This window comes from Salvelinus namaycush, chromosome 2 (genome assembly GCF_016432855.1).
Source record: "Salvelinus namaycush isolate Seneca chromosome 2, SaNama_1.0, whole genome shotgun sequence".
NCBI lineage: Eukaryota > Metazoa > Chordata > Actinopteri > Salmoniformes > Salmonidae > Salvelinus > Salvelinus namaycush.
In genome coordinates this window covers 48394099-48466187 of record NC_052308.1, presented here as the reverse complement: position 1 = coordinate 48466187, position 72089 = coordinate 48394099, and the positions used below count along the sequence as shown (strand labels likewise).

Here is a 72089-nt window from a genome sequence, read left to right as displayed (position 1 = left end):
GTGGCCACACCAGATACTGACTGTTACTTTTGATTTTGACCTAGCCTTTGTTCAGGGACACATTATTCAATTTCTGTTAGTCACATGTCTGTGGAACTTGTTGTCTCAGTTGTTGAATCTGGTTAGGTTCATACAAATATTTACACATGTTAAGTTTGTTGAAAACAAACGCAGTTGACAGTGAGAGGACGTTTATTTTTTTGCTGAGTTTATTTAGCCTGATGAATATGAGCATCTCCGAAGAGACCATAGAATTAACTGAATAGTGTGTGAGTGTAAGATTTTTCTTAGTATTTGTGATGTGCTAGTGTGCTTACTTTTGTTGTTTGTATTTACAATGTACCATTATATTATTATGTCTTATTTGTGATAGCATCGATGGGATGATGAAGTTGGTGCTGATGAGAGTGGTGCTGATGAGACCTGGAGTCCCTCAAAGGAATCCCAGGTGAATGAAGATTCTGATGAAGACGAGTTTTAAGATTCTGGGAACAGCAACTCAAAAATTGTCAACATTTAAAACTCGTACTGTGTGGACTCAATAAAATTGTTGGAGAAAAGGGATGTGATCATTGACCGTCTGCGAACCAAAGACAGTGTTGTAGTCCTAGGTAGGACTTAATTGTTTGTGTGCTTACAGTACACCACAATTATTCAACACGGATGTAATGGTTTTTTATTGATTCCTTCAATGTATCTTACAATTTCAGCTGATGGCCACATGGACTCGCCAGGCTACTCTGCACAGTATTGCACCTACACTATATTGGAGAATGATTCCAGAGAAATCATCTCCGTAGTGAACATTGACAAGAGGGAGACCCAGAGAAACTGTCACCATGGATTAGGACCATGGATCAACTGATTACAGAGATCCCGCTAAAATAAATCTGCACAGATGCACATTCTCAGATTTGTGCTTTAAGGAGTACGCTTGGTTATGACTATGCACATCTAAAAATGTTTATTTTGCAAGATTGAATTGTTTAGAAATACATACATCTCATATTTTTTCAGCCCCAGCAAAAGGAAAATATCAACACAGCGGAATAAAGCACTCTCACAATATGTGGCATGGTGTGAAGATCTTGCTCCAGTGTTAGAATTGTTATCATATCTAAACAGCACAGATTAAAGGCCAGGCAGAACTCATCCTGTGGTTGAAGGAGGTTGTCAACCACTTTTGGTTGTTCTGTAAAAGGGCAGACACATATGAGGAGTTTATTGTAAGTCATATTTATCTTGTCTTATTTATTACTCTCATTTATGTATTATGGTTGAGTGATATTGTACTTACTGTACTGTGCTTTGCTGTGAGCAAGTACTTGTCCCTGAGTTTGTGAAATCATATCTGCTGCAATACGTAAAATGGGGAATGACTCTGATTATTGTTGAAAGAAATGCATGCATTGCAATTGTATGTTTCAGGACCTGTGGAGAGGTGTTATTCACCATGTGGTGAATGAACACACATGGACACTGGGACATTTTGAAAATGACTGCCTAGGGGACAACTTCACTAAGGAATGGATAAAAAAGGGTTAGGGTTAGGCACATCAGGCTTTCACAGACATTGTCCTCAACACAACGTGGCTGAAAGATCTTCATAAATACAAGAACTTCAGGTTGGTTACATATTTTCTCAAGAATCCTTCCCCCTATTTAGCAATTGGTTACAGATAATGCTCCATTATGCATTACTGCAGTACTGTCCTTAGGGACTACAAGAACATTTATAAAAAAATATTGGTATATTGGTCACAGAGGAGAGGGTTGGGAATCCTGGTGTTAGGGTTATGTTTGACATGTACACATCCAAAGGAGGATTACACATTTGTTGATTTCATGATGCATTCATTTTTTTCTTGTCTGTTCAATTATTATTTAAACTTTTTTACAGATCAACAGCTGATATGTGACCGACTTGCTCGATTCGGTCTTATGTAGCAACATTTGAAATTGTGTTTTTTACATTAGATAAAAGTAGAGACTCAGAGCTAGAAAATGGTATATCATACACTACAGTTGAGGAACAATGGGAAAGTAATTCTGCTTTGAAAGTTGATAAACGTGTAACCCCACTTTTGATAAAATGGCGCTTGAATGTTTTGGTACACCTACTGATGAGCTATTCTTTGTCTACACCCATTCAGCATCATTCACACCCTCTTAAGCCTTATCCCCACCCATCTCTTTAAGGATTCACATGCATGACATCAGCAGTCTGGTGGTTCAAAATAGCATAACTGGTGTATTTTAACACCAATAATCACATCTGTTTAAAAATAAATTTTGTATATCTCAATCTAGCAAACCAGGTTACTAAAAGCAACTTTCTAAACAATGTTTTGGTTCGTTTCTAGCTTGTTAAGTTAGCTGGCTAGCCAGTTCAAATAATGACCATATCATATAGCTGACAACATCTTAACTTTAGCTAATTTGTATTCATTATTATAGGAAAAGAAACTCACAACAAGACCATTATTTACAAGTGAATGGAAAGCTAAATACAGAAAATAGCTTACGGTTGTGAGTGTGACGAAATAAAAGCAGGGCATACTACCAGGGAATTTTAGAACTTGGACACTGTCTGGTTGACTTTGGTGCAGGTCATGTTGTTCTTCACATCTTTACCATCTCTGGTAAACACACACTATATGAAATCAAATCGAAGTTTATTTGTCACATGCACAGGATACAGAAGGTGTAAACGGTACAGTGAAATGGGTACTTGCATAGTGGAGTCTTTGTTTAAAGATGTAGCTAGCTAACTAAACAATTAACTATAATCCCAACTCATAACGTTACTGCCCTGCATGAATCTACAGGTAACTAACACACTACGTTCAATGTTAGCTAGCTAGCTAACATTAGGCTATAACTAGCAATGCAAATGGCTCTGAGACACGAATAATATTACTACACAGATACACGTAACGTTAGCTAGTAAGCCAGCCACTAGGCTCGCAATTTAACAATTGTATTCATATTTACAGATGGCACACAAGTTTATTATTAAGGCACATGACGTTCCAGAAGGCATTCTGCCAAAAGAAATCGAAAAATTAACGTAGTGTGTTAGTTACCTGTAGATTCATGCAGGGCAGTAACATTATGAGTTGGGATTATAGTTCATTGTTTGCCTCTCCTGTGACTTCACATGAGAGGCATTTGAATTTTTTGGGGCAGAAATGCCTTGTGGAACGTGTTTCCTAAAACGAGTCACATATTGAGTCTTACCAGAACCATATTCTGATGTAGGCAAGCAAGCATTTTTCCTTTTCACCACCAGTCTATGAAGCCAAATCATTGTTGGCAGCACTAGATTACAACTTCCACAAGGATAAACCAGCCAGGCAGAACGTACGTGGCACCAAGTCCCCACTCTATTAAGTCGATAGGTTAGAGAAGGAAGTTTTGAACAGAACTTTTCAAGTCTGCCCACGCACCTGTTCTCACCCACAAAATGGCTAGCTAGTTATGCCTATGTAAACAAATCCACACGTTTTAAAACAAAAGAGAGAGTGTGCAAAGGGGGAGTGACTTTTGGCTTGTTGAGAAAGGGGGCGGAGGAGGGGCAGGGGAGGGGCGGGGGAAAGTTGTTTGAAAATAGCCTAACTGTTGTAATTCGCCAAGCTTCCACAACGTGGAATCGGAGAGGTGCGGAGGGCTTCCTTAATCGACATCCACATCTTAAGGTGTTTACACGAGTAATGCTATACTTGGCCTTCTGCCATAATCAAATTAATATTGAATTATTAGTCTGCATGTAAACATACTCATTCTAGACAACCTTTAAAGTCCTATTTCTGTGCAATGTCTGAAACAATGATTTGTTGCATATTATGCATGTTTATGGCAGAGAAACAAGGGGATTGTCAGAGGTGGTGTGTGTGTAAGTACATCTGACTGTGAAAACAGGCACCAATAAAATCCTCTAGGTACTTTAAGAGGTTCTCAGTCATGCTTTGCACAAAGTCAGCCAGAGTAAAACAAAATCCCATATACTTAATGAGCACTTACATTACAAAATAATGACAGAGTAATTGCAGTGAAAGCTGCAATAGGTGTTCTAAACGTTTTCCCTCAGACTGTTTGAATTACCCAGCACACTGTGGTCCTGAAATGTGCTATTTTTCCACAGAAAGGAGCCAAAACTTAAAAAAGGTCAGTCATTATTCTCTCCTGTTTTTCCGGTCATCACTAGTTACCAGAGCCACAAAGTCAGAAGCCCGTCGAACTGACTAATCAGATGAGGGAGTGTGATTATGTGTATTCTGGTTCCTGGAGAAACGCCTCCTTTTCTAAATGGCAAGTTTGAGGACCAAAACACTAAATATATTCAGGATCAATAATGTCCCGAGAATTCATAACATTGAGAAAGGACAAGAAGATGAGTTATCTTTTCTTTTTTGGGGATTCCATACGGGATTCCGAACATTGTTTGTTTCTCTACAAGCCTCAGTAATATAGAATATTATTGAACTTCAACGCAGGGGAAAAAAACGCAGTTGGGAGAGTAAAAAGTCTCCCATTCAGTGGTGTTCTGTTTCATGTTGTGGGCACAAAGACGTATGAATGCAACCGGGGGAAAGACAAACAAAAGCCAAAGAGAAATATGCTGCTGAAATGAACAAGGCCATAAGTTACAAGACAGATCATTGTCATTTATACCATACACTTTTACAATATTTATTTAATTTTGATCATGTTGAAATACGAGCTAACAATGGAATGCTCCTCAATGAAATTGAAGATGGGACTTTAAACGGGTGACCCAACTCTGTGGTCACTAAAGATCCCATGGGGGGGACTGTATATTTGTCCTGTTTTCACTGCATGTGTATATCAAACTGTATTCCTATCATGTAATACTGTGTATAAAAGTACCATGTATGTAAAATGTATGAATAATCTACATGTAAAAAAGTAAAACAAACCTTTGTCCTCCGAAGAGGAGGGTGGATGGGGCAATAAAATAAATACAAATGAAGAGTATGTAAGTGAGGTTAGAAAAAAAGTAATGTAATCAACGGCCAATGTTTACTTTTTTAATTGGGACTATAACAGTCTATTACAAATCAATCTGAGTACTTTTGGCAGTATTTCAAGCTGAAGGAAGCATGGTTTGAAGGTATTGGGAAGTTCTGAAGATCATCAGGCAATCATTTTGTATGATGTTCTGTGTAGAAAAGAAAATCATCATTGATGATGTTCTGTTTCCCCCAGTCTGATTTGGTCTTGTCTACTCTGTTCTAAGGAGGCTTGTGGCAATTGTAGAGGGAAACAAAAGATATGCGTGTTCCTGAGAGTCTTATCTTCCAGCGATGGGGTCATAATATTTTGTAACTTAAACTGTTCAAAAGATAGAGCTACAGGAGGTTACTGAAGTAACTCCGGTTCTATGAACCAAGCGCGAGTTTTACTTTTTTTATTTCAGAGTTTATCCCAACCTCTTTTTCAAATAAGGAGACCCCACGTGGGGTCGTGACCCATAGTTTCGGAAATGCTGCCTCACAATGAGGTCTTGAAGAGACAAAAACACTGTTGACAGAGATTTTTCTGCCTTGTTCAACCAATCCAGTAAATGTGGAGGAGTTAAGATGTAGTATTGCCTTGTTAACTTCCAAAAGTGTAAGTTGTGTCACAGGCTCTCTTTCCATTTCCCCTGAAAACCAGAACATCCGATTGTTGGGGACTCAGTAGAGGCTACTAGCAATGGGGTCTGGTCTTTGGTGAGATTAGCCCCTTATTGGGTGGAGGGTTCCATGTGAAGTTGTTGAGACGACGAATATCCTACTTGATGAGAGTTTCAATTTTAAGACGAGAGGGCTGCTAGCACACGTGGTGTTGTGGTGGCATAACATATCACAGAAGACCAAACAAGTAAGATGATAGACAGACCCAGCAAGATGATACCAATCGATACATTTCTCAATCTGAAAGCTGCAATATCAATCAATCAATCAAGTTTATTTTATATAGCCCTTCGTACATCAGCTAATATCTCGAAGTGCTGTACAGAAACCCAGCCTAAAACCCCAAACAGCAAGCAATGCAGGTGTAGAAGCACGGTGGCTAGGAAAAACTCCCTAGAAAGGCCAAAACCTAGGAAGAAACCTAGAGAGGAACCAGGCTATGAGGGGTGGCCAGTCCTCTTCTGGCTGTGCCGGGTGGAGATTATAACAGAACTATGCCAAGATGTTCAAAATGTTCATAAGTGACAAGCATGGTCAAATAATAATCATGAATAATTTTCAGTTGGCTTTTCATAGCCGATCATTAAGAGTTGAAAACAGCAGGTCTGGGACAGGTGGCGGTTCCATAACCGCAGGCAGAACAGTTGAAACTGGAATAGCAGCAAGGCCAGGTGGACTGGGGACAGCAAGGAGTCATCATGCCCGGTAGTCCTGACGTATGGTCCTAGGGCTCAGGTCCTCCGAGAGAGAGAAAGAAAGAGAGAAGGAGAAAATTAGAGAGAGCCAAGATTTTCAAAATGTTCATAAATGACAAGCATGGTCAAATAATAATCAGGAATAAATGTCAGTTGGCTTTTCATAGCCGATCATTAAGAGTTGTAAACAGCAGGTCTGGGACAGGTAGGGGTTCCGTAACCGCAGGCAGAACAGTTGAAACTGGAATAGCAGCAAGGCCAGGCGGACTGGGGACAGCAAGGAGTCATCATGCCCAGTAGTCCTGACGTATGGTCCTAGGGCTCAGGTCCTCCGAGAGAGAGAAAGAAAGAGAGAAGGAGAGAATTAGAGAGAGCCAAGATTTTCAAAATGTTCATAAATGACAAGCATGGTCAAATAATAATCAGGAATAAAAGTCAGTTGGCTTTTCATAGCCGATCATTAAGAGTTGAAAGCAGCAGGTCTGGGACAGGTAGGGGTTCCATAACCGCAGGCAGAGCAGTTGAAACTGGAACAGCAGCAAGGCCAGGTGGACTGGGGACAGCAAGGAGTCATCATGCCCGGTTTGCCGTGACGTATGGTCCTAGGGCTCAGGTTCTCAGAGAGAGAGAAAGAAAGAGAGAACGAGAGAATTAGAGAGAGCATACTTAAATTCACACAGGACACTGGATAAGACAGGAGAAGTACTCCAGGTATAACCAACTGACCCTAGCCCCCCGACACATAAACTACTGCAGCATAAATACTGGAGGCTGAGACTGAGAAAAATATGTCATTTTTTTATGTTCAAAAGCACCAATAAGTCGCTAGTGGTCATCCAATGTGATATAACATTAACAATATTGCACCTCTATCATGCCTGAGAACCACTGCGTTCATTAGTTTTAATTTTCCCTGTCGGGTCCGATTTCCCCATCAGATTTTGTGCAACACGTAAAGAGTGATGTGTTTTCCGATGGTGAGTTGGGCGGTGCCACTGTTCAAGGATATTTTAACGGGTAGTGGTAGGATATCTAGCTAGTTGAGCCCATGTCCACTCTTGGCTTTCGGATATCTAGCTAGCTGAGCCCATGTCCACACTTGGCTTGCGGATATCTAGCTAGCTGAGCCTATGTCCACACTTGGCTAGAGGAGACCTATCTTACAGACATGGCAGATGTGAGGGGCAAATGACCTGCCCTAGCAGTAGCTACTGTACTCCTCATCTAAGCCAAAGAAACAGAGACATTTGGAGAGCAGACAGGCAAAAAGGGAAAGTGATAGAGCCCTTGCTAAGGCACGAGTAAACCTTGGATTTGCGTTTACACAGTGGAGAGAACTAAAAGAGGACTTGAAGGGATTCAAAATTAACCCAGAGTTTCATTTTTTTTCTGTTGTAAAGGTAAGACATTACTAGCTAGATAATATATCGGCGGAAAATAAATGGGACGAACTGAGAGCACGTATATCCAACCAACGGTACATTAAAAACTATAATATCTTATGGTTCACAGAGTCGTGGCTGAACGACAACATTAAGAACATACAGCTAGCGGGTTATACACTCTATCGGCAAGACAGAACAGCAGCCTCTGGTAAGACACGGGGCGGGGGCCTACGCATTTATGTAAACAACAGCTGGTGCACGATATATAAGGAAGTCTCAAGGTTTTGCTCGCCTGAGGTAGAGTATCTCATGATAAGCTGTAGACTACACTATCTACCAAGAGCGTTTTCATCTGTATTTTCTGTAGCTGTCTACATTCCACCACAGAGCGAGGTTGGCACTAAAACCGCACTAAATGAGCTGTATTCCGCCATAAGCAAATAGGAAAACGCTCATCCAGAGGCGGCGCTCCTAGTGGCCGGTGACTTTAATGCAGGGAAACTTAAACCAGTTTTACCAATTTTCTATCAGCATGTTAATTGTGCAACCAGTGGGGGAAAAAATTCTAGACCATCTTTATTACACACACAGAGATGTGTACAAAGCTCTCCCTCGCCCTCCATTTGGCAAATCTGACCATAACTCTATACTCCTGATTCCTGCTTACAAGCTAAAATTAAAGCAGGAAGCACCAGTGACTCTGTCTATAAAAAAGTGGTCAGATGAAGCAGATGCTAAGCTACAGGACTGTTTTGCTAGCACAGACGGGAATATGTTCCGGGATTCTTCCGATGGCATTGAGGAGTACACCACATCAGTCACTGGCTTTATCAATAAGTGCATCGAGGACATCGTCCCCACAGTGACTGTACGTACATACCCCAACCAGAAGCCATGGATTACAGGCAGCATTCGCACTGAGCTAAAGGGTAGAGCTGCTGCTTTCAAGGAGTGGGACTCTAATCTGGAAGCTTATAAGAAATCCCGCTATGCCGTCTGATGAACCATCAAACAGGCAAAACGTCAATACAGGACTAAGATCAAATTGTACTACACCGGCTCCGACGCTTGTCAGATGTGGCAGGGCTTGCAAACTATTACAGACTACAAATGGAAGCACATCCAAGAGCTGCCCAGTGACACGAGCCTACCAGACAAGCTTTTTTAATTACTTAAAAATCATACAATGGGATTTTCTGGATTTTTGTTTTAGATTCCGTCTCTCACAGTTGAAGTGTACCTATGATAAAAATCACAGACCTCTACATGCTTTGTAAGTAGGAAAACCTGCAAAATCGGCAGTGTATCAAATACTTCTTCTCCCCACTGTATATACAAGTGTTTTTTTGGATTACTTGTTTTGATTGTTGTTTTCAAGCCACGCATCCATTAGTTTGTATTAGCTTGCTGGCTAACATTAGCTAGTGTAGCTTATTAGCTGACTGTGACTGGTTTGTTTCATTTTAATATAAAATGTCACTTCACTAGATAGTCGTAATTAGTTAGCTAAATTATATGTATGGCTACTTTACCTTGTGTTATATTTCTGATGTCTGTGGTCTGAAAGCCACGCTGATATTGGCTAGCTAGCTAGCTACTTCACACACTACCCTACTGGCACGGAATATCCCTGATCATAAAGCCCAGTTCAGATACATAAAATGAGACACGACGCAGTGGTTAGTTTGATCTGTCATTGGCTGGAGTTTCCAAGAAGATTCAACATGTAACTAGGCCTACAATAGCTAAACTCTTTAGCCAAAGTCTTGCAACGAGAAGGATCGATTTAGCTTATCATATTAACAGTGCGCTAACGTTCTGTGTTCAGCCAAGCAGCGAACTAGCTAGCCAAGCAGAGAGCTAGCTAGCTATTTTGCTGTATATAGCTAGCCAAGCTTGCTGATATTTATCTGAGAGGTCATAAAGTGTACCCTAATTCTGGTGCATGTACTGTTTACCCCATACATACGACTACTAAAACTTGAAACTAACGGTAGGTTCAGAATCTACTCGCTACATTCTGCCTAAAAACCTTGTTTATCCAATGATGAAAAAAATCCTAAACTGAATGTATTTACCCTGGAAATCTAAGAATGATGGTCATGGAAGAAAATTGTGGTTTGTGAAATGGTAAAATCATATTCCAAATTAGGATTGGGATTGATGGAGCATGTTTGATTTGTTGTCTATCTAGGTCAGGGACGGGCAACTCCAGTCCTCTGGGGCCCCAGCCCCAGCTGACTCCAATAATCAGCTAATCATAGTCTTCAGTTTAGAATGCAATTAGTTTAATGACAGTTAGAAACTGGGGAAAAGTGTGACACCAATCAGGTCCCTGAGGACGGGAGTTGACCTTCCCTGATCTAGGTCTTAGCTGGAGTCCTTCCATAATCACATACTTATGTACGTGGTTTTGTAACGGCGTTCCTCTTCCTCTTCATCCGAAGAGGAAGAGCAGGGATTGAACCAAAATGCAGCTTCGTGATATGACATGATATTTATTGAACAAGACAAAAACGAACTATACTTGAATAACTAACAAAAATAACAAACGACGTAGACGAACCTGAACATAAGAACTTACATGACACGAAGAACGCATGAAACAGGAACAGACTACATAAACCGAACGAACAAACAAACCGAAACAGTCCCGTGTGGCGCAACGTACATAGACACAGACACAGGAGACAACCACCCACAACAATCAATGTGAAAACACCTACCTTAATATGGCTCTCAATCAGAGGAAATGAAAACCACCTGCCTCTAATTGAGAACCATATCAGGTCACCCTTTACCAACATAGAAACACATAACATAGACTGCCCACCCAAACTCACGCCCTGACCGTCAAACACATACAAAATAACAGAAAACCGGTCAGGAACGTGACAGGTTTGCATTTCCTCCGCCAGTCTACGATGCTGGAACCTTACAGGCAGCACTTGACTCGACCTTTGTAACCTTCGTCCAGCCCCTTGGAGATCTTGTTAGCGTAACGAGTGCGCTGAGAGTCTGGAAGCAAGTTCAGAGAGTGGATGTTTTAATAAATAAAAGAAACAATGAACACGAAACACAAACAACACATCGACATAAAAGCAGAGTCAATAACACCTGAGGAAAGAACCAAGGGGAGTGACAGATACAGGGAAGATAATCAAGAAGGTGATGGAGTCCAGGTGAGTGTCATAAGACGATGGTGACAGGTGTGCGGGATAATCAGTAGCCTGATGACCTAGAGACCGGAGAGGGAGTATATGTGACAGTACCCCCTCTCCGACGTGCGGCCCAAGCCGCAGGATGCCGTCAAAGGGGACGAACCCGGGGATCAGGAGCGGACCGGTCACCCCTGCTGATGCGCAAAAACCTGTTACGCCAGCTGAGGCACGGGAACCTGCCAAGTCAGTTGGGGCACGGGAAACCTGACAGATCGGTTGAGGCATGAGAACCTGATGAGCCAGTGGAAGCAGGGGAGCCTGGCGATCCGGCGGAGGCATGAAAGCCCGACGAGCCAGCTGAGGCAGGGGAGCCTGGCGATTCGACTAAGGAATGAGAGCCTGATGATCCGGCTGAGGCAGGGAAGCCTGGTGATCTGGTTGAGGCATGAGAGCCTGTAGCAGTTCCCGGAACCGACATCATTACTCTGACAAAAAAACAAACACTTCCTGATGCTTCCCTTAGGTGAGATGTTATTCTGTAACAAGTGTGCTGAGAGTCGGGAAGCAAGTTCAGAGAGTGAATGTTGGGTCCGAGTGTCTGAACCGGAGCTACCTGGGAGGCCTCATCCGGTTTGTCGGGTTCCCCTGCCTCAGCTGGCTCGACGGTTTTCCATGCCTCAGCGGGCTCGATAGGCTACCATGCCTCAGCTGGTGAACAGGTTCCCATGCCTCGACCGAGGCAACCAGGGAGGTCTCAGCCGGCTCATCAGGCTCTCATGCCTCAGCCGGTTTGTCAGGTTTCTGCGCCTCAGCGGAGGCGACTGGTCCGCTCCGGATCCCAGGGATCGTCCCTTTAGTTGGCGTCCTGCGGTTGAAGCCGAACGCACCAAGAAGGGGGTACCTTCACATATGCTCTCTCTCCGGCGCTCTAGGTCGCCATGTTCCCGCGTCTCAGCCAGACTGACAGGTTTCCCGCGCCTCAGCAGAGGTGTCTGGTCCGCTCCTGATTGCCGGGATCGTCATTTTGGTCGGCGTCCTGCGGGCAGGAGCTGCGCGTCGGGGAGGGGGTATTGTCATGTGTGCTCCCTCTCCGGCCTCTAGATCACCAGGCTGCTCGTTATGGCGCACACCTGTCACCATCGTTACACGCACCTGTGCGTCATCAGACTCACCTGGACTGCTTCACCTCTTTGATTACCTGCCCTATATAAGTCACTCCCTTTGGTTCCTTCCCCAGGTGTCATTGTTTCTGTTTCATGTCTGTGCATTGTTCGTGTTTCTTGTTTTGTATTATGTTTTCATTTATTTATTAAATGATTCACTCCCTGAACTTGCTTCCCGACTCTCAGCGCACATCGTTACAGTTAGTTGTACTCTTGTGAAAAAGTTTGCATGATGTAATACCAAAAATTACAATTTATTAGGACTCATTACAATATATTATACTGTATGTTAACGCTATTATGTATGTTAACGCTATTCAACAGATGTCAACACTACAGTTCTGCATTGATAGTAATTCAATTCTATAGACAAAAAACTCACCAAATATTATCATTTTTCAGCTAAAGGACTCCACAATAATGAGTCTCGAAGGTGGAGTGCCTACGCCAATGATGTATATCCACCCTGGGTTGCTGAGAGTATATTTATTGGCCATTAAAAGGCTTTGAAGCCACCGGTCAGCGATATTGGCACTCCCCAGTAGGAGCTGTCCTCGATAGAAATTAATGGAATTCTACAGTATTTCAATTAAATGTTTCAAGGACAGAATTACATGTATTTAAGTATTTGGGGACAGTAACATTAGTAATCTAAAAAAATATATGTATCTAGATTATATTTTTATATACAGTTCCAGTCAAAAGTTTGGACACACCTACTCATTCCAGGGATTTTCTTTATATTTACTATTTCTACATTGTAGAATAATAGTGAAGACGTCAAAAATATGAAATAACACATAGAATCATGTAGTAACCAAAAAAGTGTTAAACAAATCAAAATACAGTATATTTTATATTTGAGATTCTCCAAAGTAGCCACCCTTTGCCTTGATGACAGCTTTGCACACTCTTGGCATTCTCTCAACCAGCTTCACCTGGAATGCTTTTCCAACAGTCTTGAAGGAGTTACCACATATGCTTAGCACTTGTTGGCTGCTTTTCCTTCACTCTGTGGTCCAACTCATCCCAAGCCATCTCAATTGGGTTGAGGTTGGGTGATTGTGGAGGCCAGGTCATCTGATGCAGCACTCCATCACATTCTTTCTTGGTCAAATAGCCCTTACATAGCCTGGAGGTGTGTTGGGTCATTGTCCTGTTGAAAAACAAATTATAGTCCCACCAAGCGCAAACCAGATGGGATGGTGTATCGATGCAGAATGCTGTGATAGCCATGCTGGTTAAGTGTGCCTTGAATTCTAAATAAATCGTTTCTTTTTGCTTATTCTCTTTGCTTATTTGAGCTGTTCTTGCCATAATATGGACTTGGTCTTTTACCAAATAGGGCTATCGTCTGTATACCACCTCTACCTTGTCACAACACAACTGATTGGCTCAAACACATTAAGAAGGAAATAAATTCCACTTTTTTTTTTTTAACAAGGCTACTTTGAAGAAGCCTTTTTAACAAGGCTACTTTGTCGTCTGCCACGACAAAATGCTTTTCACCAGTGTATTTAATGCATATCCCGCTAAGTGCATAATGCACCAGATGATTACCGCCAACCCGCACTCTATGGTGCCCAATGACACCCACATCCTGGGGGATCCAGATTACCCTCTACAACCAAGGCTGCTGGCTCCCTTAAAAGACAACAGCCATCTACACAACATTTGCCTCTACAATGATGATACCATTGACGGTGTGCTCCTGGGCGTGCTACACTGTGAACAGGAAGAAGAGCAGGATGTCAATGATGAAGAGAGGGTGATGTCTGTTGCATCGTAGAAGCGGAACTACATTCCTGTCCTGTTGTCTCGTGAGCTGTAGGCTAAAACCCAAACCCACCCCAAGCCCCTGGACCAGAGTTGGGCACCCCACCTCAAGATGTGTGTATGCGATGGAGCCAGCATTTATTATTCCACCGCAGCTCTCTCTCTGTCCCCCCCCCCCCCCCCCCCCCATATCTCTCTGTATGCCCACATATAGTTTACAGTTGAACAAACAAAAACAGAAAACAATGTTAAATTGTTTTTATTGAATAATTAAAGTCAATACATTTCATTTACTACAAATAATGAACTTGTAAATAATTGTTTTGATATGCCTATATCAAACCTAAACCTGTTCTGATGTGACTATATTTATTTGATATAGAATTAGTAAATAACATTGTTTAATTTCTTTAAATTCATTTAATTTCAGGTTCTTCATTTTTGCCACTTCACTTGATCCATTACATTTGGCAATATGTTGAATTATAACTTCAAATGTATCAATATACTGTAGCCACATCCATCACATCTTGCAGTTACGTACACTGCCATTTTGAAATTGGATAGAAGGATCGAACTCTTGCAGACGCTTTGATCAACCCTTCTCCTTAGCCAGAGCGTCCAGTGTGAATGAACAGACAATCTGACAACGCTCTGAATTTATGAACGCCCAGAGCGCCCTCTGAGTGCTCTCTGGAACTCGAGAGTGAATTTATGAACGCACCCATAGAAATAGAATGAATAGAACGGGTTTGGAAGCTCTAACCCTGGCAATTTGACTTGTAACCTCATGGCCCTGGGTACCCTCGTAATGGCTGCCTGGTATAGTGATGCAATCATTTCCATGGTAATTTGGAATGTACTATCAACTGATGCTGGATTGCCATGGTAATAGAATGTTCATTCAAATGATGCTAACTGGTGTGGCTCATGCAATGGAATGTGTTTTTTATAATGTCAGTTGAGTTGATTTAACAAATCACAGCATAGATTGAAGGGTATACTTCATGCATTTAGGGTGCACACTGGACGCTCTGGCTGAGGAGTATGGTTGATCTGAGAGCGTTCTGACCTCACAATGGCAGTCAAGCACCTAAGCTAACTGGCTAGCGTTCGCTAGATAGCTACTTCCAGACAAAAATGAGAGAACCTCACTGTGACCATTTTACTCGCTCAAGAAGAGCTGGTAAGGCTGTTTTCATGTTATCCAGAGCGTTGGTGACTGTAACTGTGATGCTGGCAACAATATAACTACGTTTATTTGCCGACATTTACTGGCACCGGCCGTATTCAATGGGTGTTGAGCGTTTATAAATTCATCAGTTATTCTGCACTCTGGCACACTCAGATGACATGTTCTGAAATCAGATTAGATAGCCAGAGTGAATTTACGAACGCACCCCTAGGGATGGGTACACTCGAAATGGCGGCCAGTCCACTCATTATGCCACCATTGACTTGAATGGGGACGCTGGTTCTATTAATTATATTTCTGTGTTTATCTCTGCTGCCCCACCATTCCCCACCCCTTGTCTTTAAATGAAGTGCCCTGTTGAAAATGCATTATATCTTCACAAAATTATAACAATCTATGCTAGGCTTTTTTTCATCGACTTTGATAGGCCTACATCTCATAGAATACACACACACACACACACACACACACACACACACACACACACACACCAAAACAGGTAATGAGTGCTCCCACATCCCATGTTTAATATCCAAAGCTCCACCCCAAAATGTATCTCCCTCCCCGAGTCTAAATCAAGTAGCCTATGAGAGCGAGAAGCAGAGTGTAACTGGGTCCTATTCAATTCACAATGAATTAATGGTCTCTGCTGGAATATGCATTACCAAACATATTACGCAGGCGAATGATGAGTTCCACACCTCGCAACATATTTAACAGTATTTAGCGATTCGATGAAAGAAAAGACGCACAAAAGAAATGGGCACTGGACGGCAATTTGCAACAATTTCAGTCAACTCAACCCCGCGAAATCCAGGTTATTGCGCCCTGTTCGTTGTACTTACATTGGTTTTTATCCAGCAGTGCGCAACGTTTAACTTGGAAACGGAAAACCGCGTCGTCTACACTGGACCTAAGGACAGTTTTTTCGGTTATTCGGTGGATGTTTTCTACAATAATTTGTCTAGGTGAGTGCTTATTCATTTTACCCGTCGGTTAGCTTTGCTTTCTTTATATTGTTCTAGGCAACTGTTTGGCACAAGAATACACCATTTCATTCACTTAAAAAGTTATGATTTTAATGATTACATATAGGCTATTTTGATATTGTTGTTATTCACAGTCTAATATCACAGTTTAGGACTAAACTACATTACCATGTTATGTAGCTGCTCAACAAGCCTACACATACGATTTGAATAACGGTTTGTAGGCTATATAGAGGCAAAGGGAACACGTTTTTGACAAGCCCACCGCCACAGCTCCTGCCCCCTTCTTCCCTACAATACCACACCGCTTTTGTGGGGAATAATTACCAATTTCCCCTCATGGTGTGATATTATCTAAAGTTTTAGATCAGGGGTATTCAATCAGGGGTCCACTAAAATATATATATAAAAGGGGGAAATATATATGTTTTATATCAAAGTTTGTATGAATACAGCTAGCAACAAACAGTATAAACGGATTGTGAATTACATACCTGCAGTATAAAAGAGGATAATATCTTCTTTCAAATGATGTCAACTTTATTACACAAATTACACTCACTGGAGTATCTGACATAGGCTTTGTAAAAGCACCCGCAAACAGGCTACCAGTCAAGTGCCGCTGGCTGCAGGGAAGCTTTCTTGACTCGGACACCAACATATAGCTAACACATAACACATTTTTGGCAACACATAGCTAACCTTTTTTTTTAACCAGCTTAATGCCTAACACACCTACAGTGTTTTTGCGCAAAACGGTACGCAGCATCATCTGGACATGGGTGGAACAAAAGTTCAACATTCACCTTCTGTCAAGCCTTCTACTTATATAATTTGATGCATATGTTCGATTTATCCACACAGAAAGTTACAGGGCAAACGCAACGTTCCATTGAAAATGAATGTACTTGGTTGTTTTTATGAACTAGGGTTCCAGTGTGCATTTCTTGTAGTGGACAAATGTTTCGAGCTGTTACAAAGTCATTCATAATACTAATTTTAAAGGGGGAACATAGATACATTCAATATAATTCATGAGGTGAATCAAAACCTATGTTTAAACCCTTTCTCATGCCTTGGAAAAAAATCGTTTTACATAAAACACTACCTTTCTTTCCTTACATTTATGATAATGTTGTTTGTTGTTATATCATATACTAAGTATTTAAGAATTTAATCACACATTGACCTTGATCTGGTGAAATTCCTGGATATTGCTGTCGGACTCTTTTTTGTGTGTGGCGATCTCGGGAAGTGTACTGTAACCTCATAACATTTCGTATCGCCCTATGTTAAGGTGTGAAACCCGTTTTCATGGGCACACATCAAAAATAATGTATGTGATTGCAAAATCCAGTACTTCAAACAGAAAGAGTAACTTTAATATGATTAATGAAACAAAAAATCGATACTGTCATTAACAGGATTATTCAATAATTACGCATAATAGTTGTTTGATGTCTAGCTGTTTAGTTACACGGAGACATTATCCGCAACAGCTGATTCAGGAAAGGATTTTCTGAATGACAGTCAAGTGATGAAGACCTTGTGTGATACTGCACACGATTTAACAACAGCCAAAGTGTGGGAATTCATGTTGACCTCGAGGATTAACAGAACATTTTGGTGTATATGTTGTTAAGGTGGTCAAGATACAGTAGTTAGTCTACTTTATAGATAACATTAAATTAATGTTCCTGAAATAAGATTACGTACGGTCCGTGTACCTTTTGTTTTCCAAGTTAAAACGGAGCAATCGGGAACGTGAAAACTTCCTCATTATTCGTTTTGAATAAAGTAAAACCCAAAAAACTACTCGATATTTCGATGTTCAAATGTAGGTGGGGTTAAATGTGGAACGCCTGGTCAAGTACACATCCAACACTTCTCCTTTCAAAGTAGTTCACACTTCAAACTTCATTCTATGAATCTATAATCTATTAACTCATTGATTAATAGTTGCTCATACTGTGCCACAGTATCAAGATAAGGTAAGATTTCTCCATTTCTGCATTATATTTAGTGTGTATTAGCCTTATTAAATGAACTGCTGTTACTGTAAATGGTTAGCTGACTGATATTAGGGTTGGGCAGTATCATATCATCATACCGTCCTTCTCTACCCCGGGATTTACAGTATTACCGGTTTAGTACACAAGGTGGCGCCAAAAAAAGCCCATTTGGCACCTATAATCCAGAATGCTTACAAATTAGTAAAAGTAATAGCGAGTTTCCATGGAGGCTGCTAGCTAAATATGCTAACAAGACAGGCAAGGCAGACAGGCAATCCAGCTCATAAAGATATATCAGACCTGCGTCTGTGTGGAGTCTGGAGTCGCTAGGGCCACGGGCCTGCCTGCTCTGCTTGGAGAAGAGGGGGGAGGAGCTAACGAGCAGAGAATGGAGAAAATGTATTACTAATTTATTTAACTTATTCATTTAGCCACTTACTTATTACATAGCAAGTTATACTTAGGGGTATAACTTGAATTCAGCATTATTCACTAAGGAAGAAAATATAAAACACAAATATCTTGCTGCGTTTTGTAAACGCAGATCTAAAATGCTTCTTATTGTAATTTCTGCTCGGCATCAGACTAATTTCGTGCTTCAGTTGCACTTCTAAACTCCGATGAGAATTCACAAACGGGCATTCTATCAGCAGACAACGTTCTGACTGATGCGTAGCTACTTTTCTCTGTTACTTTTCTGTAGCCATCCTATTTTTCTCCTGTAAAATGCATGATTTCCTTTAAGCAAAACATTTGGAAATGTAGGTGGTAACACTTTTTCTATGATAGGCCTCAGCATTAGAAATACGAAGGCCATCCATCGTTTTTGCAAAAAAATTACTTGCTTTTTCATTGTAAACTGATCTACTTGTGTGGCTGCCAGCAAAAATAGTGTTGCACTGATGAAAATTAAGCTAATGTATTTTCTGTGAAGAAAAACTATAGTTGCACATCCCTGATCACTCTATTGAAGCAAAAAAAACACTGCAGACTTTCAATATATCAGCTGGACACAGCTGGACCGTTTTCTCCCATTGTGCTATTTACAAACAAACACATGACTGGCTCAACTGTTCTGGGTAACTACATAAGTTTCATCATGTTAAATAATGTGACAGGTGAAATAAGAACGCAATCTGCTTTATCTCCTAACGCAATGCATAATTTGACAGCAGGTATTTACTTAAGAAATAGCTACAAATATTAAAATGTAAAGGTAAACTTCAAAGATATAGTTTCGACGGTATTGACGGTATTGAAAAATACCCCGGTATACGGTATATAATATATACCGCCCAAGCCTAACTGAAATATCCTACATTCCTATCTAACCATTGGTCATCTTATTAAATGATGCTATTCAGCCAAAACAACAGTATCTATTGCTAGACTAGAGATATGCCCTAGCTGAAGTTAGCAGTTGCACATCTAACTGTTTGGATTGAAACAAGGGTGTGTGGTTTCAATGGTTTACTGATTGTAATGATTTCATTATTGGTTATTATTGTCAATGACTTTGTTGACAGAACCCAGATGTATTATATTTTTGTATTAAATTCTTATATCAACTATTTTTTTAAAATATAGAAAACCTGTTGTTTATCTTTGATATTCTTCTGAAATGTTTAACAGGGCTATACATGATTGACAAGTTGACTAAAGCACTAAAGCACCTGGCTACTACTATGACAAAGAAAGATGCAGTGTCCATGTTTCATGTGACAATTTTTTAAATTATACATGTATATATATATTTTTAATTTTACCCCCTTTTCTCCCCAATTTTCGTGGTATCCAATCGCTAGTAATTACTATCTTGTCTCATTGCTACAACTCCCGTACGGGCTCGGGAGAGACGAAGGTCGAAAGCCATGCGTCCTCCGAAGCACAACCCAACCAAGCCGCACTGCTTCTTAACACAGTGCGCCTCCAATCCAGAAGCCAGCCGCACCAATGTGTCGGAGGAAACACCGTGCACCTGGCCCCCTTGGTTAGCGTGCACTGCGCCCGGCCCGCCACAGGAGTCTCTGGAGCGCGATGAGACAAGGATATCCCTACCGGCCAAACCCTCCCTAACCCGGACGATGCTAGGCCAATTGTGCGTCGCCCCACGGTCGCGGCTGCGCCACCCGGGAGGCCCTTCATGTGACAATTTGAATGACGTGTAGATGTTTTGTTTTGCTAGGAGTTATGGTCTCAGTGTGTCTATCTATACTCTTATTCCTGTAACTACACATGTGAAACTGAAAGAAAATCATATTTAAATGTATATCAAACCATTTAGAAATGTTGACCCTGATGTCACACATTGCAATGACGCTGTAGGTGTGATCGAGGCGTAACAGCTGCTTTTAGCGAAAATGTGTTTGGAGTTTCCTTTCTAGCTAATAGGCTATGTTATGATGTAGAGAGGTCAAAATAATGTCAAACTATCGACCAAAACGATTCATTTTAAAATGTTGTTTACTTTTCCTCACCATTATCATTCACCTGATGTCACCAGGGTCACCAGTTTGCCTGGGAAGGGGTCCCTAGGCAAGAAGATGTTGAAGGACCTTGTTTTTGCTTGTAATATCCCTTTCATACACAGACCAAAATCCCACAAATTTACCATGCCTGCTTCTTTTTGCCTGTTTTTTGGTATATCTGAAAGGGGTAAGGGGTAAAACACATGGCAAATTCAAATCCACCAAAGACCTAATCATGATTCCTGCATTTTCACAGACCCTGTAATCAAAATACAGGTATCGGGTAAATTCAATAACACTTCCATTGTTTAACACCTGCTTAATTTAAAATGCAAACAGCCCCCATGGTTTCAAAAAATATATATATATATTTGCCAGTTACCCACTGATATGTATAAAAGGGGTATACTTGCAATAAAGTGGTATTTTATTTTTATTTTACCTTTATTTAACTAGGCAAGGCAGATAAGAACAAATTCTTATTTACAATGACGGCCTACACCGGCCAAACCCGGACGACTCTGGGCCAATTTTGCACTGCCCTATGGGACTCCCAATCAAGGCCAGTTGTGATACAGCCTGGAATCGAACTAGGGTCTGTAGTGACGCCTCTAGCACTGAGATGCAGTGCCTTAGACCGCTGCACCACTCGGTAAATAAGGGGCTGTTTGAATCAGGGTCATATAAACATTGCCATACATTACAGGTAATATATCACATTTTCTGTCTGAAATTGGTATAACTGAGCTAAGAAGGCTATTTGCCAGATGTTCACTTTCTTCAGCAAAGCTTCTGATCAGTAACTAGGCTTGTACCGGATTGAGCATTTGTCATTATTCAGCTATTATTTTGTGATATATTACACACATACATATTCAGCATTTTGTGGGAGTTGGATCATATCTATTAAGGGGAAATTCAAATCCTTGGGTGAATAGGGATGTCATTGACTTTGACAAATACAAGAAGGACCCCCTCCCTGCTGTTTTACTAATTGGTGAGTGAGATTAAATAAGATTCAAACATGTAGCCAGGCCTACTTAGCCAATGCCCACAGCAGGTAACACCACTTTTCACCTTTCACTAAAAGATAAATCTTAGCATTCACAGCTGAAATTAAGTAACACAATTAGGCCTGTTCTACCAACTGAAATGGGTTTTTGTCTTAGCCCATCAAATTAGGTACTCAAGAGTTGCATTGTTTTTGTCCAACTAATGTTATAGGAATGTAGTGGTACCACAACCTTCACGGATCGAATCAACAACTGAACTTGTGTAATGTGCTCACACTTCATACAGTAAATCACATGTACACAAATGACGCAGTGCATTGTAGGCCTGTTATTGTCGCAATCACTTTGACAAGTGCGCATCGCTGCTGTGCCACCGCTACCCCATCCCGATCCTTTCAAGAAAAATGCATTCAACTTCCAAGTTCACTTGTTTATAATCAATTCTCTCATATTTACGGATTCATTGATATAAAATGATATAGCCTACAGTGGAAGGAAAAATGTCATGAAACTTTAACACCATTCCCCTAAAAACTATAATATTTCCAGGCCTATGCTGATAAAAAAAATATTCGAATGAATAGGCTTTTCAGCAATTGTGGCAAAGGCTTATCCTACATTTTAGGACAGACACACACACAGCCTATTTAGAACAACTATTGTCATCAACAGTGTCATGGCGGCTGAAGATAAAAGGGCATGGGCTGTAAGGCATCTATTATAGTGTACTTCAACTCCTTTTTCTTTGAAATGACCATTAGGAGACCATCAGCAGAGAGGAACTCCAATGGTTTTGACTGAACTGAAGTATCATCTTGCACTATCACTCAGGAAGTAAGCACAGCCCTTGTACATGTACTGTAGGTTAATCTCATGGTAGCAATTGAGCCTGGGGACGAGGTTATATGGAGGTAGCTGGGTCAAATAGTGAGAGATGACGTACCCTAGACCTAGGTTTTGAACAGCTACAGTGTCACACTATGGTTGGACTAATCCAGAGAAAAGGGCATCAAGTTAGTCATGTAGGCCTAGTTTACAATGGGTCCACTAGAGATTTAGCTGTGACATTATCATTAGGCCTATCATGTAAGTCAGGGGTTAGGTCACTTGTTGCAAATGCTCATTTCACTAATTGTCAAGGACAATCCATTTAGTCAAATCTGAGGGTCACCATATGGGCTGAGCCAATATTTTCATAGGGGCTGAGCTGAGTGATGTTTAAACAAATAGAGGCCTATATCAACTCCGGCTGTCACAGCACCCCTTCTACCATCCTCTGAGGCAGAACTGGTTTTATGGCATTGACTTAAATGTACACGTTGTCTGACACCAGCAGGAAGGAAATTGCTTAAGTCTCCCTCTGTTTGCTTAGTTAAGCATTGGGGGGGGGGGGGGGGGGGGGGGGCAGAATGTGTGTTGTGGAGCCATTATGAAAATGTTGATTCAGTCGCCTTGTAGGAGTTGGCTCTTTCTCCCCCGTGGTGCATTTTTTAATCTGGTTGTAACGGAGACGCTGAGAGTTGAGAAGCAGGTACAGGTGAAACGTTTAATAAAACGAGACAACAGTAGCATCTACACATAAACACAGGAACAATACTGACTGGGGAAAGAACCTAAGGGAGTGCCAGATTTAGGGGAGGTAATGGAGTCCAGGTGTGTCTCATGATGACGTGCAGGTGCGTGTAATGACTGATGCCAGGCGTGCGTAATGATGAATCCCGGTCCGGGAGGCGAAAATCAAGGATGATGTTGGGATCCAGAATGTCCTCCACCGGAACCCAACGGGTTCATACCCCTCCCAGTCCACCAGGTACTGGAGCCGAACCCCACGACGTCGGGAGTCCAGTAGAGATCTGACGGCATAGGCTGGACCCCATCGATGTCCGGGGGGGGGGGATGGGTGTTGTGGGGGACAGCATCAGCTAGGGGACCAGGAACCACCGGCCTGAGAAGGGAGACATGAAAAAGGTGAGACACAGTCACTGTGAAGCTGTAACCTATATGTCACCTTGTTGGGGGGGGGGGGGGGGGGGGGGTCGCACTGCGGTGGTGGTCTGCCTGTCCCTTTTGACGGTAGACGGCGCACTGGGTCTCAAGTGAGCGTCGCTCCACACTTCTGCACGCCTGAACCACTCAGCAACCGGGGTCTACGGAGCCAGGGCCGGCTGAAAACCCAGAACAGCCTCGTCGCTGTCAGTATGTACTCCAGGTTCTGATAGTCAGTGAAGATGACGACTGGTTCCTTGGCTCCCTCCAGCCAGTCTCTCCAATCCACTAATGCCAACTTCACCGCCAGGAGCTCTCGATCACTGACGTTGTAATTCCTCTCTGTGGGGGACAGTTAGAGTAATATGCACACGGATACAATTTCTGTCGATTACCCTGTCGTTGAGACAGTACTGCCCCCACGCCCACCTCTGAAGCATCCACCTCCACCAAAAAGTATATCATTGGATCTGGGTGTTTGAGCAATGGGGCGATGGCCTCGTTGGCTGCTGGGCTCCACACCAACCTACGGGGACCACCCTTGAGGAGAGAGGTGAGGCAACGGAGCTGAAATTCCTGATGAAACGGCATTAGAAGTTGGCAAACCCCAAAAACCGTTGTAACCCCTTTATGGTGGTTGGGACTGGCCATGACCTGACCGCATCTACCTTCTTGTCGTCCTTCCTCACTCCCTGCGGGCTGATTTGGTAGCCTAAAATTGGCACTTCTCAGTCTTGACGAACAGGTGGTTAGCCAGGAGGCGTTCCAGGACTGCTCGAACGTGAGTGATGTGATCCTCCAGGATAGCCTAGTAGACCCCCTCGATGCGGATGAGATTGTATGCACTTTGTAGATCCAGTTTGGTAAAGAACTGGGCACCGCGGAGCTGTTCAATGGCTGCAGGCACCAACGGGAGAGGGTAATGGTACTTCATGGCGATTTCATTGAGTCCTCTGTTATCAATACATGGATGTAACCCTCCATTCTTCTTGGCTACGAAGAAACCAGTCGACGCAGGAGATGTGGACGTGCGGATGAAACCTTGTTGGAGCGCCTCTTGGATGTAATGCTCCATGGACAGGGTCTCAGCCACCGACAGAGGGTAGATGCGTCTGCGCAGAGTTACAGACCCTGCAAGCAGGTCGATGGCACAGTTCACGGGTCTTGGAGAATACCTCCCGCAGGTCCTGGTATACCTCCGGGATGTTGGGCTGAAGGGCAACCACAGGACTCTCAATCGACGTGGAACCACAGTGGATGGGGGAAGCAGGTCCTCCGGCATTCGCATGACCAGTCTGATTCTCATCCTCGACCATGAGATGGTGGGGTTATGGCGTTGAAGCCAAGGGAGGCCGATCTTGTGAACTGGTGCACTGGCGATGAAGGGGATGTTCTCCTGATGAATGGACTCCATGGTGAGGGTGAGTGGTTGGGTGATGTTAAGAGGGTCTGGTCAATAAAGTTCCCCACGGCACCAGAATCCACTAATGCTGTAGACACAATACATGAGGGACAGTCAACTAGTGTGATGGACACCAAAAAGAGAAAGTGATAAAGATGGAATACTTACTCCTTCCCCGGGAGGTGGAAAATCACATGACCGTCCCTCTGCTCTTGTTGATCCCGGATTAGGAAATGCCTGACACCGTTGGAGCCCTCCTTGACCACAATACAGACAGAGCCCCGGCTGTCTCCGTTGCGAGGCGTGTGTTCAGGCTCTGATCCGGAGTGTTAACTGAGGGAGGGAGAGAAGCGATGAGAGTACCGGTGCTTCCGAAGTAGGTTATCCAGATGGATGGCCATTGCAATGAGTGCGTCCAAGGAGAGGTTGTTGTCATGACAGGCCAGTTCCGTCTGGACTTCCTTGTGCAGACCGCTTATGAATAGCATAGAAAGAATCGAGAAGCACTTGAAATGTTTAGCAAAACATGGACCGAGACAACATAACAGTAGTGTCTACACATAAACAAAGGAACAATACTGACTGGGGAAAGAACCTAAGGGAGTGACAGATATAGGGGAGGTAATACGTGAGGTAATAGAGTCCAGGTGTGCCTCATGATGACGTGCAGGTGCGCATAATGATTGATGCCAGGTATGCGTAATGATGGATCCCAGGACCGGTGGTTAGTATACCGGCAACGTCGAACACAGGAGGGGATGAGCGGGAGTAGACGTGACACTTTTCAGGACTGGACAATGTTAGTCTTTATGCTGAAATAAACAAAATAATTGAATAGCTAACTATTGTTGCTGTTTTGATTTCCCAAATGTTATCATATGCCTGTTGCAATTGCGTCTGTCTTGTTTGGGGTCATATAAGTCAAGTTGGGATAGGTGGAGCAGTTGCGGTCAGAGAGACAAATAGTGTGACACACTCGCCAGAAAATGTCCTGCTCAATTTCATGCATGCCACATATTAGATTGTTTTGCCATACAAGCGATATCCAGAGTTTGACGTTTTTCAGCATGCCACTGTTGCTTGTGTCTCGGCGACATCCACAGTAAGTCAATAAGCCTAAGATAGAAGACCATTGTTTTGGTAAAGAGGGTGTCTGGCAATAATATGTAACGGGCATTAGCTGTAGAATGGTTTTGGTGAATAAGCAATGTTAAGGCAGTGTTTCCCTTAGATTCTTTTTTTAGGCAGGGCAACAACTGCAGTAACACACTGAGATGACATCAGTTGAAGGGGTTAACCATTCCTATGTACCAGACCTGTGTTCAAATAGTAGTTGTTTTCTTTCAAATGCTTTAGTTGCACTTGATTTATCCAGTGGTGGAAAAAGTACCCAATTGTCATACTTGAGAAAAATAAAGATACCTTAATAGAAAATGACTCAAGTAAAAGTGAAAGTCTGTAACGGCAGTCTAAGTCATCCTCCTCCTCAGACGAGGAGAGGCGAGAAGGATCAGAGGACCAATGTGCAGCGTGGTAATTTTCCATGATTTAATGAACATGAAAACAATACACTATACAAAATAACAAAAGAACATACCGTACAGTCCCGTGTGGCACAAACACTGACACAGGAAACAATCACCCACAAAATCCCAACACAAAACAAGCCACCTATATATGATTCTCAATCAGGGACAACGATTGACAGCTGCCTCTGATTGAGAACCATATTAGGCTGGACACAGAAACAGACAAACTAGACACGCAACATAGAATTCCCACCCAGCTCACGTCCTGACCAACACTAAACAAGCAAAACACATAAGAACTATGGTCAGGACGTGACAAAGTCACCCAATAAAATACTGCTTGAGTAAAAGTCTAAAAGTATTTGGTTTTAAATATACTCAAGTATCAAAAGTAAATGTAATTGCTAAAATATACTTATGAATTGAAAGTTACATTTTAAGTATAAATCATTTAAAATTCCCTATATTAAGAAAACCAGATGGCCACATTTTCTAGTTTTTTTTATATTTACGGTAGCCAGGAGCACACTCCTACACTCAGTCATGATTTATAAACAATGCATATGTGTTTAGTTAGTCCACCAGATCAGAGGCAAAAGGGATGACCAGGGATGTTCTCTTGATAAGTGCATGAATTTGACCATTTTCCTGTCCTGCTAGCCATTGAAAATTTACTTTTGGGTGTCAGAGAAAATGTATGGAGTAAAAAGTACATAATTTTATGTAAAACTAAAAGTTTTACAAAAATCTAAATAGTAAAGTAAAGTACAGATACCAAACAAAATTACTTAGTAGTATTTTTACTTAAGTACTGGATTTGGCTTGCCTGGCACCATGGAACCAATGGAATAGACTCAAAGGTGCAAGCCCTACCCATATAGCACTCCAGGCAAGCTCAATCAAAGTACTCAAAGTAACTCAAAGTACTTGAAAGAAAACAAATATTATTTGAATCGAGGTAGATAACATAACTGTGTTGCTATATGTTTGGCCAGTAGATTCAAGTTGACTCATTCATGTGTCATTACTCTGATATTGTTACTCTAGCTATGGTATGGTTTCCATGTGCTGTATGTTTTCATATTCTTTTTAGTTGTATATCATTGACTTAAAGGGCACTTAGCAACTCAACACTTTGAGAAATCACAGGGGAGCTCGAGAGTATATCTGAAAGAGAACGGTTCCCAAAAACTCAGTCGTCAAAAGAGTGAGCGACTGCATAGTGAATGGTTTATAGGAAAGTTAATCCTGCCGTGTAAATATTCCTCTTATGCTCGCCAGACATTTGGGGGCCCCTTGACTCGGAGGCTGTCTGATCTCTGTTAATGTCATCATTCATTGACATCTAAAGCTTTGCAATTCCCCTGTGCTCGGCTGTTTGTGTGGCTGCCTTGAAAGGGTAGACGGATTGTCTCTCTCGCTCTATCTTTCTCTCTTTCTGTCTCTGTCCCCCCCACACACAGTTTTGGTTCAGACCGTTAGCTCAGTTAATTCTCAGTCCCACTTTTTCCCATTTAACATTTTACATTCTCATTCTTAGGAAACTACAAGGATCCATAATGCCTAATATTCACTGTATGTCTACGATTACCATCTTGCAAAGTCAGAAAAACCTGCTAACTCCCAAAAAGACATGCTTTCCACTGGACACAGACGTCAGTTCAACGACTAATTTTGATTTACATTCGGTTAAGTTGTCAACTAATCTGAAACGTGAAATCAACAAAAAAATGTCACCATGTCATTGGATTTAGGTTAAAAGTTGAGACGAAATACCCTTACGTTGATTACTTTTTGCATATCCAACCAGTTTTCCGTGTTGATTCAACGTCATCACAGATTTTGGGGGGGTTGAAATGACGTGGAAACACAGTTGATGTAAACAGTTTTTGCCCAGTGAATTCTGTCTAGGTACACTTGATAGTCCTGTCAGGCAGAATCAAATCTTGATTCAGTAGCTTATTTCTCAGGCATGGGTAGATGGATCCAGAGATCCTAGATATTATCCTTTCATACCCTCGGAAACCAAACACTTTTTAACCACAAACCCAAAACCCTCTACCCCAGCCCCTCTTTAGCCTAATACCTTCTTCGGTGGAATACTATCTGAACAACTAAATGTTGCACATGTAGTCTTTTTGATTGTGGAAAAATGTTTGAGCCCACTGGAAGTAGACTGGACTAGAATGGGTTTCCTGTTACTTCAGTCTCACCACATGTTCAGAAATGGCCTTTTCACTTTATTCAGATGACAACCTCTCACTTTAGGTTATTTGAAAATGATGGAAATGTCTGCGATACACAAAATTACAACAACTAATTGCAGCATTACCGCAAAAATGGAAGAGACAAGTGGAAGGGGGAAAAAGAAAGAAACTTGTCTGTCGGCCCTGCATTAAAGACCAACATTGGTTAAAGAAAATTGTAATAAATAGAAAAGTAGACCAGTTTCCTCTACGACAGTGGTTCCCAAACTTTTTATAGTCCCGTACCCCTTCAAACATTCAACCTCCAGCTGCGTACCCCCTCTAGCACCAGGGTCAGCGCACTCTTAAATGTTGTTCTTTGCCATCATTGTAAGCCTGCCACACACACACTATATGATACATTTATTCAAAATAAGAATGAGTGTGAGTTTTTGTCACAACCCAGCTCGTGGTAAGTGACAAAGAGCTCTTATAGGACCAGGGCAAAAATAATAATATAATAATAATCAATAATTTTGCTCTTTATTTATCCATCTTACATGTGAAACCTTATTTGTTCATCGAAAATTGTGAATAACTCACCACAGGTTAATGAGAAGGGTGTGCTTGAAAGGATGCACATAACTCTGCAATGTTGGGTTGTATTGCTTCTACACCTGCATTGCTTGCTGTTTGGTGTTTTAGCCTGGGTTTCTGTACAGCACTTTGAGATATCAACGGATGTAAGAAGGGCTTTATAAATACATTTGAAGTTTGATTTGAAATACATTTGATTTTTGATTATAAATAAATTTGATATTGGAGAGAGTCTCAAGTCTTAAATAATTTTCCACACACTGTCTGTGCCTGTATTTAGTTTTCATGCTAGTGAGGGCTGAGAATCCACTCTCACATGATACTCTGAGCGCAGCCCAATCCAGAAATCTGGCAGTGGCTTCTGATTATATTCAATTTTCACAGAACCGCATGTTGCAATTTCGATGAGGCTCTCTTGTTCAGATATCGGTAAGTGGACTGGAGGCAGGGCATGAAACAGATAGCGAATCCAGTTGTTTGTGTCATCTGTTTTGGGAAAGTACCTGCGTAATTGCGCACCCAACTCACTCAGGTGCTTCGCTATATCACATTTGACATTGTCCGTAAGCTTGAGTTAATTTGCACACAAAAAAATCATACAGTGATGGAAAGACCTGTGTGTTGTCCTTGTTAATGCAGACAGAGAAGAGCTCCAACTTCTTAATCATAGCCTCAATTTTGTCCCGCACATTGAATATAGTTGCGGAGAGTCCCTGTAATCCTAGATTCAGATCATTCAGGCGAGAAAAAACATCACCCAGATAGGCCAGTTGTGTGAGAAACGCATCATCATGCAAGTGGTCAGTGTGAAAATTATGGTCAGTAAAGAAAACTTTAAGCTTGTCTTTCAATTAAAAAAACATGTAAATACTTTTCCCTTTGATAACCAGCGCACTTCTGTATGTTGTAAAAGCGTTACATGGTCGCTGCCCATATCATTGCATAGTGCGGAAAATACACGAGAGTTCAGGGGCCTTGCTTTAAGAAAGTTAACCATTTTCACTCTAGTGTCCAAAACGTCTTTCAAGCTGTCAGGCATTCCCTTGGCAGCAAAAGCCTCTCGGTGGATGCTGCAGTGTACCCAAGTGGCGTCGGGAGCAACTGTTTGCACGCGAGTTACCACTCTACTATGTCTCCCTGTCATGGCTTTTGCGCCATCAGGGGCAGAGCACAGCTACGTTTGGCTACATACGGACCGTTAGTGGAATTCCTGAGAGAGTAATGGTTAATGTGATTGGATGTTAATTATTTCACTAGGCTACCTGTATTTGACGTGTTGTTATTTCGCTGAACACTAGATGGTTTAATTTAATTTTTGGCAGTGAAACGAGGCTACTCAGGTTAGAAAAAAACCTCACCCAAATGTATAGCCCCATTGGAAAATATAAATGGACTGTTTGAAAACATAGACATATCTTATATGGGCAGAAAGCTTAAATTCTTGTTAATCTAACTGCACTGTCCAATTTACAGTAGCTATTACAGTCAAAGAGTGCACAATTATGAACTTGAAAATGTATTAATAAACCAATTAGGCACATTTGGGGAGTCTTGATACAACATTTGGAACAGATATGTAATGGTTCATTGGATCAGTCTAAATCTTTGCACATGCACTGCTGCCATCTAGTGGCCAAAATCGAAATTGCATCCAGGCTGGAATAATACATTATGACATTTTTCTTGCATTTCAAAGATGATGGTACAAAAAAAAATAATGTTTTTTCTTTGTATTATCTTTTACCAGATCTAATGTGTTATATTCTCCTACATTCATTTCACATTTCCACAAACATCAAAGTGTTTCCTTTCAAATGGTATCAAGAATATGCATATCCTTGCTTCAGATCCTGAGCTCCAAGCAGTTCGATTTGGGTATGTCATTTTAGGCGAAAATTTAAAAAAAGGGTCAGATCCTTAAGAGGTTGGGACCAAAAAATGGACAGCTGTGCCATATAGATTGCAAAATAGTTGGGAAGAGATTTTCGATGTACCGATTCCATGGCACATGGTTTATGAACTGACACGCAAAACAACGCCAGTTTCAAAACTTTTTTCAATTTGAATTATAATACAAAATTATTTCAACCATTAGAATATTATAAATATGGGGGATACAATCTTCCCAGCTCTTCAAATTTTGCTGTGAAGAGACAGAGTCATTAGATTATTTTGCTACTGTCCATATGTAGCTTGTTTTTGTCACAGGTCCAGGAATGGCTGAAGAATTGCAACATTTGCCTGGAGCTAACTCTGCAGATAGCACTACTGGTTGATTTGAAAAGTCATAGTCAATCGATTTTTGTTTATCTTTAATTTACAATCTGTAAAAACTATGAGAATAGAAAGGTTCAAAACTTTTGTGAAACATCACAGCACAGTTGAAAAATATATGGCAAAGAGAAATCAAAAGGGGATGGTGTTAAGAGATAGATGGGAGAGGTTGAGGGTAGAGGAAGGAGAGGACTAAAAACAAACAAAATATAACTATTGTAAAATAGCTTGTGTCCATAAAATGTATATGTATGTATAAGCTGGAAGTAGAAGTCTAAGTGTTGTTGTTCATTAGTTTACTCCAATTAAGGGAGGGTTGGTTAGGTTAGTGGAAAAAAATTAAGGAAAATATATTTTTAAAAGATATGTACAGTACCAGTCAAAAGTTTGGACACATCTACTCATTCAAGGGTTTTTCTTTGTTTACTATTTTCTACATTGTAGAATAATAATGAAGACATCAAAAATATTAAATAACACATATGGAATCATGTAGTAACCAAAAAAGTGTTAAACAAGTCAAAATATATTTTATATTTGAGATTCTTCAAAGTAGCCACCCTTTGCCTTGATGACAGCTTTGCACACTCTTGGCATTCTCTCAACCAGCTTCATGAGGTAGTCACCTGGAATGCATTTCAATTCACAAGTGTGCCTTGTTAAAAGTTAATTTGTGGAATTGCTTTCCTTCTTAATGTGTTTGAGCCAATCAGTTGTGTTGTGACAAGGTAGGGATGGTAGACAGAAGATATCCCTATTTGGTAAAAGACAAAGTCCATATTATGGCAAGAACAGCTCAAATAAGCAAAGAGAAACGACAGTCCATCATTTCAAGAACTTTGAAAGTTTCTTCAAGTGCAGTCGCAAAAACCATCAAGCGCTATGAAGAAACTAGCTCTCATGAGGACACATCCACGGGAAAGGAAGACCCAGAGTTACCTCTGCTGCAAAGGATAAGTTCATTAGAGTTTCCAGCCTCAGAAAACAGCAATTAACTGTACCTCAGATTGCAGCCCAAATAAATGCTTCACAGAGTTCAAGTAACAGACACATCTCAACATCAACTGTTCAGAGGAGACAGAATTAGGCTTTCATGGTCAAATTGCTGCAAAGAAACCACTACTAAAGGACAGCAATAAGAAAACGAGACTTGCTTGGGCAAAATATCAGGAGCAATGGACATTAGACCAGTGTAAATCTGTCCTTCGGTCTAATGAGTCTAAATTTGAGATTTTTGGTTCCAACCGCCTTGTCTTTATGAGACGCAGAGTAGGTGAACGGATGATCTCCGCATGTGTGGTTCCCACCGTGAAGCATGGAGGTGAAGGTGTGACGGTGCTTTGCTGGTGACACTGTCGGTGATTTATTTAAAATTTAAGGCACACTTGACCAGCATGGCTACCACAACATTCTGCAGCGATACACCATCCCATCTGGTTTGCGCTTGGTGGGACTATCAATTGTTTTTCAACAGGACAATGACACAAAACACACCTCCAGACTGTGTAAGGGCTATTTGACCAAGAAGGAGAGTGATGGAGTGCTGCATCAGATGACCTGGCCTCCACAATCACCCTACCTCAACCAAGTTGAGATGGTTTGGGATTAGTTGGACCGCAGATCGAAGGAAAAGCAGCCAACAAGTGCTCAGCATATGTGGGAACTCCTTCAAGACTGTTGGAAAAGCATTCCTCATGAAGCTGGTTGAGAGAATGCCAAGAGCATGCAAAGTTATCAAGGCAAAGGGTGGCAACTTTGAAGAATAAAACATATCAATTATATTTTGATTAGTTTAATACTTTTTTTGGGTACTACATGATTCCATATGTGTTATTTCATAGTTTATGTCTTCACTTTTATTATACAATGTAGAAAATAGTAAAACATAAAGAAAAACCCTTAATTGAGTACATGTGTCCAAACTTGTGACTGATACTGTATATATTTACACAAAAATATATGGGGGATTGGAAATGATGCAGACAATTACATTGATGGAATCTACAATGTATCTGCAATATTAAAGCTGATCTACCCCCCCCCCCCCCCAAAAAAAATGTGTTTCCTGTTTCTCCCACCTTCGCTCCCACGCTTCTCTCTCTCTTCTACCCCCTCACCCTTTTCCTCCCTCTATCAGTCCAGTAGAGTCGATGGAGATAAGAGCTAGCCTTTGCTATGATCTGCCCTTTATCCTTGATATTTTCCCCAGATTCAGTACTGTCATCATCTGCTCTTTCTTTTTTGCTCAGAGGAACAACCTCCCAAATGATAACCTTAGTTACGCAAGTCTATTTCCTGAAACGGATCTAATGGGGAACGTTAAGACAGATTGGTTATGATGATGATAATGATAGGGCACCTCTAAAATGAGAGTTGGGGGACCTCTAAAATGAGGGTGATGCTCACACTGCATAGAGAGGATCCTTGTATTCACAAATGGTCTCAGAGTAGAAGTGCTGATCTAAGATCACTGTAAGGATGGCATTGGCCAGGTGATGAGCGGTGCCTGGTTTCCTCCAGACGTGACTCTTGGCATTCAGGCCAAAGAGTTCAATCTTGGTTTCATCAGGACAAGATAATCTTTTTTTGTCATGGTCTGAGAGTCGTTTAGGTGCCTTTTGGCAAACTCCCAAGTGGGCTGTCATGTGCCTTTTACTGAGGAGTGGCTTCCGTTTGGCCACTCTACCATAAAGGCCAGATTGGTGGAGTGCTGCAGAGATGGTTGTCCTTCTGGAAAGTTCTCCCATCTCCACAGAGGAACTCTGGAGCTCTGTCAGAGTGACCATCATGTTCTTGGTCACATCCCTGACCAAGGCCCTTCTCCCCCGATTGCTCAGTTTGGCCAGATGGCCAGCTCTAGGAAGTTCCAAACTTCTTCCATTTAAGAATAATGAAGGCCACTGGGTTCTTGTGACCTTCAATACTTCAGAAATCTTTTGGTACCCTTCCCCAGATCTGTGCTTCGACATAATCCTGTCTCGGAGCTCCACGGACAATTCCTTGACCTCATGGCTTGGTTTTTGGTTCGACATGCACTGTCAACTGTGGGACCTTATACAGACAGGTGTGTGCCTTTCCCAAATCATGTCCAATCAAATGAATTACCAAAGGTGGACTCCAAGTTGTGGAAACAACTCAAGGATGATCAATGGAAACAGGATGCACCTGAGGTCAATTTCGAGTCTCATAGCAAAGGTCTGAATACTTAATGTAAATAAGGTATTTCTGTTTTTTTGTTTTAATAAATTTGCAAACACTTAAAAAAAACTGTTTTCGCTTTGTCATTTGGGGTATAGTGTGTAGATTGATGACCAAAAAAAAGTAATTTTATCCATTTTAGAATAACGTTAAAAAAAATTGAAAAAAGTGAAGGGGTCTGAATACCTTCTGAATGCCCGGATCCATGAAGGGAGAGTAGCCAAATCATAAAAAAATAATTACTTGGGGCGGCAGGTAGCCTAGCGGTTGAGTGTTTGGCCAGTAACCGAAAGCTCGCTGGTTTGAAACCCCGAGCCGATTAGGTGAACAATCTGCCGATGTGCCCTTGAGCAAGGCACTTAACCTTAATTGCTCCTGTAAATTGCTCTGGATAATAGTGTCTGCTATATGACTGAAATGTTTATGCTTCCTGTACTCCCACTTGTTATTTTTGGATGCTGTATTTTTGCCCAACTGTGCACTAATGTTGTGTTTTTGTGTTATATTTGAACTTTATAGTGTCAGCATTCTGATTGGTGCTCCCAAAGCTAACACCAGCCAACCGAATGTCAACGAAGGTGGATCTGTGTACTTATGTCCCTGGAGCCAGGGCCAATCGAATTGCAGTGTCGTCCACTTTGACAATGAAGGTAAGGTACCTGGCTGAATAACCTGGTGATATTAGTAGTGAATGAGTAGCACTACCGTAGAGCTAACGTGTCAACTATCCACTGTGTGATTCTCTCAGCTATTCCATCTCAGATCAAAGCCTTTGAGTAAATGAATTTGTTGATTATTTAACCTGTTTGAGGGGATGAGGAGAATGACTTTATTACTCCATCATAAGAAAACAAGTAACATTACCATTCATTATAAAACTGGTTGTTTGGATCCTGGATGCTGATTGGACGAGCAGCGTTCTGACACATCTATGCCTGCTAACAGTTCCATCGGAAAATGATCACTGCACCTCCATACGAATATCATGTTCATGTTGCTGTCCGAATCGTCTCTTGTATTTATTTAAACTCGCACATCATTTCCCCTTGCTTCCAGCCTAGAGGTGCCTAGCATTTAGTTTGGTACAGCGGGGGTTAATATAAGCCTCACTGTCTGCAAGTCCGACTTCGGAAACAATGTTTCACTTTTGAAATTTCGGATCTCTGTAAGTTAGTACCGTACATACGGTGCCCAGACGAGACAAAACAACTTTTTCTACGCCAGTCGAAATCACGCATCAACGACATTATCATGGATATATCCAAGTAAATACCAATAGAAAAAAAGCTCAAACAAACAAAAATCCAGCGTGTGTACTGTCATTCCAGGTTCAATGTTTGACGTGACTAAGTTAGCTGAAGTTGGCTAGCTAGCTAGCAAGTGACAAGAACGTTATCCAGCCTGCATAGCAACCATTTTGTTTAGTACGGACGACCAGTCCTTTCACGTCTGTAGCGATATGGCCAAAAGAACTAACAACCAGATTTTTGTCCGGACTATATTTTTGTGGAAGAATGAAATTGTATCAATTGACTTATAAAAATAAAGTTCTAACTAAAATATGTAATTCATTGTTATTGTAATATGTTGGTAACAGTTTTATAAAAGTGATAAGGCACGCGAGGCTCTGCTATCGTGTCGGGCAGACCAACGGTATTTACCTGTGACTGTATTAATGATATAGCACTGCCTCTTGTGCCGTGTTGTTTAACTAGTGGTTACAACATTTAACAATATATATATTTCACCTTTATTTAACTAGGCAAGTCAGTTAAGAACAAATTCTTATTTTCAATGACGGCCTAGGAACAGTGGGTTAACTGCCTTGTTCAGGGGCAGAATGACAGACTTTTTTACCTTGTCAGCTCAGGGATTTGATCTTGCAACCTTTCGGTTACTAGTCCAAATCTCTAAGCAATAGGCTACCTGCCGCCCCAGCATTGTATTTCCTTGTACAAACATCTAATACAAACGTCTAATGAATTTCCCGATTAACAATGTTAACGTCAGGTGTCATAAAGGTTTCATACGTACATTTGACAAAGAATGTATACCGCAACGCTTTCATAGCATACCTCCAGTTAAAGTTGGATTGTATATACATAAAAATGTGTCTTCAGCCATTAACCTGTTTGGGCTGCAGGGGCAGTATTGAGTAGCCGGATAAAAGGTGCCCATTTCAAACGGCCTCGTACTCAATTCTTGCTCGTACAATATGCATATTATTATTACTATTGGATAGAAAACACTCTCTAGTTTCTAAAACCGTTTGAATTATATCTGTGAGTAAAACAGAACTCATTTTGCAGCAAACTTCCTGACAGGAAGTGGAACATCTGAAATCGATGCTCTCTTCTAGGGGCTGCCTATAAAGGTCCTTGATATTTAATAGAATACATGCACTTCATACGTCTTCCACTAGATGTCGACAGGCAGTGAGAGAAGAAATTGAGTGTATAACTTGATCTGGGCTCGAATGAATGCTCTTCGTATGACGTGTCACCAGTTTCCTGTTTTCTGGAGAGCGCGCGAAGGGATCTGGTTTTGCCTTCTGTACAGCTGTCGTTATAGACGACTAATATCTCCGGCTTTGATTTTATTTGATACATGTGACAATATCATCGTAAAGTATGTTTTTTCAATATAGTTTCATTAGATTATTGAAATTTTTTCGGGACGTTAGGCGTATTGCGTTGTCTGCGTTTGTTCACGAAGGAGAGCTTAGCGCCACTTTGCTAGCTTTCCGTGCTAATTGACTGGAGAAGAGGACATTCTAAATCCAAACAACGATTGTTCCCGACAAAGGACCCCTTGTACAACATTCTGATGAAAGATCATCAAAAGTAGGACCCATTTTATGATGTTATTTCATATATCTGTCGAACATGTTGTACTAGTAGGTTGCGGCCAGGTTTTGGGCACGCTCTCGCCATAACGTAAACTGCATATCGTAATGAAGTTATTTTTAGAATTCTAACACGGCGATTGCATTAAGAACTAGTGTATCTATCATTTCCTATACAACATGTATTTTTTAGTTATGTTTATGAATAGTTATTTGGTCAGAATATGTGAGTGCCAGAAAAATATCCGGACGTTGTGGGAAAAAGATGCTACGTTAGCACAATGTATAACCACTGATTTCAGCTCTAAATATGCACATTTTCGAACAAAACATAAGTGTATGTATAACCTGATGTTATAGGACTGTCATCTGATGAAGCTTATCAAGGTTAGTCAAAAATTATATATCTTTTGCTGGTTTGTTACGATCGCTAACTTTTGCTGCTGGGGAATGGCTTGTGTTTCTGGCTATTGTGGTAAGCTAATATAATGCTATATTGTGTTTTCGCTGTAAAACACTTAAGAAATCGGAAATATTGGCTGGAATCACAAGATGCCTGTCTTTCATTTGCTGTACACCATGTATTTTTCAGAAATGTTTTATGATGAGTATTTAGGTATTTGACGTTGGTGTCTGTAATTACTCTGGCTGCTTCGGTGCCATTTCTGACGGTAGCTGTGATGGTAGCTGCAATGTAAAACTGATTTATAGCTCAAATATGCAAATTTTTCGAACAAAACATAGATTTATTGAATAACATGTTATAAGACTGTCATCTGATGAAGTTGTTTCTTGGTTAGTTTGGTTGGTTCTTGGTTAGTTAGGTTGGCTTTGTGCATGCTACCTGTGCTGTGAAAAATGTCTGTCCTTATTTGTATTTGGTGGTGAGCTAACATAAATATACGTGGTGTTTTCGCTGTAAAACATTTTAAAAATCGGACATGTTGGCTGGATTCACAAGATGTTTATCTTTCAAATGCTGTATTGGACTTGTTAATGTGTGAAAGTTAAATATTTCTAAAAAATATATTTTGAATTTCGCGCCCTGCACTTGAAGTGGCTGTTGTCATATTGTGCCCGGCTTCGGGCTTGCAGCCATAAGAAGTTTTTAAAGAATAAGGCTTCTATTTGTGAGCTCACTGGCAATGATGACCCTGAGGTTATAGTGGCAAACCTCTGCCAAGGCTTAGAGATTCTTCACCAACGATGCTCTGTTTTTATTTAAACCATTCTTTGAAGTTTCTCCTCCTGTGCTTAGTAGTGAGTGAGCCCTGTCTCATCTTCCCCCTTTCTAAAGCCCCTAGGTTGAGGTAAAGTTTAGTTAAAGCTCTGCATCCACTACATCCAGTGTCTCCACAGGACTTTGGTTGATTTCCTGCCTGGCTGGATTGAAGCCCAGTATTGTAACTTTAATTAGGTCAAAGCAATGGGCCAGGGTTCCGATCTAGAAACACGGTTACGACTGCTCTTAGAGTTTTGCTTTGGTACTGCAGTTTACTGACGCCCAGCCCAGGAAGACAATTTCCATACACGGTCACATTGAGAAATCAGATTAGAAAATTCCTTTGTGCACAGAACATCCATTGAATTATTCAAATAATTGTTGCTGAGGCTTATTTTTTTCCCATCGCTCACAGCCCGAAGATATTAAAATGTTATATTCATCCAATGTCTGCTGTGTTTTTGGATGACATAATCACGCCGCTGCTGCTCGTGCTGCGCCCTGTGCGCAATGAGTGCATGTGATGTTGGTTCGTATAAACCGGATGCAACCCGGGTATAAACGGTCCATGAATCAGCGAATGCAAACATGAGTAGAAATCTTTGAGAACAACGGGCGGACATCTTGGACTCGGTCTCCAGTTGTTATTATACATCATTGGGCCAAAGTCATTATGGGGACAAGGACCCCTGGGCTGCCTGCCCTAGCTCTGCCTGCCAGTGAAGCAGTCACAGCCACATCAGATATAAGCAGGAAGTGATGTCCACAGTTTGAGGATCAGAGAGAGTGCGTTATCGCATACTCTCACACACATACTACATATTTCATATACACATACACACACTGGATACACACATACTCTGACACAAACACACGTGCACACCCATACACACATACTGTACATTACGTAGACACATACAGACACTGGATACACATATTCAGACACACAAACATGCATACACAAAAACTGGATGCACGCATTCTCGTGTACCTAAACTGTTTATAAGTACACAAAGATAGACACATGCACTGCTTACAAACACAAACTATGTACACAAACATGTACACATCCACAGGCTTACATATGCAGTCATGCCCACACACACACACACACTAATATGTACACTCTCCAAATTGAAGGCACAGCTGATGTGATATGTGAATTCAGGAAATTAGCTGACAGCCGTTTTACACAGACAGACAGGTACAGTAGACACACACACACACACTGCCCCAGGCACTTCCTTTCCCAGTTTTTTGCAGTGCAGCTTTTCCCATGCAGGTCTCTGGGTTCAAAAGGCATAGTGTGTACAGACTCCAGCAGCCAGCCAGACAGACAGACATAGGGCATTGCAGTGGTTAGGGAAGGTTAATGTCACCTGTCAAGTCCATGAGTCAGACAAATGAATCAAACCACACACCCAAGTCTACTGCATTAAAGGAATGGTTCATCCACATTTCTAAATTTGTTCAGATTTTTCTTACCTTGTAAGTAGTCTATTGGCCTGGATTGTGTCACACCCTGATCTGTTTCACGTGTCTTGTGCTTGTCTCCATCCCCCATCAGGGGTCTCCCATTTGTTCCCATTATCCCCTGTGTATTTATACCGGTGGTTTCTGTTTGTCTGTTGCCAGTTTGTCGTGTCTAGTCAAGCCTACCAGCGTAGTTTTCCGTACTCCTGATTGCCTAGTCCCTGTTTCTAGTTTTCCCGGTTCCGACCTTTTCTGGCTGCCCTGAGCCCGCCTGCCATACCATTCTGCCTGCCCTGACCTCGAGCCTGCATGTCGTCCTGTACCCATCTGACTCTGACCTGGTTTACGAACTTCTGCCTGTCCTCGACTTGCCTCTTGCCTGCCCATTGTCTATTAATAAATGTCAGAGACTCTAACCATCTGCCTCCTGTGTCTGCATTTGGGTCTTGTCCTGTGTCGTTATAGATTGACTGTCTGCCGTTGACGACACATGCTTTTTTAATGAATTTGGGTGAACTATCCCTTTAAGGAACATTTAAGGGTGTTCATAGCAAGGCTTGTCCTCATTCGTGTTCATTCTCTCTCAGCATGACTAATATATGCTGTAAGTTTGACCTAATGTTACCACCCAGGAATTTTGGGTGTACTCTCTCAAAGCCAGCTGCTCAGTGTTTTTGTCTGTCACAGGAGACTGTTTTACCCCCCACGCCTTCACAAAACCGGGACCAGACTACGAAGGACAAATGTTTCGATTTCAGTAAAAACGCCTTCCAAGTCCTGCTGAACAGTTTTATGTTTGCCAATAGCATGGTGGATGGATTAAGAGTTGAGGCTCGGAGACGGAGGTTATAAAAACATCAACGCTAAAAACCCAAGGACACACATGGAACCATCTGACATGTAACAGGAACATCAAACAGGGATGACATGGGGGATCATGTTGAGACATAGTTACAATAGCCATCACTATGGTTGTTTGGAAGTTAGTTACAATAGCCATCACTATGGTTGTTTGGAAGTTTTGCTCTCAAATAAGGAGTCACGCGATGATATGGTGTGTGGTCCTTCCCCTATGACTCGAGAAACCATGCAGTTTATTAGGATACAGAAGAAATAAGTTATGAACTTCGCAGGGTGATGAAAGTGCACAGTGATGAGCTTGATGCTGCTTTCCAAGAAATATTGAGGGTCCTTTTCTGGTGACACGATGATCGATGCTTGACTGCCGTTTGACAAATAAAACGATTCTCGCTCTTATCCATAATAATCTCATCATGTAACACAAACTGTCCACCCGCACTGTATCTGCGAGCTATTGGTAAGAGCACAGGTGCCAAGACCAAAATAGGCACATTTGCTATTTAACACAACTGTTTTTGTGACAAAACTCTCAGTAAAGTTCAAAATGCAATGGAAACAATTTAAACTTTATATTTTTATTTGGTACATTTTGTGTGCACTACGTCATCATGCACTGATTTCTGTCTGCAGCTAGTCCATTTGGTGGAAGCATACCATTAGTGGGAAAATGCACATATTTTAAACTGCAATATTTTCTCTACGCCCTATGGTGAAATGTGTAGAATTGTGGGAAATTAACTCTAAAATGTACATTTCCCTCCGCTGTCAAGAAGGGAGTCGCTAAAATGTTTTGCTCGCAAGGTGGCCCCCCTAACAAAATTTAACTTAGGGCCCACAAAAGTCTAGGGCCAGCTATGACTGCATGTGTGGGTATGGATATGAGTATGCAGACCCGCAAGCCACTGTGGCCCCTCATGATGAGTTACATTTTTTTGTTGCCTCCAACCCATCAATTTCACCCATCCCTGCTTAGGCTATTAAATTCATAGAAGTATTGTATTATAAATGTGAAGGTGCGTTTTCTTTGGCATCTTCCAGGAGATCGCCGTTTCCAAGTCAACGACATCGACGTCCAGGTGGAGTTCAAGTCCCATCAGTGGTTTGGGGCGACAGTGCGTTCCCATGGCAACACTGTCCTGGTAAGATACTATGTTCTGTGGGATAGAGAGAATTAGGTCATAGTTAGAATTGATCATCAGAAAGCCAATACGGACTTGATTGATTTGATGATTTTTTTGTGTATTTTGATATTGTTTATTATTTGACTACTGTCACAAGTCGACCATAGCCCCAGTCATGAAAAGCTTTTCACAGTGTGTCAGTGATGCCTATGAACATCTGACAGCATTGTCTTCCATCAGATAGCACAACAGTGGTTTTAGAATGACGCCATCTGACAGAAGACAACGCATCTGACAGTTGATAGTTGAGTTTCTTGTGTGTTTTGAATTTGAACCCTGTCTAACCCCTATACCCTTCTCTTGAATGTGTCCAAGGCTTGTGCCCCGAGGTATTACTGGAGAACAGAACACGACGCCCCCTTCTCTGACGCCACAGGAACTTGCTACCTCTCCGTGGACAACCTCAAGACATTTGTGGAGTACGCCCCCTGTCGCACAGGTACAGTACTGCAAAATACTGTACCTGAAGTCAATTGAATGAAGTAGGGCCACGACTTTGAGTTGTGTGAGGGCTGAATCCTGACTCCAACTTGAACTTTCTTGTAAATTGACCACTGATGTCAATGGGAGATTTGTGTGTGCACATGTTATGATACAGCTCTGGCTAGCCCATTTGGGTAGTAGCCTTTCAGTGTGACTCGTCAATGTTTTCTGCTTCTCTTCCGTTTACCTCAGAGAGACATGGTCCTGCCGGACAGGGCTACTGTCAGGGCGGGTTCAGTGCTGAATTCACCAAGGTATGTTCAAGAGGAAAAGGAACAATTCATTAACAATTCAAAATAGATTATCTTGGGAGCTTTCTATATGGGGGCTTATGTCTTGGGGGCTGTTCCAGAAATCAGGATTAATGAGTTAGCCAGCTAACTGTCCCAGAAATTCTGATATAACTTAACCCTTTTGAGAAATATATACTTGAAATTAGCATGGAGTAATTGACTCGACAGCCAACAACCTATATTCAAGTTTAGCTTTCTAAATGAATCAGTAAATCATGAGATATATTTGACTGCTTGTCAAAGTTAGCTGGCTAACTGAAGGATCCTGCTTTCTGGAACACCCCACTGTATGAATTCTGTATGTTTGGCGACATAAGACTTAAAATGTAGTTATATCTGAAAGCCCCTTATACATATTCTTGATAAAAAATTTGCTTGATACGTAAGGTTCTCATCAGAGTGTTTTTTTTTTCTGTTTGTTTCAGGATGGGAAGATTGTTCTCGGAGGACCAGGAAGCTTTTACTGGCAAGGTAAGTGCACTATTGGATTTATGATAGGATCCTATTGGGACCATATGTGGATTTATATGAATTGGTTCAACTACAGGACGTAGAGATAGCATACAGTTTAGCCTAGAAAACCATACATCAACTCATTTTCTCCCCATTTTCTTTAAAGGCCGGGAATTCCGATTCTTTCAAACGTTTCCTTTTTATTAGACAGATACAGTGTAGAGAGACATGAGAGAGATATTATTTATGTCAGCATAACGACAGAGCGGGATTAAAACCTGCGCAGACGTGTACATATGGTTTCCAAGCGGCGAAGTTACCCCCTAGACCAGTGGTTCTCAAACCTCTCCTCGGGGACCCCCAGCCGTTCCATGTATTTAATCCATTCCAGAGCTAGCACACCTGATTCAACTTGTCAACTAATCATCAAGCCCTTGACTAGGTAAAGCAGGAGCGCTAGTTCAGGGCTACAACAAAATTGTGAAATGTCTGGGGGTCACCAAGGAGAGGTTTGAGAAGCACTGCCCTAGACCATCCTCAGAGCCAAACTTCAACATTCATTTCACTGCAGCTAAAACCCCATAAGACAAAGTTCAAAAGTCACAGCTCGTTTTTACCCCTGACCTCTGACCCTTATCCCCATCCGTCCTTCCCACAGGTCAGCTGATCTTAGCCACCACAAAGGAAATAGTCAAGGCCTACTACCCTTCCTACTTCCTGCTCTCTGTTACCGGACAGATCCAGACCCATCAGGTGCAGGGGAGCTATGACGACAGTTACCTGGGTGAGCATGGTCCACTTCTTCATAGTAGTTAGACAGAAGCTGCGTCTGAAATGACACCCTATTCAGTTCACAGTTGCTTTTGACCAGAGCACTAAGTAGTTGCCTTACCCGATTTCGCATTGCACTACTCCCTCTTATTGACCCATCATTTTTCTCCCATTCTCTCTCTCTCCCCCTCTCTCTCGCGCTCTGTTCCCCCTCTCTCTGTCTGTTTCTCTGTCTCTTGTCTGTCTGTTTCTCTCTCTCTCCAGGTTACTCTGTGGCCGGCGGGGAGTTCAGTGGAGATAATATTGAAGGTGAGAGTCATATTTACAGTGTCAACTGACTGGCTTGCGCATGATTGGGCTTAGGGTTTGCTTACCCCATAATTCTGTCTAATAGTTATTAACTATCGGAAGTCCATCTAAAGTCCCCTATGCACTAATATACTTGTGTGCTCTAATCATTAGAGCTTTAGTCATTAGAGCACACAAGTATATCAGAAGAATATCAGAGCACAATGTAATAACCACCTTATTACATAACATTGGAGTCTACTGTACTTAAGTAGCTCACTCAAGGCCACAACATGAAGATGTTCTGCTTATTTGAAAATAAATGAAAAACTTGCGCGGTGTGCTTGGCCGTATCACCTCAGTTCATTGAGCTTTTAAGATTGAATCAAATGATTGCCACAGACCTGCAACAAGCCAACCTCAGCTTTTCATATTTTAAACACTGCTTATGATCAGCAATGATTTAAACCCTCGGTTGTTCATATTTGGAAGTGCCTGGAGTCCTAGCCCTAGCTTGACCTCAACTTGAACCTCCTTTCTCTCTTTCTCATTTTCTGTCTTTGCAGATTTCGTCACGGGAGTCCCCAAGGGACTCATGCTGTATGGTTTAGTAAGGAGTCCTCACATATTTTATACATATTTCATCATTCATTCTAGATGAAAGTTAATGAGGGGTGACATAGGGATGACATAGAGGAATGTTACTGTGAAGAAGAAGAAGAGGGAGTGAGAGAACGCCAATATATAAAACGGGAAAAGTTTCAAGTTTCAATGTCACATGCACAAGTACAGTGAAATTCCTTTCTTGCTAGCTCTAACCGCAGCAATGCTGTAATCAATAACATTGTAATACTTCTGGAAGTGAATTAAGAGAGGGATTTAAAGAATTATGTTCTTATACAAGAATGATGGGCATACATATTCATAAATGCATGTGTTACAACTAGGGCTGTTACGGTGACCGTATTACCGCCACACTAGCCGTCACGAGTCAAGATGGCAGTCAAAGTCCATGTTTCCGTTGAGTCACGGTAATTAGGCTTCTCCAAGCTCTGATGCGGCTGATGGTTGTTAGTAGCCTACCAAACTTGCTAACTGCCTGGTACTCCGCACTCTATTGTCCCTCTAATCACTCTGACATCAACGCAAATGTAATCGAAAATCGAATCAAACACTTCATGGGAGCCCATGAGCTTATATTGAGCAACATTGCTATAGGCTATGCAATTGAGTGAGAAAACAGAGTGATGGCCTCTTAAAAACAGGAGGATCCCATCAGCTTTCTATAGGCAAGGCCTACTATATTTATTTCTCAACCTTCCTAAATTAAGCACATTGCTTCTCTTTAAAACAGGAGTATAGCCTACCTGGCTGGCATGAAAATAAACCACGGGGAAAAGCATCCTCCATTTGCTATTTAAGTGCATAGATTACATGTATTTTTTCCCCTGCCCCTGTTTCAAGACAGGTGCATGATAATGGTCCATTCTAAATTAAAACAAATTTCACACTTATATTATTTAGTATATGTAAAGACAAGCTTAATCAAGAATAGTGTGATGGGTGACAATATTAGCCTGTCACTTGTGAATGATATATTATCACTTGTGAATGATGCCCAGCTTAAAGGAAAAAGCGCATGCTTTTTCCCCGACTTTTTCAAATCATAGTCCCACACCTCATGTAGCCTAGCCCATAGCCCTATATGTTTTGATAAGGTTTGTATCACAACTAAAGTGGCCAAATACCTTCTTAAAATTAAGCACATTAATCCGCTTTACAATGGTTGTAGAGCCGAACTGGCATACGTGAGTTTCAAGTTTGGGGAAGATCATTTTTACCATAAAAATGCCCCTTTATAATAAAATCACATTTGTTGTCACTTTTGAGAATGGTATTTTCCTGCAAATGGAACAGTCGCGCTTATAGCCTACTGCCGTGTGCGCATTGCTGCGCTTATAATGTGAAGAAATAGCCTAATAGTTTATCAACATTTTAAGCTAAACGTTTTAATCTGTTGCGTCAGGCTCATTGCTTAAAACAGGTTTTTTGATTCTAGTGGTTGTATTAATTTGGGATCTATCGCATCCCACAACTGTCCTGGTCTATGCTTGGAATATTTATTTCTCGCACAGAATAAAATAGGTCAACTTTTGTACTATGTACATAGGCTAGTGCTTTTGCTGTTCGTTAGGCCTACTCATCTTGTTGGCTGACAAAAAGTAAATGTGGACAGTTCTTCCAATATCTTCAATATGTGCCTCGGAATTGGAGAAGGACACGCGCAGTTGCATCCCATATGTGTCTGTCTTCACTTGTAGCCTGTGAGAAAGACCCAATCACTTGATTGAGAGCCATGTGAGTGAGAGGTGCTTCGGTACGCAGTGGGGAGAAGGGAATTATAATTATTATATTCAGCCCAAGGGCATAACGGCCACTGACCTCAAAAGGCGTAGATTCTTTTAGGGGGATTATGGCCACACAAAGGGGATGCAGCTGGGAAATTCGAGGCATTATCAAGTGCGTTATCAAGTGTGTACAGCCTGTGCAAAAAACAAAGCAGAGCTCATGCCTTTCATGCAACTTTTTTCAAATCATCATTAGAGTTCAATCATGCAGCCTTAGAATGTATTCAAATCTAAACATAGAGCCCAACATTGGTATCACAACTAAAGTTACATAAATAACTCTAAATTTAGCATATGAGTACGCGTTTCTTTGTTAACCGCTCAACACAGAATAGCCGCATGTGCGCACTCCCTCAAATCGTTTGGAGAAAATATTCTTTGTATTTTAATCAGCTATGTTCAATTGTATTCTTCATACTATAAAATAATTCCACGGAATTCTAAGAAAATCTTGTCTGCTAAATGAACTAGTGTAGCCCACAGCCATATGACATAGTCAGATCACCGCCTAAAATATGGACAATGCAGAGTATGCTATTCTGTTCTTCTGAAATAGACTACATTTTCTTCATTTCATGTTTCTTTAGACCTGTCTCAAATAAATAATGGATCTATTGTGATGGTGTAAGCTATATTATATGGATTTATTAGACTTTTTAAAATGTAGATGTTCCAAAGGTCTGAATCAGTGGCTTGTAGGCTATGCGTGGAATACAGGAGATGCTAAATGTGTTTATGTTAATTAAGGGTAAATTATAGTGAGATCAGCAATTATTTGCTTGACAATCACCGGCTGACAAAATTTCATGACCGCCACAGCCCTAGTTACAACCAACAGTATTGCATGTCATTTTCATGATGGTTCTCCTACAATCATGGTTGATAACTGAAGGTTTTTTCTAAACTCTCTCAATGCAGGTGTCCATACTCAATGGAACAGACCTGACATCCATGCTGAATCTAACCGGAGAACAGGTTGGTGCAAATCTACTTAACAGCAAGGGGGCTAGGCTATACTGGACTTTTGGCGCCTCTATTTTGATTTGTGGGTATATATAGGGGGGCTGAAGGAATTTGCCCCCAGGAGATAACGCTCTATCCCTGGGTCAGAGATGAGCCCACAAAGCCCTATGTGTTCCATACGTTGTGAATCACACAATCACATACACACGTAGACACACACACACGAATACACCAAAGTACACACGTGTGTGTGTATACACATGTCTTGTACTAACCTTCTGGAGACACAAAATTCAGTCCCGTTCAAAATCCTACTTTTCCTAAACCCTAACTCTAACCCTAACCTTAACCCCAAAACCTAACCTTAACCCTAACCCTAGCTCCTAACCTTAAAACTAACCCTAGCTTCTAATCTTAAACCTAAAAATAATTCTAACCTTAACCTTTAACCCCCTAGAAATACCATTTGACCATGTGGGGACCAACAAAATGTCTCCAGTTGGTCAAATTTTGGTTTGTTTACTGGTCTCCACAAGTATAGTTAAACACGTACACACACACACACACACACACACACACACACACATGTTACTCCTGTAGTCTTCTAAATTCTCCATGGCTGATGAACAAGACAACTACTATTGTACATGCATATGTGTGCTTTGTATGTATGCTTTCTGTGTACGCTGCTAACGGACTGCTAACTGCGTATTGCATAGTGGGAACGATCTGAAATGAACCTCTGGTTGGATTTGATTTGACGGTCTCTTTAGGTTGACTACTCTCCACATGAGTGCTTTGGACTGTGCCGTCGGACTCCACTGTGTCAACAAAGCTGTGTAAACAATGTCTCCGTGCCATACATTTGCATGTTTCTATACAAGTAGCCGTACCATGAAATTGATCTTGCTGGTTCGAGTATACTGCTGCGAATTCGGGGGGTAGCTCAGACCGGGACTCCAACCCAGGTCCAGGGACTGTCAGCCCAACACCTTAGCCGATTACGCCAAGAGATCCAAACCATTTGACGAGGTTGCTATGTGTTGGGTTACGGTAGCTACACTACAGTAGCTCTAACATCCACTACCTCTCAGCTTTATAGAAGGACCACCATACTGTACATTGTCGATGAGTCTGGTGAAGTCATTCACCAGGGGATAATAGCTGTGATATGAAACTCTTGACAGTCCATCATTTATGGCATAATATAGAATCGTCAAAGATAACGACACTGAGTGACCAATCCTCCCTCTCTCTGAGATGCCTATAGCAGCTTGAGTCCCCCACCGCCTCCGAATGCCTACCTCCTTCTACCTCTCATGTAACTTACAGAAGCTCTGGCACTGAGCTTAGAGAAAACAGAGAGGAAAGAGGGAGCCAAGGGGGATGGATTTGGGGGGCCTGATTGAAGAGGAAGGCTTCTAGGGCGAGGGGATGTAAGAGAGAGATGTAGAGAGAGTGAAGGAGAAAGAAAGAGCGATACTATGCCCCCCGGTGTGATTACACACTAACTCTGTCTGCTTTAATGTCTTCCAGATGGGGTCCTATTTCGGCTACGCAGTGGCAGCCACGGACATCAACAACGACGGGTGAGTGAGCTAGCGTGGAGAGAAGGGGAGAGAGATAGAAAGAAAAATAGGGCGAGAGATGAAGAGAGAAAGACAAAGTGTGCAAAAAGAAGGCAGGTGTGGCAAGATTTGGACAGACAGACTTGGACAGACAATGTATGCTAACAAGGGAGAAAGGAGAGAGAGATGGAGAGAGAGGAGGTGAAATACAGTATTTCAGAAGATCCCATGGTCATGAATTTCCCTCTGTCATGTGTCATGAAAATTCCTTGTCATACAGTAGCTACTCCTACACTTCCTTTCTCCTGTTTTCAGGTTCTCTATTGGCCAATTCCGCTTCCCCTATACTCATAGTCAGGAAACTCAGGACATCACACTTACTACACTAATGCACACTAGCTCAACTTTAGAGGCCTTGATTTGACCTAAAGTACTAGTCCATTGTAAATCAGGAGAAGTAAAGTTCAACTATCTGGGGTTATTTACCTCTCCTCTCTAGGGCTGGCACAATTACCATATAACCGTGTAGCCGACAGTTTCGGATGAAGACCGTCGTGAAAATAAAATAACCTTCATAACTGTAAAATATATACAGTATATATATATTTTCATTTTACCTTTATTTAACTAGGCAAGTCAGTTAAGATCAAATTCTTATTTACAATGATGGCCAAACCCGGACGTCGCTATATATATTTTTATGAACAGCTGACTGAATGAGCACACATCATCTCTTCCTCTCTCCTCTCTCTTCCCCAGGATGGAAGACCTTGTGGTGGGAGCTCCCATGTTCATGCAGAGGGGTTCCGACGGACTGCGTTGGGAGGAGGTGGGCCGTGTCTATGTGTACCTGCAGCGGCGACCCTTGCTCTTTGAACCCAGGCTGCCCCACCTGGGGGGGAGCCAGGCCTTCGGGAGGTTTGGCAGCTCGCTGGCCCCACTGGGAGACCTCAACCAGGACGGCTTCAATGGTGAGAACTCTGGAAAAGCTTGGGTCATATTCATTAATGAACACTGTAGAAAAACATTTTGCAATGGAAAAAACGAAAATGAAGGTTTCATATTGGACAAGTTCAGGTAGTACCTTTCCTTAGTTTCCCCCATTTGATGCCTAAAGTCCGCACATAAGAATATGTGATACATTTCAATCGTTCATGCAAGAACATAACTAAAATCAGGGTGGAGGGAGTGGGGATAAACTGAAGTGTCATACTTCTGTTGATTAACTTAGATATTGCCATCGGCTGTCCCTTTGGAGGAGACGACCAACAGGGATTGGTCCTCATCTATAATGGACATGCCAGTGGACTGATGGACATGCCCACTCAGACTCTATCTGGCCAATGGGCATCTGGCACCTTTCCCGCCAGTTTTGGCTACGCCCTCCGCGGAAATAAAGATCTGGATCATAATGGCTACCCAGGTACAAGAGAAAATGGTTTAGTCCAATTGCCCAATTTTGTTTTCAATTATTTAGCCTTTTCCTATTTCAGAAGGCATCACTTTGTTCTTGAATTAGTGTTAATCTTGGGGTCATCTTTGTGCAGATCTCATCGTAGGTGCTTTTGGGGCTGACAAGGCTGTTCTGTACAGGTATATCCTCTCACCAGAACATTATTGGCTCATTGTACATGCAAATTAGCTAGCTGACCAATTACACACCATTTTTGTATTTGTATTTGTATTTTATTTTATTTTTTTTAATTTTTATCCCATTTTCTCCCCAATTTTCGTGGTATCCAATCGCTAGTAATTACTATCTTGTCTCATCGCTACAACTCCCGTACGGGCTCGGGAGAGACGAAGGTCGAAAGCCATGCGTCCTCCGAAGCACAACCCAACCAAGCCGCACTGCTTCTTAACACAGCGCGCCTCCAACCCGGAAGCCAGCCGCACCAATGTGTCGGAGGAAACACCGTGTACCTGGCCCCCTTGGTTAGCTCGCACTGCGCCCGGCCCGCCACAGGAGTCGCTGGAGCGCGATGAGACAAGGATATCCCTACCGGCCAAACCCTCCCTAACCCGGACGACGCTATGCCAATTGTGCGTCGCCCCACGGACCTCCCGGTCGCGGCCGGCTGCGACAGAGCCTGGGCGCGAACCCAGAGACTCTGGTGGCGCAGTTAGCACTGCGATGCAGTGCCCTAGACCACTGCGCCACCCGGGAGGCCCCTGTATTTGTATTTTAATTAAGCATGTACCTTCATCTCAAAGTATTGTTTTATATGTGACCTTTGTGTAATTTTGAATTACACAATTATTTTTGTATTGGAATCAAAGCTTTTGATTAAGGTAATCATATCACATCTTCCAATTGGTTGCTATTCTTCTATCAGGGCTCGGCCTATTGTCAATGCCAGTGCTTCTCTTACGCTGCAACCTACCATGATCAATCCAGAGGAGAAGAGTTGTACGGTGTCCAATGGGAACGAGACGATCTCTGTGTCTTGGTATGTTGATACAGATGTGCTGTCTTAATTTGACCCTGCTTCTCACAGCAGGAAAATAATTATGTGGATTATAATTAATGGACGTTTTTGTAGGGCTTGATACATTTTTCTTTAGGGCAAATAAAGTATGAAATGTTGAAGTGTAAATTACACCCTTTAGAAGCCTTTTAAAACCTTGAATACACTACAATTTGTATTTCCTGCCGTGCAGGAAAATTCTGTGTGACAACAGATTGATCAAATTAAGATACCAAATTTGTACATCCTTTTTCCTTTTCAAATAAATCTGATTGGTTGAAACACTGCTGATATTCCATGGGTTAAGATCTTTGAAGTCAAGCTTAGCCAGTAACACTTCATTTTGAGAGCCCCCTTGTACAGCCCAAAAAAATCTAGCTATCAGTAACATGTCAATTGTACTTCCGGACACCACCACTATCATTGACTAGGATATTACTATAGCCTCATACAGACCAACCTTGATAGGAGGGAAACTGTCTTCAGCAACAATATAAATTCAAGTGCTAGACATATTATGTAGTACATTTTCCACTCTTAAACCATGTCAATGGACAAAACGTCCGGTATTCACCACTTGAGAATGTCAAATGACACCATGTTTGACAAGCTTTTCCAGTCTCCGGTCCAGTGTGAGTGTTTAATGGCGAAGTCTATATTCTGAGCCCAAGCCAAGGGAACATTTCCCTACTTTTAGTCTCACAAAAATTCCTTCCATAAATTAAAGTAAAACATTTATTTTTAGACTCTTCAGAGAAAGTTATGACTAGTGGCTGGTATCTTGGTATGTGCCTTTAGTACAGAACAAGTCGCTTTTGTTTGTGTCTTGATTACCGTTTATGTTGCTGGGAGACTTGGGGAGGCAGCGGCAGAGGGAGGAGTAGAGGTGGGGTGCTGTGGACAGAGGAAAGGGTGGAGAGGGTTGGCATTCACTTTGAATGACATATTATTTGGCACACCAGCCTAGACACACCCACACACGCTCCTTCACACGTGCGCAGGCAGATGACCATTGGCCACACACACTCAAACAGACGCACACAGACTTACAGTGGGGCATATAGATGTTGTGTGCATGCACACTCTCATAATCAAACACACACATTCCCTGCCTCTGCTTGTAAAGTTTGGGTTATATCTATTAAAGGGGAGAGGTTGAATTGGCCTTCAATTCTGTGCGAAGATTGAATGCATTTAAATTCAATGTACCAATAAGATGAAACTTCTCAGAGATTTCTTACTATCAAAACAAATAGATTTTTCATGCCATTTTTACATCAGCAGATGTCACAAAGTGCTTATACAGAAACCCAGCCTAAAACCCCAAACAGCAAGCAATGCAGATGTAGAAGCGTAGTGGCTAGGAAAAACTCCCTAGAAAGACAGGAACCTAGGAAGAAACCTAGAGAAGCACCAGGCTCTGAGGGGTGGCCAGTCCTATTACTTGATCATATGTTCAAACTTGAATACAAGATTAATATATTTCCATTACAGGGTATCTATTCAAAGGTAGCATTTTTTTACATGGAATGCATCATTCAAAATGCAGTAGTATTGTATATTATCACTGTATTATCAGAGCTCTATATGGATCTATTGAATATACCGTATACTGAAATACTCCCCCTCACTATTTTTTCTCTGTCTTCACCCCCTCCAGTGTCAACCTCAGTTTCTGCCTCTCGGCCAATGGGAAGCACCTCCCTGCTGATCTAGGTGAGCCCAGTGTTTTCATTTTGAAAGACCCCGACACAGCTGTTCCCTATTACCTTCCCTTGTGTGGCCACAAATATGCCTGAACTCACTGTGGTCAATTTAGCAGTTAAGATTAAGATAAAAGGGCAGTCGAGTAAGTACAGGGGAAACTTTGCAAGGTTTGTGAGTGTATGTGTGTGTTTATGTTTGAGTATGTGGGAGTGTGATTGTGTGTGTGTGTGTGTCTGCACTTGGGAATGGGTATTTGTAATTGTGTGTATTGTGTTAGTGTATCCACAATAACTGACTCTGTAATTACTTTAAATGCATGTGTGTTTCAATGTTTGTTTTTGTGAGTATAGTTCTGTGTTCTATCGTGTGTGTGTGTGTGTGTGTGTGTGTGTGTGTGTGTGTGTGTGTGTGTGTGTGTGCACGTGTATGTAACCCACCCTGTGTGTGTGGTGCAGGTTTTGTGGTGGAGGTACAGTTGGACCATCTGAAGCAGACCCAGAAGGAGTCGTCAGTGAGGAGAACTCTGTTCCTGGATAGCCAACAGCCCAGCCTACTGAAGACCATCACCATGGCCAACGGAGGACGAACGTGTCACGACACCCGCATCTACCTGCGCGTTAGTCACATCAAACACTCAAAAATGTTGGGAGACATATTAAAAAGCCTTGCTATAAGGCATTTTGTAGACTTGGACGTGCTTAAAACATGTTATAAAGCATTAAACCTTCAGGCTTTAAGTAAAGTGTTACAGAAATGTTCAAAGACGTTGGAAAAATTGCCCGTTTATAAATACGACAATGATCCAATGAACTCTTCTCGAGGTGGACTTAAAGTTTCGAGGTGGACTTAAAGGGAAATGTTGGCTAGTTATTTCGAATCCAGCCTTCAAAGACCAGTAAAATGAAACATTTAATGTTACATTTTACAGTTCATCTTTTTTTGATTATAGTTTCAATATGACTGAAAGTGAACATTTCCCCTTACGCTGTACATTTACACTGATCTGTAACATCTAGAGGCACACGGTGTCTTATCTCAACCAGTTAGTTGACAATAAGTAAAGTAACAGTTAAACACATCGTGAACATGAGTTCAGTGTAACACTGATTCACTTCCTCTTGAGTGTGTTGCTGATGCCGTTGCCCTTCTTCCCCCATGTGTGTTGCAGAGTGAAGGGGAGTTTAGGGATAAACTTTCCCCCATTTACGTCACACTTAACTTTAGCCTGGACCCTCTCGCTTCACTGGATCTCCATGGCCTGAGACCCATTCTAAAATACCAGACAACACACCTTATAGAGCAGAAGGTATGTATTAACTATGCTATTCAATTAGAAAACATTTCGGAATTGGAATTTCTGTTTATTTCCTGATTTGACTGAATTTAACTGAATATTTACCAGACCACATTACAGTTCATAGCTGGTATGTACATGACACTACTACTGAAACGCCAGTCCACACAACGTCTCCAGTCCACTCAACGTATAGAGGGTATGAACAGAGGTGCACTATGGACAATGGAGTCCAAAACTATCAGACTTCACCACAAACACACATGTGCACCATATCTAAATCCCCCAATATCTACATTTTGCGCCATAAAGACTTGTTGAAGTAGAAAGGCATAAGTGGCCAGTTTGAATATGGACGACCCTTCAGTAGTGCTGGTCCCCATATGTCTAAAGGTTGGGGGTTTGTCCTGATACACAAAGCACGGAATTACAATATGTGGCAGCCATAGAGTTGGATAGACGGCACACTTGCTACAAAGCCTTTTTTTTAAACTTTACTTAAGATGAAAGCCTTCAATGGCACTACCCATGCTGTCACATATGCGATAATGGCAAAGAACGTGGTGGGCCCTCTTTCCAATTTCATGGTGGTAGCTTTTCCGAATTGAGAATAGAATCCTCAGGGGTAGGGGTGGTGGGTCGAGTCACGGCTATGCGATTAAACAGAGGGAGAACTGACAGCTCTTTCTGGGTGGGGCACTGAGGCTAGCCATCTGGTTGTGGTTTGTTTATGTATGTAGCCTTTGGTCTCTGCCATGTTGCGAGCCAGACGAGCCAGGCTTGGAGCATGTGCATGTGTTTATATATGTGTGTGTGAGTATAAGTGTGTGTGTGTGCACATGCGTGTGTGTGTCTGTGTAAAAGTATGTGTGTGCTCAGAGCCTCTCACTTATTGGCAGAGAAACCAATACAACTTAGCTAGAACAGCTTTTGGGAATAGCTCAGACTTTCCATGCTTCCATTATTACACAGAAATATGTTTGCACTCTCTACCTCTTTCTCTTGCACTTCTCAACAATAAAGTTTTTACCGCCCTTTTTGTCCCACGGAGATGGAGGGCTGAAAGAACATGACAGTGAGTAAGTGGGGGAAAAGATAAGCAGAGAAGGGCAACCCTTGGTGTTTCTGTGTGAACATTACTAGTCCCCGTGCACTCCTCCGTCTTATGATCTTGTGCTGACTGACCGATTACCACATGGACTTTAGTGAACGATAACATTGAGGACTTTAAATGAGCCACCGCCATGGATACGGAGTGAGTGACCGCCATGCCGACTCTGCACTCTTGTAGAATCCTTTTTGGGTCTAATGTTTTCCACATGTTGCTGCCGGGATGGGGTAGTATTGTAACAATGGGTTCACAGTACACAGAGCAAGAGCAATGTTGGAGAAGGAGAGAGGCGGAAGAGAGTGAAGGGGAATACGGTCTAATCGAATCATATTCGATTTATATTTTATTGTGGTTTGTAAAGTCTTTACACTTCAGTGACAAATTGCTTAGGAGACCAATTCCTCTCCTCACTAAGCAGCAAGTTTCTTTTTTTCTCCCAATCCCTCCTTTCTTCACATTGGAGTCTGTCTACCTTTCTCGAACATCATTGCTCTCCTCATTCCACCAAAACGAAACACTGTTTCCGTTCATTCCTTCACCCCTCATTTGCTTTCTCTTTTTCCGCCCTCCCCTTATTCCCTTACTTCTCACTCCTCTACCTTTCCCCCTCATTCTCTCATTTAAGGCGTTAGTCTTCATAAAACTTTATTGCCGTGGTAAATTTACCAGTGGTTGTTCAAAAACCAATGTAAATTGTCATAGAACTGCATGCTGTTTTTGCAGTCTTAAGAAAATATACTGGTAGTACGTAATAAGCTGAAAATCTTAGTGAGTTGTATTCATGTCTTTCTTGGTATTACATAACTCTCTTGCTCTCTCTAAATATCTCTCTCTCTCTCTTTCAGTAGAAGTGCATTTTTTTAGCATTCTAAGATGAGGCGCTAACTGAATTGGGACGATACATTTTTTCTCAAAATCGAAATATCTCCCTCTCTCTCCCATTAACATCTCTCTCTCTCTCTCTCTCTCCACTCTTTCTGTTCTGCAGGCCCAGATTCAGCTGGACTGTGGTGAGGACAACATCTGTGTCCCTGACCTCAAACTGGCTGTTTATGGGTGAGCTGAAGTCCCCTCTCCATTACCTTAAACCAAGGCATTACTCCGGAATAGTCCACCTTGGTATTCTCCCTCTTGACCTTTCGATAGGTGAAAGGCCTCAGTAGGTCTTGTGGCAACCAAGAAAGAAGAGTAGGAAAGAAACGATCGGATACAGACTGTCGAGAGGTCTATAGTTGGGCTTTTGTGTTAAACGGTTGCTTTTTTATTTTACTGGTGATGGCCTCCTTCTGATGGTCAGTCTGAGGGGAGGGAGGGAGCACCGTTGAGGCTGCCTCTTACACGTCTCACCGTCCCTCCTCTCCCTCCCTCCCTCCCTCCCTCCGCTGAGAAAAGGAGACAGTCTTCCAGCTGATGGCGAAACTTAAGTCGCCCTGCATTATTTCTGCTTCGTGCAACAATTCATGTTGTTTCTCCCATGACCAGAGAAAGTGAAATATTCCTCAATATAAAAAAAGCCACAAATAATAGCTTATCGAAACACTTTGCTTTACTCATTCATTGCAGCTGCAGTGCTGGTTGTAGCGTGAGTGCAAGTAGGGAAAATATGCATTTTATGACTTATAAAACCGTTGAGCAAAGTATTGACAGTCCTGAATAACTTAAACATGAACAAACTCATAAAAACAGCAATTCTTTGCGGGATTCGTTGATTCTCTCTCTAGTCATGGTTTTAAAAGTTTTTAAATCTCACATTATCAACTTTGCTGTGCGTTCGAGGCTTCTTTTTACAGTCTATGGTGCGAGGAAACTGAGCAGACACGGTGATCTGAGCCATCTGATTGGCCAGCAGCAGGCCTATAGGTGCACTTGATTTGCTCTCTGGGACTGCCGGGTAGGCGGAGTTATACCTTCAAACACATGAAATGGTTCATAATGGGAACACTTTGCCTTCCCGGCGCTAGCGTAGCTGAATCAAGTGCACCTAACGCCAACATCAAAAAAATATATAGTAATAATAGGAATGCAAGGGGGTTTTACAGAAATGTTTGGTGATCGACTAGGAATGGCTTGGAGATCGACCAGTCGATCGTGATCGACTGTTTGGTGGCCACTGATATACATGTATGTTTATTTGTCCTTGATTAAAGAAATGCACTTTTATTCCAAGGAGAGTAACTCATATCCTCACGACTCTTTACTTGCTCCTGGTTATTCATGGTTAATCATTGTTGTTTGAGTGTAGACAACAGCAGAGTATGTTGCACTAAAGGCTGAATGGAACAACTGGGGCCATTCACAAACTAGTAGCTCCAGCTCTTTTCTTGCTCTGTCTTGAGTAGTGTATTGCAGGACTTGGCCATGTGATTTTTATTAGCGGCAGAGTACAATCAAGTTAAGAGTTTCCCATGGAAAATTGGGGAATGTGTTTTTTCTGTTTCCGCGAGACCAAGTCAGTCAAAAAAGCGTCTATGATTCAGTACTTTCACTATGCCGCTTCGACGACCTGTCACCATTGGAATGTAATACACAGCTTGTTTTTTAGGACTTACATTTCTTGCTTCCCGAGAATTCCTATGCGTGAGGTTGTTTTGTGTTCACAACCTTGAGGCCTATCTTAGCGATAAATGCTCTTTATTATTGGTACTTTGTATAGTACATCCTCTGGGTTCAAGTATACAGTAGACTTGGAAAGTATTCAGACCCCTTGATTTTTTTCCAAATTTTGTTACGTTACAGCCTTAATCTAAAATTGATTGAATTGTTTTCCCCCCTCACCAATCTACACACAGTACCCCAAAATGACAAAGCAAAAACAGTTTTAGTTTTTTTTTGCAAATTTATAAAATAAAACAAAACTGAAATATCACATTTACATAAGTATTCAGACCCTTTACTCAGTACTTTGTTGAAGCACCTTTGGCAGCGATTACAGCCTCGAGTCTACTTGGATATTATGCTACAAGCTTGGCACACCTGTATTTGGGGAGTTTCTCCTTTTCTTTTCTGCAGATCCTCTCAAGCTCTGTCAGGTTGGATAGGGAGCGTCCCTGCACAGCTATTTTCAGGTCTCTCCAGAGATGTTAGATCGGGTTCAAGTCCGGGCTCTGGCTGAGCCACTCAAGGACATTCAGAGACTTGTCCCAAGCCACTCCTGCGTTGTCTTGGCTGTGTGCTTAGGGTTGTTGTCCTGTTGGACGGTGAACCTTCACCCCGCTCCGGAGCAGGTTTTCATCAAGGATCTCTCTTGTCATTGCTCCGTTCATCTTTCCCTCAATCCTGACTAGTCTCCCAGTGCCTGCCGCTGAAAAACATCCCCACATCTGGATGCTGCCACCACCATGATTCACCGTAAGGATGGTGCCAGGTTTCCTCCAGACATCACGCTTAGCATTCAGGCCAAATAGTTCAATCTTGGTTTCATCAGACCAGATAATCTTGTTTATCATGGTCTGAGAGTCCTTTAGGTGCCTTTAGGCATACTCCAACCGGGCTGTCAAGTGCCTTTTACTGAGGAGTGGCTTCCGTCTGGCCACTCTACCGTAAAGGCCTGATTGGTGGAGTGCTGCAGAGATGGTTGTCCTTATGGAAGGTTCTCCAATCTCCACAGAGTTACTCTGGAGCTCTGTCAGAGTGACCATCGAGTTCTAGGAAGTATTTTTTATCAATTATATTTGTATATTTGAGTTTAACCATAATATTTGATGTAATATTTGTTCTGTCTTATCTAGTGGATTAAACTGAAATTGCAACCAACTTTTTATGGCTTGTTTTAAAAATAGCAATATTTTGGAGATAATTTCATTTTCAAATAACCGAAAGTGAGAGGTTGTAATCTGAATAAAGGGGAAAGGCCATTCTTGAACATGGGGTGAGACATTCTTACAAATCTGCTAGAGAACCAGTTCGGATTTAAGTATGACTTTTGCATGACTGGCCTTTAGGGAGGCTTTAATAGTTCATCATTTCTGCCCTCCCTTCTGCCCTCCTTCATATTCATTATATAAATAGGCCTGTTTAATTTTGTCTGGCTTGCCGTGCCAAATTAAATTGAATATTTTTTGCTCGTATAATTTAAAAAACAATTATAAATTGATTATATTTCATGTACATGTTTGTCTGTATCTTATAATATCTTAAAAGCTTTGAATCAAATACAATTTGACTTACAGTGCATCTCCCTCTCCCCCCACCACCTTTAACCTTTCCTCTTCTCTCGTAGTCTGCAGTGATAGAGTAGCGATGTTATCACTTCCTCTGCGTTTCATTAATATTTTTTTTACATAGGTCCCTGTCCTCACAAGGAACAAATTTGCCTCAAGGTCCGCACTTATGGATTTTCGGCAATTAGAATTTTATGAAAAACACTGACCGATCTGCACGAAACTTGATATGTGGCATCTATGGACAAAGGTCTCTCAATGCAAAATTTGGTACACATGTTGCAAACAATGTCAAAACTCAACATATGCAAGAACATTCATATCGACCTACGGTAATGCTATAACAGGCATATGTTTACATCTCTTGATTTGTTTGACTCAGAGTGATGAAATTTGGCACACATGATCAGGGATATGAGTCTAGCTAACCCACACGATATCTCAAACATTTTTGACGAAACTTCGGTGAATGATGCGTCTTGTCATAAAGATTTGTCATTTACATGAATTACACTGATTGGCCCAAGGGGGACGCTGCATCATTCGTGGGGGATGACATGTTTATTGTTGCTTTGTTTTACGTTGTTGTATTTTCTTGTGGTTTCCTTAGCGATAGGACGGAGGTGTATCTGGGTGACGAGAACTCCCTGACCCTGACTTTCAATGCCAGGAACGAGGGAGAGGGCGGGGCCTACGAGGCAGAGCTTTACATGGTGCTTCCCCCAGAGGCTGACTACAGTGGTATAGCCCGCAACAATGCGGTGAGGGAGCAACCATCTGTCCTGTCCCTCTTAGGGGACATGCTAACTCAAAACGATGCTACGGCTAATATTTCTAATAAAAATGTCAATGCTATGATAATAAATATCCACATGACAATGACCATAATTTAAGTGATATCAATGCAATAGTGTTGATACTAACGATGGCCTGATGACTAAAACAATGGTAATGATATTAATAGTTAGAAAGACTTGACTTCACAGTATTTCCAAATTCTATGTCTCTCTCTCTATGTTGGTGCTTGGATCTCATAAGCAGAGTCTGACTCAGCTAACCTGTAGCTACGAGGCAGAGAATCAGACCCGCTATCTGGTCTGTGACCTGGGCAACCCTATGAAGTCTGGCACAAGTGTAAGTGGACCATCATGGACTAACTGTTTCTTCAATTCAAAGTCAAATGGAGCTTTATTGTTATGAAAGGAACTTCCAATGTTGCTGAAGCAATATGGTACTTCTGTCCTTCTGCTTGTGGGTTTCTGTATGTCTGTACAATTATCTGTCTTTACGAATTATGTTGTGTGACCCAGACTGATCCTGTTAATGACTGTGTGTGTGTGTGTGTTTAAGACGGACTGTCTTTCTGACAGATCTGAGGTCAGTGTATCTCTAGTGTCTTTGTGGTTGATCGTGTGTCTTTTGTGTGGATCGTCACAGTTGTGGGCAGGCCTCCGCTTCACTGTGCCCCGACTGAAGGACACTTACAATACGGTGCAGTTTGAGCTCCAGATACGCAGGTAACACAGTTGTGTGCACAGAAATGGTATATACTCTGAATTACTTTACTGTGTACTGTATTAATATTTAGTTAAATGTTGGTGTGAGGTTGAATGTTTTTTTGTACCTCAACCCGCCCTAATACTTCCACACTTACGCCCGTGTCCTGACTTGAGCTAAGCTTAGGGTTAGTGCATAGTTAGTTAAAATGTTGTTGACTGTTAAGTGAACTTCCAATGAACATCCACAAACCATCTTTTTAGCACAATCTAAATGTAGTGTTACACTTCTCTGTTCTCTCTCCACTCAGTAAAAATGAGAATAGCTCCCAGAGCGATGTTGAGCTCTATGATCTTGAGGTGGCTGTGGTAGCTGATGTTATCCTACAGGGGTGAGTCAGCATGGATGGATGGATGGATGGATGGATGGATGGATGGATGGATGGATGGATGGATGGATGGATGGATGGATGGATGGATGGATGGATGGATGGATGGATGGATGGATGGATGGATGGATGGATGGATGGATGGATGGATGGATGGATGGATGGATGGACGAGCAAACAAATTAATTAGTAGTCTCCATCACTATACTAATGACATATTCCCTGTTTAGCTACACTCAAAGTGACTGGGTACCAATATATTGGACTTCAACAGCCCCAGCCCCGATTACATTGGAAATTAATGTTTCGTTACCACGTTCTGTAGGGTATGTGTACTGCATCTTTTTACTATTTTGTCCTTTGTCCTACGGTGTTACTCTCTCTCTCCTTTTCTCGATTGAAGCGTTTCCCGTCCGGACAAGCTCCTCTTCCCTCCCCCAAACTGGAGGATGAGCCACAGCCTCCAAGAGGAGCAGGACATTGGGTCTGAGATCCAGCATGTCTACGAGGTACTCAACGTGTGCCGCTAGAGTTGATTTTGTGTTATTTTGTTAAGTGGAGTTGTAGGGTTAGGTGGTTGAACAAATGCTTATCTCAGCTTCCTGGTACAGTATGCTAACATGGGTTCTCTCTCTTTCTCTCTCTCTCTCTGTAAGTTGGTGAACAACGGGCCCAGTATGATCAGTCAGTCGGTGCTGGAGCTGCGGTGCCCTCTGAGAGCTCAGGGTCACGACCTTCTGTACCCTGTGGAGGTCATCACTCAGGGACCACTCAACTGCAGCTCCAACCACACCCTCAATGCACTGAAACTCAAGGTGAGGAACACACGTACACATGCATAGATGCATGCAGGCAGGCGCACACACAATCATACTGGATGCACACGCTTTCTCATAATCTACATCCACAGACACTCATCCCAGATACTGTATACATTCACACCCAACCCTAATACATTGTCATTTATTTTGTGTGGTGTCACATAATCATTCGCAGTATTTACGCCAAGGATATGCAGCAGTCCAATATTACCCACGTTTATGAGTCACAATGACCATATGAGAGTTTGTGTTATGTGTCTATGAGTGGAATGGTACATGTGTAGTATTCTGTGTGTGTTGCCAGCTCCAGCCTCCTACAACAGAACAGCCTCCCTCCTCACAGACGTTCAGCCCTGAACACCACATCCAGAGGAGAGAGGTCTACAGGGATCCTCTGGCCAAACAAAGCAACTTGGTGAGGCAGCCGTGTGTGTGTGTGTGTGTGTGTGTGTGTGTCTTGTGACCCGTTAGTGGTACTTTTAATAGGTAAAAAAGGGTTAGCAGGTCAACTTGGTTTCTACAGTCACCTCTCATGTTTGGAGTAGCTTTTAGAGGGAGAAGCTTCACCTCATGTTTGGAGTAGCTTTTAGAGGGAGAAGCTTCACCTCATGTTTGGAGTAGCTTTTAGAGGGGGAAGCTTCACCTCATGTTTGGAGTAGCTTTTAGAGGGGGAAGGGGGGGTAAGTGGAGTTAGTGTGATGTTTTTGGCTTGTACTGTGAGAGTGAATACATGTATGGCTGAAAGGAAACCACCAGCCCAGACCCATAAATTACAAAACTCATTGTAGCTACAAATTCTTCAAATGGAAACATGACCATGCACGCACTCACACAGTCATCCACTGAGAGTACTGACCACACTCTCAGTCCCTACAGCATTATAAAGCCAGCCAGTAGTGCCTCTCGAGAGCTGTTCATCTGATCCCCATATGAAGATTCCGGGAGATGTTTTCTCTCCTTCTTCCCTTAATCTTCTCTCCTTTTACCTTTTTCTTTTCTCTCATTTCTTCATTATTTATTTATCATATTTCCTTATTTTCTCTCCCTTTTCTTCTCCCCCCCCTCCCCTCACTCATCTTGTTTAGAGACTCAACATGCTTAACCCCATGTGGAGTCAACAGTGACACACGGCCGCTGAGGTCTGTTAACTCTAAAAACAGTAAAACAGCAGATACCGACTGTTAAATGAAGTCACTTGGCACATAGTCCGGGAGCACAGAGATTAGAGAGTTAAGGGGTAATAATGAGCATCTTATGTGAGGCCTGTAGTTCACTAGCTTGTTAAATAGACTGGCCTCGAATGCTGCTGGTGCAGCAGTCATGTTTATTGGCCTGCCTAACCTCTTCTCTCTTGAAGTCATTGTCTTTTTCTTTGTTTGTTGTTTTTCATTGTAATTCCGTCTCTTTTTGAGTCGAGGCTTTCGTTTCATGTCCTAACGATAGCCTTATGAGCTGAATTACCACAGACAAAACACTAAGAACCATCCGTGGCTTCGCTAATACCACAAAAGACAAACTGAAAGGGAATTATTCTCTCGTAAAAGGGATATGAGGATATCTATCATCATAAGATCTGCTCGTAATTATACGTTATATAGCGTCGTTGTATGTGAAGTATACTTCTCAAAACAAAACTTCTCAAAACAGCTGTCAAATCAAAACGGCTCTCTTTTGATTTTTCCTTTATGCTCTCCACCCATTATTATTCAGTTATGCAATCATTAATGCAATCATTATTCATTCCCTCTCTCCCCGTCATTCAGTATTCTTTCACCTCAAAAAAAAAAACTAATGACCACAAAACGTTTTACAACAAAATTAACAATGGCTCCCCACTTTTCACAAAGGGCACAAAACTACAACCTAGTATCATTCCCTTTCATTAAAAGCAAAGGGATTAGCTCTTTATGGAGAACTTGAAGATACACTAAGTTTAGTTGCTAATTGTTTACATAAAACGTTGGCTTGAATGATGCACCAAAGGCAAAAGTTCACAATAGCCTCTTACTGCTCATAATCACAGATTATTAGCTATAACTGTTTGTGAGATTGATTGAATGTCATGTATTGGTGGTCTGTATTGATTACTGTTTGCCTTCCTCCATAGTCATGCTCTACGGTGGAGTGCTGGAGACTGCACTGTCATGTGGGGTTACTGGAGAGAGGAAGCAGTGTCATTCTGACAGTCCGCTCACGCATCTGGGCTGAGACCTTCATCGAGGTGAGAGAGCGTGACTGTAGTTTGTACTACTGTCATGTACCGTGCAGTACTGTTTATATTAAATGATCATTTGGATAGCACATGTATATTGTGCTATGTAGATCAAATGTAATTTAACTTGGTACTAACAATCCTTATGTAGTATTAGTTCTGTAATACTACTGCTATTATTGGTAGTTCAAATGAAGAATGAAGCTACTTCAGAAAGTATTCATACTCCTTGACTTATTCCAAAATGTTCTTGTGTTACAGCCTGAATTCAAAATGGATTAAATAGTTGTTGTTGTTTTTTTTTATCTCACCCATCTACACACAATACCCCATAATGATTTTGTTGTTGTTGAAAATCTATTCAAAATGAAATACATAAATATTTAAGTTACATAAGTGAAGGCATTGTAGGTTCTGCTAGTCGGTGGTACAATGTTGCCCTCTCCTTGTAGTACATTTGTAAAGCATATAAAACATTTGTTTAGAGTGTCCGTTTTTACAGTGAAAGGTATTTGGGGGTTTTTGTACACACTTTGGCAATATTTGGCTAAGTAGTTCAGATGATCTATTGTCTCATTATTTATTTTCTTTGAACTAATGCTACAGAGGGCATACAAGCAGTATGTGTTGGAGTGTTCTGCCCAGTACAGAGTCAAGAACATGCCCTATGCCATCGCTCCCAAACTCAAACCCAGTGGATCCACGAAGGCAAGTGCAATTTATTTATTAAACTGTTCATTTTTAGGTTTTTAATGGTTTAGGCCAGTCCTGTCTGTATGATTTGGGATATCGTTTGAAGAAGTGCACACAAAACATTTTTTTTTTTTTAAACGTTGTTATGAGTAATGTCACATTTTTTCAGTGACCTCTCACTCCCCAACGGTAACAACATATCATTGCGTTGCAGGTCCTGACTCCAGTGATGTGGAACAAGCCGGAGAGCCAGTACATTGTACCCCTGTGGATCATCATTCTGGCCATACTGGCTGGACTGCTGCTGCTCGCCCTGCTCATATATGTACTATACAAGGTAAGTGTAGCGTAAAGGACAATAAACCCAACGGGCAAAATCACATGCATGTTACGTCATGATGACGTAATGTTCTGTTTGTAAACTGTTTTTATGGTTGGCAATACATTATATAACCAGATAAAGATGTTGTCATAGGATAGACGTCATACTATTTATTACAACCTGTTTCTGGTTGCTAAAAATACATATAGAAAATCATTTTGCAACCTGACCATGAAGTCCCATAAGAGTTCATCATGATATCATTGCAACCGGTTTTGCCAGCTAGGGAGAAGCATATCAATTCTTAAAATAATATCTAAAAACTATAAAATAAGATCAAGATTAGAAGTGTTCAAAATGTGCAGTCTTGAAAGCGTATGTTGTTAGCAAATAACGATGAAATGCAATCTAACTGAACTGGTACTATGACATCTATGAGGGCTATTCATGTAATTATTGCCTTTGAAATTGTAATAAGTCTCCTTTCTCTTTCCGCCCTTCCAGATGGGCTTCTTCAAAAGATCCGATCCCTATGGTACAGCCATGGAGAAAGCTCAACTCAAACCCCAGGCTTCTTCAGAGGCCTAAATGGTGGACCATCCCAGACGTCGTTTCGAAAACTGGAAAGTCATTGCGTTGGACTGAACTTGTAACTCCAAATGAACTACAGAATACTCATGCATGAAGGGCAGTCTTCAACTAGTATCAACAGGATGAGTACTACTTGGACCTCACTGGTATTCAGCCTGGTACTACACACTGAAATGCTCAAGCAGGCAAACACATAATGAGATGTCTGGCCCAAACTACAACAGAGCTATCCTGGCACGGTTGAATGGACAATAATGTCTTTAAAATCCTGCTTTTTGCTTTGGGAAAATCTCCATCAAAGTAGCAACACTGGATGGGGCAATGGAGCATTCATTCAATTGTTTTATTCACCAAATACGTCTTTACCTAAATCAAATCAAAGTTTATTGGTCGCGTACACAGTTTGGCAGATGTTATAGTGGGTGCAGCGAAATGCTTGTGTGACTAGCTCCTAACAGTGCAGCAAAAATTTCAAACAAGGACAATTAAAAAAAAATTATTAACTTGAAACAAGAAATCCCGAATGGCAGAATGAATCCAGTTAACAACTCAAATAACACTATCACTAATCCAAATGGAATCTATGCGTATACACACAAATATATACTTAAGAACAATGGAGGGAAAAGTACACATTTGTCATACTTGAGTAAAAGTAAAGATGCTGTACCTTAATAGAAAATGACTCTAGTAAAAGTGAAAGTCACCCAATTAAACGCTATTTGAGTAAAAAAATTTACATTTTCATTTTAGTAATTTAGCAGACGCTCTTATCCAGAGCGACTTACAGTAGAGTGCATACATTTTTTTTATTACATTTTACATACTGAGACAAGGATATCCCTACCGGCCAAACCCTCCCTAACCCGGACGACGCTATGCCAATTGTGTGTCGCCCCACGGACCTCCCGGTTGCGGCCGGCTGCGACAGAGCCTGGGCGCGAACCCAGCCCAGCCTGGGCGCGAACCCAGAGACTCTGGTGGCGCAGCTAGCACTGTGATGCAGTGCCCTAGACCACTGCGCCACCCGGGAGGCCGAGTAAAAGTCTAAAATATTTGGTTTCACATTCCTTATATGAAGCGAACCAGACGCCACGATTTTCTAGTTTATTTTATTTAAGGATAGGCAGGGGCACACTCCAACACTGTCAGCCAGATCAGAGGCAGTATGGATGACCAGGGATTATCTCTTGATAAGTGTGTGAATTGGACCATTTTCCTGTCCTGCTAAGCATTTGAAATGTAACAAGTATTTTGGGTGTCAGGAAAAATGTATGGCCTAAAAAGTACATTATTTTCTTTCGGAATGTAGTGGAGTAAAGGTAAAAGCTGTCAAAAATATGAATAGTAAAATACAGATACCCGAAAAGTACTTAAGTAGTCATTTAAAGTATGTTTATTTAAGTACTTTACACCACTGCTTACGAATTATATGTACGGTGGTAGACATTTTACCTACCTGCCGGTAAATGAGGAGAGAATGTTGAAGAAAGTGTGCTATTGAAGGGAATCAGTGTGCGGCACAACGGTAACAGCCAAAGACCTCTGAATGCTAGGAGCAGAAAATGACACATGGAAGGGTATCAGTCAAGGTAAATGTTTTCCTAATGTCACAAAACTCCCTCTATCCTCCCGACGTATGGATGGACCACACATTGAAGGAGAGTTTGCTACTCCGAGTTGCCTTATTTTGGCCCAAACAGGCCATGCCTGACCCTGATGGCAAGCTTACGGTGGCCCACCATCGACAAAGTCGGCGGTAGCTGACAATGCTAACAGTTTCATGTTGACCGTCAGTTGGTCGTTTCGTTGCTGGGCTGCTGGCGATATACTACCATATCTGTCAACACGGGTGCAATATCAGCTTGCCGACAGTGGTGTGCTGCCTCATAGCCACCAGTTGTCCAATAAAAGCTTGTTAGCTGGAGAGTTTATATGTTGTTGAGAAAATGAAAATGGCCTTTTTGCTGATATATATTATTACATTTGTCATGCACTTCCTGATGCATTATGTTACTGTGCAACTTGACCACATTTGTAAATACACTGCTAGAGCTTTTTAGATACGTATTACAGTTGAATGATAGATATAACCACACATCCACTAACCACTATTTATAACCCATTTTTTGTGCATTCAACAAGAGGAACTTGGTCATACTTAAGGAAATGTTTTGTTAGTTTTTTTTGTGGGGGGGGGGGGGGGTATGTTTCAAAGTTGTACACTTATAATTTTGTGAAGACTATGTAAAATGCAGTGGAAATACGTTTTTTTGTAAAACTATTCTCTCCCATATTGGGAGTTGTCATATCTTTTCCATAAGTTGATTCGAAATAAATGTACCATTTTATATAACCCTATCCAAATACTTTTGAGAAGATAAATGCTAATATTGAATGTGCTTGCTTCTGGAAGCAAGAACACTAGTGTTATTCACCATACTTATTAGTGTGCCTTTAATTGCATTGAGGGGGAGGGAAGAAGTGCATACTTCTGGGTGAAGGGTGGTACCTGTGTTTGCATGGTACCTGTGTTTCGATTCTCTACCGTTCTCCCCATTAAGGATTTAACAATGTTGGAAACTCCCTCCAGCCAATGCTTACAACAATCCAATGCTTTTTTAAATCGGGATGCAAGTTAAATTACATTTTCTTTACCTTTTTTGGTTGTGGATGGGTCAGAAGCCTGCCCTGGATTGGATTTTTGTATAGCAACACTGTTATTGGTTAGAAATAACTAGCTATAGTGAGAGAAAAAAAACTTCACTCAGAATATATGGTGCAGCACCTTGCTTCAGCTCTCACGATCAGAAGGAACAAGAGCGGATAACAATTAACCACAGTAAAAGTACAGTGCCTTCTGAAAGTATTCAGACTTATTTCAGTCTGTTACAGTCTAAATTCAAAATGCATTAAATCGATATTTTTTCTCACCCATCTACACACTATACCCCATAATGACAAAGTAAAAATGTATTAAATTAAATACAGAAATATGTCATTTACATACGTATTCACCACCCCTTTGCTATGACACTCCAAATTGAGCTCAAATTTCCTTTGATCATCCTTGAGATGTCGCTACAAGTTGATTGGAGTCCACCTGTGCCCAATTCAATAGTTTGGACATGATTTAGAAAGAAACAAGAAACACACTTGTCTATTTAAGGTCCCAGTTGACAGTGCATGTCAGAGCAGAAACTATACCATGAAGTCCAAGGAACTATCCGTAGATCTCCAAGATATAATTGTGATGAGGCATATATCTGTGGAAGGGTAGGCATATATCTGGGGATGGGTATAAAACAATTTCTAGAATGTTGAAAGTTTCCAAGAGCACAGTGATTTCCATCATTGTGAAATGGAAAAAATATGGAAGTACCGAGACTCTGCCTACAGCTGACCGTCTGACCAAACTGAGCAGCAGGTCAAGAAGGACCTTGGTCAGAGTTCCTTGGCTGAGATGGGAGAACCTGCCAGAAGGACAACAGTCTCTATAACACTTCATCAATCTGGGCTTTATGGGAGTGGCCAGACGGAGGCCAATACTAGAAAAAGGCACTTGATAGACTCCAGGCACATGTCATCACCCGTCTAACACCATCCCTACCGTGAAGCATGGTGGAGGCAGCATTATGCTATGGGGATGCTTTTCAGCGGCAGGGACTGGGAGACTGGTAAGGATAGAGGGAACAATGAATGGAACCAAATACAAGCAAATTCCCTGCATCAGACTGGGGTGAAGATTTACATTCCAGCAGGACAATTACCCCAAACATACAGCCAAAGCAACACTGGAATGGCTTCAGAACAAGAATGTGAAAGTCCTTGAGTGGCCCAGCCACAGCCCAGACTTGAATCCCATTGAAAATCGGTGGAAAGATTATTGTTCACCGCCGTTCCCCATCTAACTTAACAGAGCGTGGGAAAGTCTGCAAGGGAGAAAATCCCCAAATCCACATGTGCAAAACTGATACACATACCAAAGACGACTCAAAGCTGTAATCGCCGCTAAAAGGTGCTTATACAAAGTATTGACTCAGAGGTGTGAACACTTACGTAAATGACATATTTCTGTATTTCATTTGAAATACATTTGCAAATGAAATAAAAAAACATGTTTTCACTTTGTCATTATGGGGTATTGTGTGTAGATTGGTGAGATAAAAATATAAATTTTATAAATTTTGAATTCAGGCTGTAACACAACAAAACGTGGAGTAAGCCAAGGGGTATGAATACTTTCTGAAGGCACTGTAAGTATTCAACTTAACTAACTTTGTTGGTACATTCCTTTAATCCTGAGGTGCTGACCTGTTGCACCCTCTATAACCACTGTGATTATTATTTGACCCTGCTGGTCTTCTGTGAACGTTTGAACATCTTGAACGATCTGGCCTTAATGACCATGTACTATAATCTCCACTGGCACAGCCAGAAGAAGACTGGCCACCCCTTCCTTTCTAGGTTTCTTCCTAGGTTCCTGCCTTTCTAGGGAGTTGTTCCTAGCCACCGTGCTTCTACACCTGCGTTGCTTGCTCTCTGGGGCTTTAGGCCCGGTTTCTGTATAAGCACATTGTGACATCTGCTGATGTAAAAAGGGCTTTATAAATTTGATTAAATTGAATCAAAGTACCATACCATATCTTGTTTTCTGAAAATGTTGGTGATCATTTCCAGTTGTACAGTCATTAAGAATCATACTTTTTTTGTGTAAGTGTCATTTTATTAGAAGGATTTCTTTCTCACTGAAGAATGATAAGGGACATATGTTTCAAAAGCCGTATCGAAAGCGATGATTATTGCCGTTTCTAAACGTTAAAACACAGAGTCGGGATTGTAGTTCACATGAGCCAGTCACGGGCGAAGCTAACTGCTGAAAACTGTATGGAGAAGGCAGAATGCAGCCTAGAGTTTGAGAGCTATGCAATAACATGTGGCATGGTATGCCAAAGCTATATATAAAGCTAGTAGGCAAACAAGCCAGCAGTATTAACTACAAAGCCGGTCTTAATTTGCATAAAAAACAGATGCAAAAAAGGCGCAACAACAACGTGTCAATTAACTACATGTAGCATAAACAAAACTGATCAATTAATCAAAATTGCTGCTTGACTTGGACTATTAGCATGTAGCGGCCATTAATGTCTGAAATGCTACACAAAACCAATGTTCTTGTTGAGTGAATTCCTTTTCTGTTTACTTCTTCAATGTGATAACATTTTGAACTCTCTGAGTTCAAGAAGGACCCGAATTGAGGGAAGCACCCATAAACGTGCCTGTTTTTA

General features: G+C 41.7%; 1 protein-coding gene across 1 annotated transcript; it reads left to right on the top strand.

Annotated features, from left to right (window-relative positions):
• The first annotated feature begins 15833 nt into the window (after positions 1-15833).
• On the top strand, positions 15834-67502 carry LOC120022004 (integrin alpha-5-like). The gene is made up of 30 exons (XM_038965809.1): positions 15834-16042; positions 35248-35378; positions 42168-42268; positions 42626-42749; positions 42986-43047; positions 43512-43557; positions 44198-44323; positions 44575-44619; positions 45165-45208; positions 47925-47981; positions 49506-49558; positions 50297-50508; positions 50769-50960; positions 51085-51130; positions 51874-51987; positions 53666-53721; positions 54168-54328; positions 54881-55018; positions 57106-57173; positions 60888-61038; positions 61319-61411; positions 61715-61794; positions 62085-62165; positions 62566-62671; positions 62819-62977; positions 63288-63398; positions 65091-65204; positions 65802-65903; positions 66103-66225; positions 66715-67502. Exons 1-30 carry the CDS (start codon positions 15834-15836, stop codon positions 66796-66798), a joined length of 3189 nt encoding a protein of 1062 aa, XP_038821737.1. The 3' UTR covers positions 66799-67502.
• The last annotated feature ends 4587 nt before the right edge of the window (positions 67503-72089 follow it).

Excerpts from the sequence above, each read along its gene's own strand:
- LOC120022004 (XM_038965809.1), top strand. The coding sequence starts at position 15,834 with ATGGGCACTGGACGGCAATTTGCAACAATTTCAGTCAACTCAACCCCG. Across the intron at positions 53,722-54,167 it reads GCACCTCCCTGCTGATCTAG|GTTTTGTGGTGGAGGTACAG; the intron begins GTGAGCCCAGTG and ends TGTGTGGTGCAG. Across the intron at positions 57,174-60,887 it reads CTCAAACTGGCTGTTTATGG|CGATAGGACGGAGGTGTATC; the intron begins GTGAGCTGAAGT and ends TGGTTTCCTTAG.